Source organism: Balaenoptera ricei, chromosome 7, assembly GCF_028023285.1.
Source record: "Balaenoptera ricei isolate mBalRic1 chromosome 7, mBalRic1.hap2, whole genome shotgun sequence".
Lineage (NCBI taxonomy): Eukaryota > Metazoa > Chordata > Mammalia > Artiodactyla > Balaenopteridae > Balaenoptera > Balaenoptera ricei.
The window spans coordinates 101,118,472-101,187,864 of NC_082645.1; the positions used below are offsets into that span (position 1 = coordinate 101,118,472).

At 51.6% G+C, this 69,393-nt stretch overlaps 2 protein-coding genes across 3 annotated transcripts; one reads left to right on the forward strand and one right to left on the reverse strand.

Moving 5' to 3' along the window:
• Window positions 1-8,636: 8,636 nt before the first annotated feature.
• Window positions 8,637-34,454, forward strand: IGFBP2 (insulin like growth factor binding protein 2). 2 transcript variants are annotated; one of them, XM_059927406.1, is made up of 4 exons: window positions 8,637-9,160; window positions 31,210-31,439; window positions 32,172-32,312; window positions 34,191-34,454. In XM_059927406.1, the coding sequence occupies exons 1-4, from the start codon at window positions 8,734-8,736 to the stop codon at window positions 34,353-34,355; spliced, it is 963 nt and encodes a 320-aa protein (XP_059783389.1). In that variant the 5' UTR covers window positions 8,637-8,733; the 3' UTR covers window positions 34,356-34,454. The 2 variants fall into 2 exon arrangements, with proteins under 2 accessions (XP_059783389.1, XP_059783388.1); XM_059927405.1 differs by lacking the exon at window positions 8,637-9,160 and adding an exon at window positions 9,566-9,716.
• Window positions 34,455-45,053: 10,599 nt separating this feature from the next.
• IGFBP5 (insulin like growth factor binding protein 5) lies at window positions 45,054-62,421 on the reverse strand. Its single transcript, XM_059928647.1, has 5 exons — window positions 62,386-62,421; window positions 61,325-61,680; window positions 46,924-47,153; window positions 46,515-46,634; window positions 45,054-45,325 (listed from the first exon to the last, which is right to left on the reverse strand). The coding sequence occupies exons 2-5, from the start codon at window positions 61,656-61,658 to the stop codon at window positions 45,194-45,196; spliced, it is 816 nt and encodes a 271-aa protein (XP_059784630.1). The 5' UTR covers window positions 61,659-61,680; window positions 62,386-62,421; the 3' UTR covers window positions 45,054-45,193.
• Between the last annotated feature and the right edge of the window lie 6,972 nt (window positions 62,422-69,393).

A 69,393-nucleotide genomic window follows, 5' to 3' on the forward strand; every position in this document is an offset into this window, starting at 1 on the left:
CTGCGATCCACTGAGTGAGCGAGGGAGAGAGACCCCCTGGGAAGAGTCGGGGAGGGAGAGGAAAACCAAGTCCAACAATACTAAAAGTAAACGTGAAGACTCGAAGCCAAGAATCTGTTCGCATTGAGAGGGGCCAAAGGAGGCAAGGGTGAGCAATCTTTCTCCCAGTGGAGGGCCAGAGAGTAGGGGCCGCAGGGATTTGCTGGGAGGGGAGGGGAGGCCTGCAGACAGATTTAGGATTAAGAAGTCTGCTGTGTTTCAGGAGCTCCCCCATCGGAATAAGATGGGCTGTTGTTTGCCAGGGCCTGAAAGGTTTATTTAACGATTCCAGATAGAGTATCGCCAAACAGATGTAGGCTTGTTCCTCGAAAGAAAAGCTGCAGCCCATAGGAGGGGGGCAGGCCCATCTAATAGAAGCAGCAGCCCCGCTCAAATTTTTCACAGATGCTGCACCCCGCTTGAAACCTTTTCAGGGAAGCCAGTTCTCTGTCGATCGGTCCGTGGCATCTGCCTTGCCTCCTGGTGCCGCCTGTTCCGCCTTCCTCCTCCAAGAAGTCTCGGGGAGCGCCCTGTCCGGCTGAGTCTTGTCCTAGACGACCGTGTGTGTGTGGAGGGGGGAGGGCGGGTCTGCCAGGGCCTGACCAGGTGCCGGATTGAGACTGTCTTCTGGTGATGCTGGGGACTCGGACCCCTCACTGTGGGATTCTGGGAAGGAGTGGGGACCATTGGAGAGGGTACTTTCCAACAGGCATCCTGTTGCTCCCATGTAGGCACGTTCCAATGGGCGGTCAGTTGGATGCAGACTGGGAAGTAATACTCCAGGGTCTGTATTATCTCCTGGTCCTGACAGCCTCTGAAAGCCTGTTCTCTAGAATCAAGGAGGCCCTAGTGCAGGGCTCAGCATCTTGCAGACCTCAGGCCCATTCTGGCCTCCATCTGTTCTTGTAAATAAAATGTAATTGGAACATAGCATAGCCATAGTTGTTTGTTTGAATGTCATCTTTGGCTGCTTTGGGGATGGGATGGCAGAGTTGAGTAGTTGTGACAGAGACCATATGAAGCCCGCAACGCCTAAAATATTTACCGAAGGGTTTTTTGTTGTTGTTGTTGTTTTTCTTGCTAAAAAAGTTTCCTGAACACTGATTTGAAGGCTGAGGGCTGCTCTGCTCAACACCCTTCCTTCATATGCAATGGGGCTCAAGGTCCCGAACCCATCAGGGATCTCCACAACACCTTGACCTCAACGACCTCCCAAAAAAGGAGGAAAAAACTGTGAATTGTTTAATGGGTAGCACCTGTACCTGAGGCTTGGCGCTCTGCTGTGCTCTTTGTACAACTGTGAGCCTGGGAGGCTGGGATAGAGTGGGTAACCCAGTGGAAGGAAAGACATTGATTCATTTTATCCCTATCAGCCTGTCTCTGGAGAGCAGAAGTGTCCCTCACTCCCTAGGGAATGACCGAGAGTTTGAGAAGCAGAGGATACTGGAGTGACAGCCTGGCTTACGTACAGATGTTCTCATCAGTGAGAAGGGGCGGAGGCTGTCCGTCATGCTTTCCGGAGGGGGCCAGCACAACGTCTTCTGTCCCACATGCCGTTTCTCACCCCCCTTGAAGAAGGGCTGGCCCCGTGACTGTTTGACCAGTAGAAGGCAGGGGAAGTAATACTGTGGGACTGCTGGTTGCTACGATGCCTCGCAACTTCCATCTGGCCTCTTGAAACACGTGCTCTTGGGACCCTCCCCCTTGAAACCGAGCCACTCTGAGTTTGCTCTGAGAAGCCCAAACCATGTGGAGAAGATATAGGAAGGGTGTTGACCATCCGGCTCAACTACTGTCCAAGACAGTGAGCAGCGCTCTTGGATGCCCAGCTCAGTCAGGCAGACCCAAGTCCCAGACTCTGTCTACTACATCCACATGGGAGAGCCCATGTGACAATGACCCAGCTGAGCCCGGCCAATCCACAGAACCATGACTGATCATACACATAGTTGCTTTAAGACTTAAGCTTTGGGATGGTTCGTTGCACAGTGAGAGGTAACCAGTCCAGGACAAAGGCAGCATGGGCCATGAAGGGCAGAGGGAGCAACTGGGGCCACACACCTTGAAGTCAGAAGCTGATTTTGAATTGAGTTCTAGTTTCTTGACTCCTCTGGGGTTGTGGGGAGGTAAGGGTTTGACATCTGGCTCTATTATATACTATTTGGGTGAACATACATGGGTCACTTAACCTCTCTGGGCTTCCTATGACATTTATGAGAATGAAATGAAGTAACACCTGGGAAAGTATTTGCACAGATTTACTGCTCTTCGTTTTGTTCTTTTCTTCTTCTTGTCACTGCACGTCATCGCCTGTTGCTTTGGCCGTGCAGATCTGCTGAACCTGCTTCTTGCAAGAGGGAGAAGGTTCTGGATCTATGCCTTCTTCCAGGTCTCTAAGGCATCTATGCTCTGATGTCTTCTTCTCTTTCTTCCTTGTTGTTCTCCAGTGCACTTCCTGGAAGCTCTGTGCCTCCAGTCAGCCCCTCCCACCTCACTATACACCAGGGAACCACCCCCCACCCCTTCCCATTAAGCCTGGTGAATTCCTCCCCCTGCAGACATCTTCCCAGCTGTGTTAGTGGAAGGGACTTGGCACTCTCCTGACCTCATACTGGGGAACTCTCGGCCTCATGAGCGGCAGGTAATAATAGCAGCACGACTATCTGTTGTCGAGGGCTGCGTGCCAGGCAGAGTGCTAAGGACTTCACCTTGATTATTTCGTTCACTCCTTGCAGCAACTCTCTGAAACAGGTACAATTATTATCACCTCCTTATTAATAGATGAGGAAACTGAGGCTCAGAGAGGGGAAGTAACTTGCCCCAAATGACGGAGCCAGGGAGGGGAGGGATTGGACACGAATGCAGGCAGCCTGGCTGCAGGGCCCTTTCTCTGAATTCCTCCCCCAGCCTCCAGTGGTCATATTCTCATCTGATCCTTTTCCTTTGTGTCCTCTCCATTTGGTCACTTTAGAGTCATCCAACCTGACACAGTAACTTCTAAAGGACAGGGCTACACAAAGGCCTAAGCCAGCATCTGGGGAGAGGGATTTGGTAAAGGTGTTCTGAAGACAAAGATGATGATGGTGATCCGATCAAGTTGTTGCCCTGGTACCTGAGGCTCATTTGGGAAATCATCGTAAAGCATGCAGCCTTGGCCTCTTAGAGCACATTCTTCAGTTTTCATATTGCTTGGTGGAGTTTCCAGCCATTGGATCAAAAAAGCCAGAGGTCCTCTTGCCTGTTTATTTTGTTTCAGGCCGTACCGAAGAGGAGGCGGCTGATGTCGCTCTGAGGCAACCCCCAGGGGTATGGATAGAGGGTAGAGGACGCTTCTTCTGCTCAAGCAGTACTCCTGCCTTTTCTCTCTTCCCTTCCTGCTGAAACAGCAGCTAAGACTAAAACCTCCCTAATAAAAAAAGTGGCAACCCATGCATGCAAGATGATTTTAGGTGCTACTCAAGATGTTTAATCATGATACATGGGCATGGCATTACATCACATTACATGACACAATTCCTTTTGAAAACTCCTCCTATTCTATCATTAAAAAGATGCGCAGCTTCTTAAGTCATCAGGGGATTCCAAAATAAAACCACAATCAGATACAACTACTTACCACCAGAACGGGTACATTGAGATACAACGGAAAATGCCAAGTGTTGGTGAGGATGGGGAGCAAGTGGAGCCCTCATAAATAGTGTTTTTTTTTTTTAAATTAAAAAAATTATTTATTTATTTATTTATTTATATATTTTTTGGTTGCATTGGGTCTTCGTTGCTGTGCGCGGGCTTTCTCTAGTTGCGGCGAGTGGGGGCTACTCTTCATTGTGGTGCATGGGCTTCTCTTGTTGTGGAGCACAGGCTCTAGGCGCACGGGCTTCAGTAGTTGTGGCATGCGGGCTTCAGTAGCTGTGGCTCGCGGGCTTCAGTAGTTGTGGCATGCGGGCTTCAGTAGCTGTGGTTCGCGGGCTCTAGAGCGCACAGGAAGTCCCCTCATAAACTGTTGATAGGAGTATAGGTTCATACATTTATTTGGCACAACTTTCTGGCTAGATCTACTAAAGCTGAGCACTGGGATACTCCATGATCCAGAAATTCCACATCTAGGTAGGGATGCCACAGAACTGTGTGCCCATACTCAGTAACTGACATCTTCCGGGAGACTAGAAGCAGCTGTGTTCATAGGAGTCAAAAAGTGGAAACTAGCCAAATGGCCATCACCAGTAGAATGGAGAAATAAAGTGTGGTGTAGTCATACCATGGCACACTCCTCAACAAGGAGAAGGAATGAACAACTACATGCAAGATCATGGACAAATTTCACGAGCCTAATGTTGAGCGAAAGAAGCCAGAGACAAAAAGACTACGTATTGTATATTTTCATTAATGTGAAACGCAAAAACAGGCAAAATTCATCCATGCTAGTAGAAGTAAGGATAACGGTGACCCTTGGTGGGGAGGTAACCAGAAGGAAGTCTTCTGAGTTCTGTTAATGCTCTCTTTCTTCATCTGGTTACAGGGGATGGCCAATCTGTAAACATTCCTCAAATTTATGATATGTGTACTTTTTTGCATGTATGTTACATTTCAATAAAATGTTTTAAAAATATTCTTCTCCATCTCCTGAGGACTTAATGGAGAAAAATTTCAGCTTGGGTCTGGCTTGCATTTAATACTTCTCTGGCTTGGGGCTTCCCTGGTGGCACAGTGGTTAAGAATCCGCCTGCCAATGCAGGGGACACAGGTTTGAGCCCTGGTCCGGGAAGATCCCACGTGCCACGGAAGAACTAAGCCCGTGCGCCACAACTACTGAGCCTATGTGCCACAACTACTGAAGCCCGTGTGCCTAGAGCCCATGCTCTACAGCAAAGAGAGGCCATCGCAGTGAGAAGCCCGTGCTCGCCGCAACTAGAGAAAGCCCACGTGCGGCAGTGAAGACCCAACGCAGCCAAAAATTAAAAAAAAAAAAACAATACTTCTCTGGCTCACCTTTTGTTAACCAGAAGAGTATACCAGCTTCAGAGGCTGCAGTAAGCAACAGTACCCAACTTGAACTGAATAACGTTGTTTTGTTTTGTTTTTTAAAATAAATTTATTTATTTTTGGCTGCATTGTGTCTTAATTGCGGTGTGCAGGCTTCTCACTGCGGTGGCTTCTCTTGTGAAGCACGGGCTCTAGGAGCGCGGGCTTCAGTGGTTGTGGCACGTGGGCTCAGTAGTTGTGGCGCATGGGCTTAGTTGCTCTGCGGCATGTGGGATCGTCCCAGACCAGGGCTCGAACCCATGTCCCCTGCATTGACAGGTGGATTTTTAACCACTGCGCCACCAGGGAAGCCCAATAACGTTGTTTTGTTTTCATTTTGTTTATTTTTATGGTTGCTATCTATACATGGCCATCAGTACTGCCTTTCCATTTATGGTAGTGATATTAAAAAAAAAAATAGCTTTAAGTAAAAAAGGAAAAAAAAGCAAATTGACTTACATTAAAAAAATATTATGTAAATAATAGTACAGGTGGTACTTAGTTATGGTAAACCTTGTGAGGGCGGAGTCTGTGAAACACTTTTCAAATGGAAAAAGGCAGGGATTAGGGGGAGGGGAGAAAACCAGTTTCAACCTGTCCCCGTCTCTCAACGAGTCCTTACTGCTTAGTGCCTGGCACAGACAGGGCTCTCAGGCCGAAGGACATCACAGAAGGATTCATGAGATACGTAAAGGAAGGTATGCTCCAGGAATGGTGGGCAAAGCAGGGGGCTAAAAGCTGAGAACCTGGGTTCATTCAAGATTTATCCAGCCTCTGTGTACCAGGCACTGTTCTAGGCCCTGGGCCTACAGTGATGAACAAAACGGTGGAGTCTCAGGCCAGCCAGTAACCCGCCTGTGGTCTTGGTCAAGCCCCTCCTCTTCCCGAGACTTCAATCCATTGAGGATGTTCTATGATTGAAGCCTCAGCAGCTGCTGGCCTTTCTGGAGTAGAACTATGAAACTCAGAGTGGTTAGGAAAGGACTTGAAAAAGATGGGGTTGTTGGTGGTGAGTGGATGTGTGTACACAGGGAGGAGGGTTACTCTTAACCAGGGAATGAAGAGAAAAGAATTGGTGTAGGATCTTCAGACTCATTAGAAAGAAAAATCTCATTGAGCACTTGGCATTTGTCAAGTTAGCCTTACTTTGCCTGCTCATCTCCTTGGTTCTTGGCTTAGGAGAAGAACCTTAGGATGAAGAACCTTAAAGGAGATGGAAGGAGAATGCATCTCAAAAGGTAAGTGAGGAGCTGAATGAATGAATGAATGAGTGAATGAATGAATGAATGCCTCTCCTATCCTCTCAGTAGATTCATGATTCATCCCTACCTTTCATCCCCAGCTGCTGGGCATTGCAATGGTGACTGAGATTGGGGTCCTGTGAGGGGTATTTCTAGAGATACTACTTTTCATTCATTCAACACATTTATTGAGTGCCTACTAGGTGCCAGGCACTATATTTTAGACCTGTTTCCTGTCCAATCTGGCAACTACTTGCCACATATGGCTATTGAGTATTTGAATTTTGACTAGCTCAAACTGAAATGTGCTGTAAGCATAAAATACACCTCAGGGCTTAAGGATTTCGTACGAAAAAAAGGAGTGTTAAATCTCTCACTAATAATTTTTAATGTTGTCTACACCTTGAAAGGATACTTTGAACAAATTAAGTTAAATAAAGTATATATGAACAAATTAAGTTAAATAAAGTATATATTAAAATGGGTTTCATCTATTTCTTTTTACTATATTTTAAAGTGACTACTAGAAAATTGAAAATTTCCCATGTGGCTCATGTTTGTGGTTTGCAATAGATTTTTATTGGACAGCATCATGCTAGGGTATCTCTACTCCGCAGATGCTCAGACTCTAGTGGGTGAGACCAACAGAAACAAATGTTACTGGGCTGGCACAGTATGCCAGGGCACACAAAGGAGCAGTGACCGGCAGCCTCCTCATGCCTGTCTCTTCTTAGTTCTGTCCGATCTGCACTAGACACAGCTCTAGTGATTTCCAGAAGTCCAGCTCTGTCTCTTTCACTCCTCTGCCCAAATATGCATGCTGCACCCCCCTGCTCAATTAAATGAAGCCAAATCTCCACACAAGTCAACTGGATTTCCTGCCGGTCCTCCCCCTGCCCCCAAGCCTCCGCTGGCCAAAGTGGACTTCCTCTCTCCAACCTCGCTTTCCCATTTCCAGGTCCTTGATTTAGCTGGTCCCTCTACTCAGGATGCCCTTGCTATGCCTGCATTTCCCCTGGTAGAATTCCAAGCTTCAATTTCAATTCTGATCTACCCCTGCAATCCCCGTCACCTTACCATCTAAATATTTCTCCTCCTCAAAGCCTCTGACAACCAGTTATTTGTTCATTTCACCAAACTCTCACCCATAACATTGTTAGTTCCTTAAGATCAGGAACTTGCCTTCCTGGGGCATCTAGCTCACCTTCAGGGCCAGGTGGCCACTTGGTAAGCTGCTGTTCAGTAGAATCAAATGGCTCTCAGTTTTAAAGTTAGAAAGAGCTGGAGTGGAGGGCCCTGGTGGGGGAAGGGTGGCACAGTGTTGAGAAATTATACTTGGGCTGGAGGTAGCTTAATGGTCCAACCCCCACCAAGAGAATCTCTTTGACAAGGAGCTTTGTTAGGCTCACAGGAGGTGGGTGATGATTAAAGTGGGGTCCAGCCTGGAATTTCCTGGAGTTGGGGACAGCTTGGATCAAAGAATCAATCTGAACAATGAAGGGAGGCCATTCTTGTCCATCTGCATTTATTGGAGAGAGCTCTAAATGATCTTACCCCAGGACATTCTCCCACACCTGGAAAGCTGATCTGACCTAAGACCCCTGAAGCAGGATGTTCTGTCCTGCAGCAAATGCCTCGAGGTCTGTGGGTGGAGGCCCAGGTCCCCAAGGGATTATTTGTGGTGGGAGGTGGAGCAGAGTAGGCGGAGAGGAAGGGAGGTTTCTTAGTGTCCAGAAATTGCATTTCAGGTACTTATATGTTAACAAATGCTTGCAGGCTTGAGAAACTGAAATGGTCCCTAAGAGGGGCTGTTCGGGGTAGGCTGATCCAGAGGATGTGAACAGCCTCCTGACTCCTAAGTCACTGTCCCAAGCAACACGTCAGCAGTGGGACCCGAGGATGGAGGGAATTGCTGGGAGGGGACTGAAATCTACTTGAAGGTCATGTGTGACGTCCTTTGCATTCCCTCCAGCAGTGAGCCCAGTGCCGGCCACATGGGAGGCGCGCAAACGAAGTCCTTCCGAATTGAACCGAAAACGGGAGACAAAAGCACCCACTCTTGTCCACTCCCGCGCCAATCTTACCCAAACCCCCAAGTTATTCTCATCCTCCAGGAGTCAGGGAGCCCGGGGTAGAAGGGTGTGGAGGGAGAGAGGCCAGGGGGTGTAGGGGACCCACGCAGCATGCAAGGAAGTGGAGATGGGCGAGTGGGCGTGCGCGCACGCAGAGGCCCGCGCGCGGGAGTGTCGGGGGAAGGGGGTGGTCTCCAAAAGGGGGAGGGGAGAAGGCAGGGGGCGGGGAGAAGCAGGGCCCTTTAGGACCCGGCTGCGGCGGCGGGGGAGGAGAAAGAAGCGGAGGAGGCGGCTCCCGCGCTCGCAGGGCCGTGCCACCTGCCCGCTCGCTCGCCGCCGTCGCGCTCACCGCCGCCAACATGCTGCCGAGACTGGGCGGCCCCGCGCTGCCGTTGCTGCCGCCGCTGCTGCTGCTGCTGCTGGGCGCGGGCGGCGGCGGCCGCGGGGCGCGCGCCGAGGTGCTGTTCCGCTGCCCGCCCTGCACGTCTGAGAGCCTGGCCGCCTGCAAGCCCCCGCCCGCCGCGCAGCCCGCCGCCGAGGCCGGGCCGGCCGGCGACGCCCGCGTGCCCTGCGAGCTGGTCCGGGAGCCGGGCTGCGGCTGCTGCTCCGTGTGCGCCCGGCTGGAGGGCGAGCGGTGCGGCGTGTACACCCCGCGCTGCGGCCAGGGGCTGCGCTGCTATCCCCACCCGGGCTCCGAGCTGCCCCTGCGGGCGCTGGTCCACGGCGAGGGCACTTGCGAAAAGCACGGGGATGCCGAGTACAGCGCCAGCCCCGAGCAGGTTGCAGGTAACGCTGGTTGGGACAACTAGTTCGGAGAAACTTGGAGGGCAGCGGGGGAGCCTGGCTGGCGGCCCTTCTGGAGGGAAGGAATGTGTGGCGGAACCTCAGAGACCGTTTTAGCGGAGGAAGAGCGGAGTCCTGGACCGGCTCTGAGCGATTGTTGGGAGGGGGGACCCGAAAGTCAGGCCCGGGGAGGGGAACTGGAGTTCGAGCGTGCGGAAGATCCCCGGCTACTAATTTGGTGGGGAAAAATGGGGAGAGGGAAGGCATCCCTGTTACCATAGGCTTCCCCGGTGGAATGTACCCTGACTTCTTTTTTGGAGGGGGGATTTCCTGGGGAGGAGGGTGTCGGTCAGATCGGTGGGAGTAGGAGCTTGAGGCTTATTTAGGGCGCCGCTTGAGCTGGTGACCGCCGACCGAAGGTTCCTGGAGAGGTCCTGGTGGAGGACGCCGCCGGGGGCTGAGGCTGGCGGGTACCGGTGACACCAGGGACCTCTAGTGAGAAGGGGGCGCTAGGAGAAGGCAGCGGCGCCTTGAGGTCCCTTCCTTCTGGGATTGTGAGGTGAGAAGAAAGGACTTGTTGGTACTTTGTAGGGTGGGCTGCCTAGGGGGAAGATTAAAAAGGAACGCTGCTATTTTACAGAGAGGACGAAGAAGGCTCTTGCTTTTATGTTGGGTGGAACGATAAGAGAGGGACGTTTGGGAGGCGAGGAAGAGACCCCATTCGTTGAGTCACTGTAACTTAAGCCGGGTCGCCGGCTGCGTTCCGGGGCGGGGGCAGCCAGGCCGCTCAGTTTAGCATCTGGGCCCCCGGGCGTCCGGCAGGAGGATGCCTGGGCCGGGGCGCAGCTGCTCTTACCGGAGCGAGGTGTTGCCCTCCCCCCGCCCCCCATCCTAATTGAGGGAGCTCTTCCTGTCCCATAGAATGGGGGCCCTGAGCTTCTTTGTACGGAGCTCGCATACCCCCGAACAAGTTTTTTGAGGGAAACAACCAGGCTTCAAAGATCTCTCAAGTGTTGGTTTTGTTGTTGTTGTTGTTTGTTGTTTTTGTTGTCGGTTTTGTTTTTTAAATTACAAAAGCCTCCTGCCCCAGTGGTCTGGAGGAAGCTGTAATTATTTTCTTTCCTCTTGGAGACAGTGGTGAAATGTGTCCACTGCCTGCTGCTGTTGTTTAAAAAGCAAGTTTCTCAAACTTAGAGGAAAAAAAAAAAAAAAAGAAGGAAAGAAAGAAAAGAAAAAGTGAAAAATTCTTGCTTGCTTGTCAGCTTCTGCGGTCCTTGGCCCCCTCCCGCCCCGGACACCCCCCGCCCCCCTTCCTTCAGCCTGCTATTGTTTTTTTCCCTGTTCTCCTTGGGAATACAATTAGGGGTCAGAGTTGAAATCTTTTCTTTGTCGCATTTTGACCTTGAGTGCACAGCAAGTTAGGGCTTCCTCTGAGCGGAACCCCTCAAGTCCCTTTCTTCTCCCTCCGGCTTGCTTCCCTCCCTAGCCTGCCTCGAAGTTAACCCTTTCCTCCAGCTTCTCTTAGAAAGTAATAGTAAAAGGGAAAAGACTCAGCAAAGGTCCTTTCACTGGGGGTGCCCATCCCCCCCAGTCCTGCGTTCCTCCTCCTTCACCCCCTAGCACCCCGTGGTCCACCGGGGAGGTACTGTGGTTTCTGAGCTGAACTCTGACAAACTAAACATCTCCCTCAGCAGGGTGAACTTTTGTTCAAAAGGCCTCCACGTTCATACACTCGTTTGGATTCTGACTGTTCTAACCAAGCGCGTAGCACATGTCCTTCCTAACCTTCCCAGCCTGGTTGTGTCCCTCAAAAAACTTGTTTGGGGGTGTTTTTTCATTCTTCATTCCTCTCACTCTCTGCCTGAAAACCAACTCTCCTGCCTCCCAACCCCCAGAGGCAGGTTAGGGTCTTCAGAAGGGAACAGATGCTGGGAATTCTCCCATTCACTCCTCCCTGGAGTCGTCAGGGGAGCTCGGGGACAATGGGGTGAGTTCATGGGAAGAATGTCACTGTGGATTTTCTGCCTGGTTATGGGACTCCTTTCCGCCAGCTAGCCCCAGCTGCCTCCTCAGCCTGCTCCCAGCGGCCAGACAGCCGCCTTCCGCATTTTTCTCTTGTGCTCCAGACTGGGAAGAGGGGACACCAAGGTTGGGGGTGGGTGGAAGCTGAGCGGGTGCCCTGGAAAGAAGTGCTAAGAGCAGGGTGTCTGAGGTGGGAAGGGGGCTGAGGGGAAGGGGGCACTGGGGGGAGAAGCCTGGGCTTGCTGGGGTGCAGGGAAGAGAGAGAGGGGCGAGTTCTGAGGCTCCCGTGCAGGAGAGGGTCTTGAGCCAGGGTGGGGATTGGGGTGCTGCGTGGGGACTGCGGGGGTCCGAGTTGGGTGGGGTGTGCGGACAAGGACGTGGCCCGGATGAAACCTTAGCACTGAATGCTGCCGCCTCCTCTTCATCTCCCACTTCTCCCCCCTCTGAAGAATGACCCCCCCCCCCCATCCCAGCCTGCATTCCTCTTTGAGCAGGTTGCTTTTGAGAATTTTAAACATACCCTCTTATTTCGAGGCAGCAAACCCCAGCAGTTCCGGCTTTGCTGTTAGCTCTTTTGTCTTTGTTCCCTGGACTCAGGGGCTGTGTTGCTGGCTTCCTGGGGATGGCTGGGATGCAGGGGGTGGGGGTGGGCACATCAGCGGGTGCTGAGCCTGCATCCCATGGGGGTGATGGGCTGGGACTGGGTGATTCAAAGAAACCCAGAAGTCAGACGGAGGCGCGGATTGCGGGGTGTGGGGCTTAGAGTGGGTGGGCCTGGAAGAAAAATAGGAGGGGGACCCTGAGATCTGCGTGAAGTCTGGACCTGAGAAATGTGTGGGTGTGTTTGGTGGTGGCATGAGCAGAAGTGCCTAGAAATGTTAGGGGAAGAAAAGGAAGCAGGCCTGGACCAATCCGGGCCCTTTCAGAATTCAGGGCCTCGGCCGGGCCGGACTGGCTCCCTCAAGCATCTCCCCTGCCTCCTTCCCTTCCGTGTACAATGCCGGGGATTATGCCGAGGGGCGGAGCTGCCCAAGTGGCCGTCTGGCCCGCTGCACTTATAAAGGTGCTATAGAAATGTGCAGTCATTCAAAGTCCCAGGGCCGGCGGGCTGGTGGGCCGGCCGGCCGGCGGGCGGGCGGGCGGGCGGGCTTGGGGAGGCTTTGCATCTGCAGTCGCTGGGGGAGCATAAAGGGGGGCAGAGGCGAGGGCTGATTTACAGTGGTTCAGCGCAGCTTCAAAGAAGGGGGAGAAAAAGCAACGGGACTTCTGGCTCAGAGCACTGCTTTGCATCTTGTCTTGCATAAATTTGCATACTGAGTTCAAAGTCGTAAAATAGTCTTGTGGAATGAGTGGGACCTACTGTCACTGATTGCTAGCTTCACTACCTTCCCCCACCCCCTGCCCTAGACAGAATACCCAGAAGTAGCTCTGCTAAGCTGCTCTGCCTGAGTGTGTTGGAAGCGGAGATGGGGGACTGGAGGGCTGCTGCTTCTGGGTCCCTCTGGGGAGACAGGAGACCTGTAGTTCCTTGACTACAGGGATTAAGCCGAGTGTGGCTCTGTGCACTGTGGCCTCCGAAGCAGGGCTGGTCTGGAGGGTGTGACTCCACAGGTCCCGAACCAACTAGGCAGAGGCTGGCAGTGTTGGAGTCTTTGCCCGCAGTCTCCCTGCTCACCTTCCACTCCCATCCAGAGTGTTCACGGAGATCATTCCCTATGTGTAGTGATAATGACCCCATCTGTTCCTTTGATGAGATATTTGAGGAAGCTTTGAGAAAAAAAAAAAAATCCTATTAACAGTGTCTAAAGACCTTACAGAAATAAAACCAGAGGTAAGGAGTCTCTGAATTAGAATAGGTGGTGGAGGAGAGGGGGGAAAGAAAAACCCATCTGTTGTGGACATGAGGGTCTATCTATGCAGTGGTTCTTGGCCTAACTGGACCCTTGAGTTTCCTGGCAGGCAAAGGGAAAAGGGAGGCTTAGATGGTTCTCACTATTAGCTTATCTTAGCACTGAGCTTTAAAATAAACTTTTCAGGCACATCATTCCTTTGGGGGAAAGAATTCCTACAGAAATGCCTGCAAGGTGCCTGAGAGTAGGGGTGTGTTCAGTCACCAGCTGTCAGACACTGAGGGTGACTTTGAGAGCATCGCTGTTCTCTAGCCCATTTATCAGGTTAGCTTCTCCTCGGTTCTCAGATTAGCTCTTCTCTGCTGTAGAAAATGGGACACACAATTGCTAAGTTCTGATACGAGCAGGTTCCAAAAATTCTTGGTTCTAATGAAATGCAGGACAGGAGTACCCGAGGGCGGGAAGGGGTGGGCAGGGCAGGGGCGGGCAGGGCAGGGGCTGCTAAAGGGAATGAGGGAGAAGTAGAAAATGAACAGGCTGTGCCCATGTTTGGTTTTGTTATTGGTCCTCCTCACATACTACAAAACCGTACCAAAAAAAAAAAAAAAAAAAAGGCTTGGTTATCATTATCATTATTTTTTAAAGAGACTGCATATCCAGGGACTGCATTTAGTTTTAGTCTCTCTCTTCTCTGTGTTCCCAGCTCCCCTTTTCCTCCTCTGCTTTCTCCATCCTGTCTTCACAACCCACTCTGGACCGTTCTCCTCTCTCTCCCATGCTTCTCCCACTACAATTCTAGCACACCTGGCTGGTTGCTAAGCAGGTGGTCAGGGCTTGAGAAAATGACATGGGAAATAGATTGGTCCGGCCTTCCTCAGGGATCCAAGTAGATGGAGGCCACGTAGATGATTGGGGATTGGCGTGCTTGAACCAAATCTGAGCCTTAAATGAGGAGGGCGGTTGACTGGCAGTGCAGGGGCTGGGCTTCGTGGGCGGGGGTGCCTGCTAGGGCTGCTTCTGCCAGAACCAAGGCACAGAGGAGCGAGGTTATACTTCGAATGCGCCAGGGCGCTGGCGATCTGGTTGGCAGATGTTTGGAGCCCCTCTGCTTCTCCTTGCTGTCTCTGGCCAGCATTTCGCTGAGATGGCAGGCAGCCTCCCGTCTGTCCTCATCCTGGTATGAACTGCTTCTTTGCCTGCTTTGTCTCCTGTCTTACAGCATCCCTGCGAGGGAGGCTTTTTACCTCCATTCCTCTGGTGTGGACTCTGGGGCTCAATGGAGGGGCCACCTGAGCAGCTAAGTAGTGAGGTGAGGGGCTAACCTGGCCGCCTTTCCTCTGTACCCCTCTGCCTCTGTGACCAAGCAAGTGAGTGCGGGCTGCTGGCGGATAAAACCTTTGACCCCCGTCAGCCAGAAGGTTTGTTCCTGGACACCTGCCACGTGCAGGTGATGCTTGGGCCACCGTTCAGTTATTTGCCTTGACTCTTTGGAGAGGCCCAAGTCCTAGAACTTGGGGAATTCAGAAATGGAAGCGGCCAGCGTGCAGTAGTCAGGAGGGGCAGAAGGGTTCCAGGACAGGCCTCTAGAGAGAAGAGCTGGTGGGCAGTGGATGAATGTGGAAGCAGCCTGGCCTTTGCCGGAAGATTGACCTGGGTTCCAATGCAGGCCCATCTCTGAGAACCTGAGTGATGATGGGCCAGGGTCTTATCTTTTCGTGAGATGGGGATGACTGTATTTCTCAAATGGGGTACGTGTGAGGTCAGCTATGATAATGCAAAATGCCTGGCACGTAGTAGGTTCTCTTAGCTGCCTTAATCTTGGCAAGCGACGTCTCCTCTCTGACACTTAGGCGGCCTTTAAAACAAAGGCCGGACTGGCTGTGTCAGGCAGGCCACCTGTCTCTGAAGGTTGTACCAGGCGTTAAGGGGCCTCATCCTGGTGTGAAGTGGCTTTGGTTCAAAACCCAGTTTCCTACCACGTACTTGCCACCCGAGGCAAGAGATATATTCTCTCTGAGCCTCAGTTTCCTTATCTGTAAATGAGGAATTGATAGCGCCAACTTCATAGGGTCACGTCTGCGTGTGTGTGTGTGTGTGTGTGTGCGCGCGCGCATGTGGTGTGTGTACAGATAGATAATACATAAAAAGTCTCCGCACTTGGGTGTTTTTTGGTTTTTTTCTGTAATGAGCCACTTGATTTCCATCTCTCCACTTATAAAATGGAAGCATCCATACCTCTGACCCATTTTCACAGACAGACGGTAGTGGAGCTGTTTGTGGAAAAGGTAATGAAACTGTACTTTCAATGCAGAATAAACCCAATTGACAATAAGCAGATGGCCCGAGGTCCAAGGCTGGCACGTTTTATGGATAAGTTGGGTGGTGCTCTTTAGGGCTCGTGCGCTAGGATCTGGAGCTGACCATTCTTCTGGCAGCTTCACTGTAGTGCCCGAATGGGGGTGGAGGGACTGTGGGGGGCAGAGGGGGCCCCAGAGTTTGACCCTGGGTACTCTTGCTGGCCTTGCTACTCAGAAACGGGACAGGTGGAATTGGACATTAGGAAGAACACCAGCACCCAGAAGCTGAGTCCTGCCTTCACCTGCCAGCCGATCTCTAGGACCCAGCTCTCCAGTTGCTGGAGTTCAGAGCACTGGGGAATCCCTGAGGCCACATTTCAGGGGTGGGCAGCGCCTTCCTCCACGGATGGCCTCCGCAGGACACCTGCTAGGACCCAGGCTTTAGCAGAAGAGGGTCAGAACCAGTGTGTCCTAACACGTTTGGTACACAGGGCGTGTGCCGGGTGAGCTGTTGTATTGTCAGTGCAGCCAGTGAAGACCCCATGGTGCCCGTTTCCTGCCCCAGGAAAGTGGGCTTTCAGGTCCATCCTGTCTGGGCCTAGGGTGCCAGAAAGTTGAACGTGATCCTGGCAAAGAAACTGGATGTTCTATCCAAAAAAGCGATGTTTTCTTACTACACCGTCTCCAGCGTTGACCTCACTCCCCAGTGGAGTGGGGCCTGAGGGGTTCTCAGCAGGCATGGGGGAGTGTTTTCTGGGCCCTGGGGCTCTTCCTGATGTCTGATTCCACCTGTGGTCCCGGAAAGCCCTCTGAATGGCCCGTCTGGCCACGATGACATGACACAGTGTCTGTTGTCAAGCATCTGATGGAGTCGAGGCCCCAGGAAGCAGGGAAGCTGGATGCTTGAGTCTTCAGGGGTCAGCAGATGCTTGTGGTTAAACCCAGGACAATAGGGACAAAGCACAGCGTTTGCCACTGGGCATCTGGGGTGGACGGTCTTGTTAAACTCTGAGGACCTTGGTGGTGGTGGGGAGGAGAGGGGAGGAGAGGCAAAGCTCTCCTTACAGAGTGGGTGGTGGGTCCAGAGAAATGTGTTGGCTTTCAGGTTCCAGAGTAACTGCCCCCTCCCTTACCCTCTCCCCGACTCTGAATAGAGTGGATGGGCTATAGGAGATTTTTTTTCCTACTGGAAAATGGACCATCTCCCTCTGTCCCTCCCCCTACTTGGCTCCTGATCCTCGACCCTCCCCTCCCCCTCCTGGGCCACTCCTGTTCCTTAACAAAGCCAAGGAGGATCTGGGCTGGCTCAGCTCCTGGGTGTCAGTCAGGACGCAGAGGGAGACCTTGCTCAGAAAGCCGGCTCCCCCGGAAAGAAATACAGAGTCGACTGTAGTGAGGAATTGTTTCCTTTCCCCTTTTTTTTTGTAGCGGGGGGAGGGGGGCATTTGGCAGCCCTTGGGGCCCCTTCTGGCCACCAGCCCCACATCTCTTCCTGGCTCTTGGGAGGCAGGGCAGGAGTGAAGATTGGGGAGAAGGGAGCAGGGGCTGGCAGACCTCCAGCTGCCGGGCTGGGGAATTGGCCCACAGGCCCTGGTTAAGTTGGCCCCGAGCAGAGCCTGGGGAGGTTTCTAATTAGTGGACGGGTGTAGGTGTGTCAGCCTGTGTTCATTCAAGGAACTGAGCTCTGCGGGTGAGGAAGCCCTGAGGGGAGGGGCACTGGCCCGGGGAGGCCTTGGTAAGTTGGGGAGGAGGGGGGAGGCTCATGGGTTCCTTCCTGATAGGGGTCGAGGAGATGGGGGCCTTCTAGCTGGAGTGATCTGAGTTGGATTGTAGGGGTGCAGTGAGCAAAGGGTCAGCCTTAAAGGGTAAATGACAGAATACATAAGCATAATTAAAATTGCTTTTTTCCTAGATATTGTCTACTTCTACCCAAATGCCTGTAGTTTTTTTTTTGTTTTTTTTTTTAATATTTTGGCCACACCGAGCGGCATGTGGGATCTTAGTTCCCTGAGCAGGGATCTAACCCGCACCCCCTGCATTGGAAGCACGGAGTCTTAACCACTGGACCGCCAGGGAAGTCTGACTGTAGGTTTTTTGTTTTTTCTAGCTGTTTTAGCCTCAAGATTCTCCCCACTTGACAGGTGAAGAAATCAAGGCCGCATTCAGGTTCAAATGCCAAGGCAAGTACAGACCAGAATGGACGGACCAGAACGGAGTCTGGGTCTCCAGATTCTCATTCCAGAGCTCCATTCCATCAGACTCACACATGCAGAGAAGCAGTGAATTATATACTGCTGCTTGGAAAAGCTCCTTTTCCCTGGGAGGTAGTAATTAAGGCATAACTTCTCAAAAATGTTCCTTTATGCAACTCCCCAGGAAGTTTCTTTTAGGTCTATTGTCTTGACTTCTGGATGGAGGTGCCAAGTTGCCTGTGGATGGGGAACTTGCTTTCTAAAGTGCCTGAGGCCAAGATAAAATGAAAATGACAGTTCCCCTGGGCCCTGCCCTTGCAATTGCCTGATAACGCTGGGTGGTTTCTATAGCGACACTGGCACGAGGTGTGTCAGGCAAGATAAAGGGGGGGTGGGGAGGAATGGGTTTACTGGATCCTAAGGGCTTTTGAGGTTGGGTGGGGGCCGCTGGCTTATGACTGATGGCTTCCTTCCCTGGGAAGATGAGGGAGGGTCCTGTGGAGATGGGAAGAGACAAGGTGATGGGGAACAGTAGAAAGGAAGCCCTGGGGCTACAAGGTCTTGGTCAGGAGTTTACCATGATACCGATGACCAAATGCCATTCTGGTTGGTTAAGAGCTATGGAGTTAAACCACCTGGGATTTGGTTTTGGCTCTGCTGTTGCTGCATGATTTTGTGCCATTGGCCTCACACCGTATGGCTTCCTAGTCAAGCGTGATAAGAAATTATCAACCTCGTGATTGCTTGATGATAAAGCAAAGTTCTGTACACAGACTACTTAGCACAGGGTTAGAAACTCAGAGAATCAGGTGAGTCGTACTGATTTTGATCCCTTTCCCCTCTCTTCTCCCTCTGATGTCAACACACAGAACAGAACAAGGCAAATGCTGGTTTTTTTAGCTGTTTGCTGATTGGCCAAGTTTATTAAGAAGGGGCACTTAAGAATCCTGCAAGGAAGTGTGGCTGCTTCCACAGGGTGTGGCTTACCTGGACAGCTGCCCTTTGCTTTGGAAAGTCCAGAATGGAGTCAGTGGTGGAGGGTTTTCCAGAGGGCAGTCATGACCTTTGGTGCCGTTGTTACTCATTGTGGTTCTACCATGGCTGACCGCGGACCAAGGTCCATTCATGCCCCTTGAGGGGAGGATTCTTACTTGAGGCCCTGCTAGTTATCTCTGGTTCCTTTGCTGCCTCTAAACCAAGAGGGCATAACCAAGGAAGACAACTGATGTGCTGCAGGTTTATATCAGACAAAATTAGTGAACTTTTAGTTGAAGGAAAAGAAAGCATGGTGACCTATTTAAAGACACTTATTTATATTCAAGACACTTCTTGTGCTGCTTTGAGAGTGTGGCCGGAAATCCTGGACATCTTTGCAGGTTTTTAGTTTCTTTTTGCATCCCCTGGGTTCAATTTGTCAGGCCTGGGATATCTGGGAGCCGTCTGGGGATGGAGAAGAATTGGCAGAAGGAGAGGGTGGAAGGAGAGAGGTGAGTGGGACCCAGTGTTTATGGTCCGTGGGAGCTGGTGTGTGGGGTGACATCAGAGCTGAGTGCAGGGACAGTTGTTTGAATGTGGGTCCTGGTAGAGGGAAGTAGCCTTCCTCTCCAGTTCATGCTTCTGTTCCCTCAGTGCTTTTCTTCTCTCCTAACCACTCCTGCTGCTCTGGGGCTTAGATGGTGAGGGAGAGACCAGAAACATGAGAAAAAGAAGTAATATAACAGGATGCTCTAGGCCAGAGAGCAGTGGAATGCTCTTTGGATAGTCAGCTTTCCTAATGTTTAAACATTGATTGAGCACAGGTACAAGCTATGAGACTGACTCTAGACAGATACAGTTATCATACCACCTGTAGCACATGCTTTTTTTTTTTTTTTAGTTGTTATTTTATATTGGAGTATAGTCGATTAACAATATTGTATTAGTTTCAGGTGTACAGCAAAGTGATTCAGTTATGCATACACATGTATCTATTCTTTTCCAAATTGTTTTCCCAGTTAGGTTATTACAGAGTATTGAGCAGAATTCCCTGTGCTATACATATACAGTAGGTCCTTGTTGGTTATCTATTTTATTTTATTTTATTTTATTTTTTGGCCGTGCCATGCAGCATGTGGGAGCTTAGTTCCCCGACCAGGGGTCTAACCTGTGCCCCTGCATTGGAAATATGGAGTCTTAACCACTGGACTGCCAGGGAAATCTGGTTATCTATTTTTTTTTTTATACAGATAGCCTTTTCAAAAATTAATTAATTAATTTTTGGCTGCGTTGGGTCTTCGTTGCTGCGAGTGGGCTTTCTCTAGTTGCAGTGAGCAGGGGCTACTCTTCGTTGCGGTGCTCTGGCTTCTTATTGCGGTGGCTTCTGTTGTTATGGAGCATGGGCTCTAGGCACGTGGGCTTCAGTAGTTGTGGCATGTGGGCTCAGTAGTTGTGGCTCATGTGCTCTAGAGCACAGGCTCAGTAGTTGTGGCGCACGGGCTTAGTTGCTCCGTGGCATGTGGGATCTTCCCCGACCAGGGACTGAACCTGTATCCCCTACATAGGCAGGCGGATTCTTAACCACTGAGTCACCAGGGAAGTCCTGGTTATCTGTTTTAAATAGAGCAGTGTGCACATGTCAGTCCCAAACTCCCAAGCTATCCCTCTCCCACAGCACATGCTGTTTGATCCTGGAGGGGAGCAAGAAAAGCATTTGAAAAAGTTGGATATTATCTAAGAAGAAACCAAGTCAGTAGAGATGTAGATACATCTCATGTAAGTAAACGGGTGCTGTTTTTAGCCTTTTGACCAAGGCTCTTGGGAAGATCTTGATGTGAAATAATGGGACCCCTCTCTGGTGGATAAAGTCACAGAAGGAAAAGAATCTCCAGTCTTGGAAGACGAAAGCGCAATCTCTTTCTTCCAAAAAGGCAAATTGAGCACACAAAATGTCTCCCTTCCTGCCCTCCTTTCATGATGTGTACTTTGTTTTACACTCTATGGAAGCTAAGTACAAGTTTGTGTCTTCAAGAAGCTCCCTCCTTTGGAGGAGGAAGGAAAAGCATGGACCCGTGGCTTTGTGCCAGTGCGCTCAGGCTACAGGGCTGTGAAGGAAGCTGAGTCCGATTACAAGAGTGCTTGGCCCAGAGGTGCCCGTCATCCACTCAATCAAGTGGCCTTTGGACACTTGGAGGCCATATTGTCCATCCTCCTTCCTCCCGAGCGATACCAGAGGAAGGTGTGTCATTTTTTTCCACCTGCAATCTGTTACTCATTTTAGTTCTTCCTATGAAACTTGGGTGGTTTCTAACGTGGATCGCTCCCATTTCGGTTTAAGGCTGCTACCTCCCTGCTCCTTAGGAAGCCAGAACAGCTGTTTCCCTTCCATTGGGCATGAGTGGCCCTTGAGTGTTGATTCCTGCATCTTCCCCTCCTTGACCCTGTGACCCGCTTCCACTCTCTTCGAGTCTTTCCTCTGACTCATTTCCCAGTTCTTCATGCTGCACAGACCTGGCCGGGAGCCTGTGGTCAGTCTCCGACTGGCAGGCAGGTGGCTCTTGTGACACTGGCCTCTGAGAGTGGCACTGAGGTTGGCCATGTCACTGTGATTTGGTCCTCCTCCAGCCAGTGGGGTTCAAGGGGCACCCGTATTTACTGATACCCCTGCTTGACAAGGAGGGTGAGAGGTGGATGGAGTGAGTTTCTTTTAAAAGAAAACTTTAAAAATGCGGAGAAATACTAAGAATGATGTAATAATGCCAATCTACCACCCACAGCTGGGAACGGTTGATATTTCGTTGTCATTTTTACTTCAAGTCTTTTTTTTTAAGCTTCCGCTGATGGCCCTCCCCACCAGCCACCTGTTCCCTGTTCCTCCTCCCCAGAGACAACCACTAGCATCATTTAGTGTTTCTCTTTCTTAGCTAAACAGATTTGCTAATGAATGACCAATATTTCAGAGTCATTCTCTGAGATAATGGAAAATGTACATAAAAGGTTTCATTCTGCAACTTTTTCCCCCGTCCACTTTAGGTTTTGAGATCTACCCATGTTGATAGACACAGGTCAGAGCTATACTTTTTAACTGCTGTATATTATTCCATTGTATTACCCTACTGATTTTATTTATCCATTCACCTATTGAAAGGCTTTCGGATCCCGTTGCTAATAGCTTTTGGCAAGTACAGTGATGCTGTAATGAACGTTTTTGTGCACATGTCAGAGAGAAGTAGATCCCATTGCTAATAGCTTTTGGCAAGTACAGTGATGCTGTAATGAACGTTTTTGTGCACATGTCAGAGAGAAGTAGAATTACTGGGCCAGGCACACTCTTCCCATAAGCCTTTGGTCCAGGTTTGCACCAAAGCACACTCTCCGCTCACGTGGGCCTTCAGCAGGTAGGTCCCCTTGCCGGGTTCTCAGATGGCTTTAGCTGAACCAGACAAGAGATGTTGGGGGCTCACGGAAAGGAGGGAAAGCGGATAGTGCTGTTGACCATCTTGATATCAATTTCTCTGGCTCTTCAAGGACAGCCTGGCTCACAGAACCCCAGAGGACCGTGGCTGAATTTGAGCATGTTTTTGTTTCCTCAAACTGTCTGCCTCAGCCCTGACCCTCCCCAGGTCTTGGCAATTCCAGGAATGACCCTGGTGTTTTATGAAGCAGTCCTTTGGAGAGCGCAGAGGCAGGGAGGCCCTGCGCTTTCTGGTCACTCGAGGGGGAGCCCGCGATGAGAGATGCTCTAGAAACCTCCATGATGCTTGGCCGAGGAGGGCCCCTGTATGTGCATCCAACCATATACACGTGTCTGTTTCTGAACCCGCATGTCAGTGGGTGCAAAGAGCTTACGAGGCTTCGTCTTTGCAAAGTGTACATGTGAAGCCGTATCTCTTGAATAGAAGCCTTTTCTCTCATCACCAAGAAATTCATCAGGAAACCGAGGCAGGAATCACAGAGGAATGGGGCCCTGAGCTGGAAGGCGGTTGTTAAAAGTACAGAGTCCTTGACCCCTCCTGCCCACCCCCCGCCAAGGCTTGCTGTCTCTGAAGCTCTGGGGCTGGAGTGTAGGACTTTATTTTTCGCAGGCTCTTCAGATGATTTCTGATGAACAGCTACAATTGGGAACTGTTTGCCTGGTCTGACTCCCTGAATTTACAGCTGAGCACACCGGGGCCTGTACATCTGAAACACCCAGCCTGGCATCATTCAGAATCCCAGGCCTGGCGGTAACGTCAGGATCAGAACCTTGGGCCTCTGGCTTTCCGGCCAGTGCTGCCCTTCTTGCCACACTAGAACCGGATGGCCAAGGCTTCGAGCTCAAGAGCCTGTGTTCCCAAGGAAATCCAAAAACGGCTCAGAATGGCGTGGCAGGTAGTCGGCTCTCTCTGCCCTCCTGTTGTCCACCATCGCCGTTCTCTCCAGTAGCGGTTCCTTCCCTGTATGAGGATGGGGCTGGGTGCCTACTGGCCATCCCACTGCACAGACTTTACCCAGCTCTGCAGCCCTTAGCTAGGTGATGGGCTCGTGGTAGCTGTCGGTGCAGGGAGATGGTCTCAAGGTGAGAAAAGCCAGTTCCCGCCCTTGTGTGATGCGATCACCTGTGGGACCTATGGGTCTAGAACATCAGAGGAAGCTGCTTGTTTACAGCCGTGTCCTTGTGTACGGGTGGGCGGTGGGTATCATCAGAGAGGAGACCTTTTGTTCAAGAACCATACTGAGGAGCTACCGGTCTGTGGCCGAAGGGATTTTTCCCAGAACGAAGTGGCATCTGAGAGACGTCAGGTTTGCTTAGCTGGCTCCCTAGGAGGGAGCAGGGGCTCAGAGAATGGGAAGGGAGTTTGGAGTGAAGCTGGGGGTCGGCAGGGCGTAGATGGCCCATCCAGGAACGTCATTAGCTGGGCTGGAATGCCACCACGTGAGACATCCACGGACGTACTACTCAGGATGCCAGTGTGAGAGGCCGCTGCTGCCTGCCCGCCTGTGACAGGCTAAAAACAGGTGGAGGAAGGCACGTGATGTCTCTCCCCCAGAGAGACTAAGGACTTCAGGTTTAACCTTAGCTGAAAATGAACAAATAGGCCCCCTTCCTACCCCACCCGTTTCTAACTTCTACCCCCGACGACGTCCCCCCACTCCCCCACCTCCCAGCAAGGCCTGAATCACCCACCCCGGCTTCTGGGTGGGGTGTGCTGTTGAACAAAGTGGCCATATGCTAGGTGAAGTTAGGTGAGCACAGTCACCCATACAAAGGGACTGGCTTCAGAGCCTCTCCAACAAAATCTGCTTCCCCTGTGTGTTGGTGCGTTTACCTGTGAACCCTGCCTCACCTGTGCATGCACGGCGGTTATGAGGCTCTACCTGTCTTTCCTCCCTCTCTCCTCCTTCCCTCTCTCCCTTCTTTCTTCCCTGGCTTCCTCCCATCTTTCCTTCGCCTAAATTCTATAAGCAAAGTTAAAGTAATTTTGGCAAATCCACCCTTGCCCGAGGACTTCATCAGATGGCAGAGAGCTTTGATGTTTAGCAACATATGGAATTTATACAATCAACAGAATCAAGCTTTAGAAGAAAGATGTAGAAAGATGTCGATGCAGAACTCTCTTATCACTCATTTTTCTCCCTGTGCATTGGCCGTTCTGCAGACCAGGTATCACCCACCCTTCCCCTCTACCAAACAAATGCACCTTTCATGTACTCTTTCAAGAACTAGATCATCTGCACATTTCTTCCAAAGCCTGATTCTGCCCACGTTGGGAGTTTGAGTGGTACTAATGCTGTAGCCTATTTAAGTAGCAGCCTTCACTTTGGTAGGGTGATTATTCTCATTTTTCAGACATAAGACATTAGAGCTCAGAAAGGTTAAAGGGTTTGGCCAAAATCACGGGTGAATTGTCAGTGGCAAGGCCAGGATTGGAATTCAGGGCTCTTGACTCCTGGGGTTCTTTGCCCATTCGAGTTTGTGAATGAATTGTCCACTGCCATGGATGTTAGTGGAGAAGTTGTCCTGGAGGGAGGAGGAAGATGGTAGTTAGTATTTATTCTTTTGCCCAACATATGTCAAGGTTAAGTGCACTTTGGGAGAAATCAACAAAGAAGGAGCCATGTGAGTTCTGTGCCCAGCCAGGGTGGAATCAGGAAAGTAGCCAGCGTTCCCCTGGCCTGTTACTTGGAATCCATTCTCAAAGGGCCTGGAATGCTATTACCTGTTGAAGGAGGTGAGTTCACTGGAGGGAGTGATGGATTTAGGGTTGGGTTAGATCATTTCTGTGGTGCCCTCAGCTCTTAGATTTCCAACTAATCATGAGATAGACTGAGGAGAAGGTTGGAAAATGGCTAGGGTTTCTTCAGAATAAAAAGATGAAAGAAAGGAGATGTATTAACCTCTTATGAAGATGTGTGGTGGTTTTGGGAAAAGGTCTCCTTTTCTCACCAGGCCTGCATGAGGACAGATGTCTCACACCGTAAGCAGGAAGGGGTAGGGGGTTGCTGTTAGATTCTTAAGCCTTGTTTTCCTCAGCGTGCTCTAAGGTCTCCCGTAGATCAGGAGTTGCCAACTGTTAAATGGAGCAGAGGTCGGAGCATCACAGGAGGAGAAAGTGAAGTTTCGTGAGACAAAGGGTCTTCGTCCACTGAGTAAGGTTGTCAGTGCTACAGTCAAGCCAGACGGCACTGCGGGGGAAAGGACTGTGCCAAAATTAAGTTTTAAAGCCAGAGTGTCAGTGCACAGAAGTAGGCATCTTTCTGCTCCTGGACCGTCCCCCTCCAGCTGCCCTGCTTGGCTAGCTTAGTAAGGCCGGGTCACAGGGCAGTGCGGGGACCCCAGGCCGGTCGTGGAGCACCTCTGGTGACAGCAGAGAGGTTGTGCGTGCTCCTCGTGGACCCAAGCGCTGGTCCTTCTGGGCCTTGGGTTTGCTGTCTGTAAAATAGGACACCTCGTCCATGTCCTCTCGGTCCATCTGTCTCGCATTCAGCTCTCCTCCAGGTGTGTAAGGTGGGAAGGCGTGGCAGTGCCCCTATGGCAGGATGGGCCTTCTCCCCGCCCTTCAAGCCTCCCACAAGACTCTACTCTCCCTCTATCATCTCCCCCACTTGTCTTTGGAAAAGCTTGACCTTCTGTACATAATTGGGAAACTCCCTTCTTCAGCGTTGACCCATTTCCTGGGTCACTAGGCAGAGAACAGCTACTGCTTACTAATCCTTACAGGGACATCTCTTCAGGAATCTTGGAGATCCCTGTCAGTCATCTCTAAGCCCGCAGGCTTTTCCATTTATGTGATTTGGGTAGCTATGAACCATCTCTTAGAGTGACCTTTGCACTGTAGCCCATGGAGCTGCATACATAAGTGGTTGCTTAATAAATATTATTCTGAACCGAACTCTCCTAGGCAGAGGAAAAAAATGCAACTTGGTATTTTTGTTCTGAGGGCAAATTCCATCTCTAGCTGGAGTTCTCCATGTGGAATGTTTTCCTGCGGACTGCTCTGTCACCTATAAGAGAACGTATGGGCCGAACTTGGTAACGTGTGATAATGTCCTTGTCCAACAGAGTGTGAGGGTGCGGTGCCGTATGGGTGCTTCCCTGAGTGTGGAACGCAAAGGAAGCAGCTGAGGGCTAGTCCCTTGTGCCGGCACTGTGTATGCGTGCAGCAGCTCTCGGAATCCTCCCTGCCACCCATTGGAGGTGGCTCCTGTTTGTGCGTGTTTTACAGATGAGCAGTGAAGGCCCAGAGAGCTTAAGTAACTTGTCCAGGGCTGCACAGCTCAGTGGTAAAGCTAGGATTCAGCCAGGCAATCAGACTTTGGAGGCTGAATCCCTGAACCTCTTTGGCTGGGAATAGGATCAGTCAAGGAATCAAGGCTCTTCTCAGCCTACAGTCTTTTCTGATCTCCACCCAGTCAACAATTGCATTTCCCTGTCCTGGGCTTCCACTTCAAGATGTGGGGTGTCAGCACCTGCGTCAGCAGACCAGGCTCATGGATTTCCTCATCTTATTGGCACTTTCGTTGGCAATGATGAGATCAATAAAGGAATGGAATGAAACATACCCTTGAACCCAGATGGCCTCCGTGAGGGTGGAGAAACTGACCTTCCGCTCAGAGCGGTCAGGGACATCTCAGGACAGGAAGCCACCTCTGTCCTTCTGGGATAGGACTGCCCACTTGAGCCCCGTCTCCTGGGACCTGGAGTGGGGCTGCATTATGACTTTTGGGGGCCCCAGACATGTTTGCCTTTGTGGGCAAACACAAAAAAATTATAAAATCGTATTTTATAACTGCAAACATATCAGTGTTATATGAAGACGTTTGCTTTGACCTAAAAGTTTATTTTTTTCTTCTGATTTTAAAAGAAATGAAAACATTTCCTAGGGCCCTGGGCACTGTGCCCGCTGTGCCTGATGAACAGACCAGCCCTGCCTGGAGCCTGCAGCCCTGAACGTGCATTAATCTGTGTGCCCTTCTCTTCCATCCAGTGTTTCCAGAGCTTGCAGAGGGCCTGGTTCTGAGCGTTAACTGTGGGCTGACATCTAGGGCTCAGCCAAAGGATGCTTCTTTGGCCCCTGTCAGTGGTACGAGTGCCGGGAGAGTTAGGGAAGAGGAGTCAGCAGGCTGAGTCCTCTGGGGTCCTCACCACCACCACCAAGAAGGAAGACTCATAGGCCAGAAGTGTTCCTTGTGATGGAACAGTGGTGGAGGGGTCTTAGCCGAGGGAGGGGATACAGTGGAGCTCAGATCTGCTTTATGTGAGGCTGGGAGTCCTCAGCACTGGGCCGGGAACTTCAGGCCTCTGGATCAATTCTAACTCCGAACAGTGGTTTTCAACTGGGGACCATTTGGCAATGTTCAAAGACGTGTTTTGTCGTTGCAATTCGGGGAGGGTGCCGCTGGCATCTGGTGGGTAGAGGCCCAGGATGGTGCTGGGCGTCTTACATAGGACAGCTCCTAACAAAGAATCTTCTGGTCCCAAAGACAGTAGTGCTGGGGTTGGGAGACCCTGATCCCGAGAATGTTCCAGGCATTGGGTTCTGGTGAGTGGAGCCTTCCAAGACGTTCCTGAAGAGGACTAAATGTGGGCCATCCTGCTCTCTTTCAACCTGAGAACGTGTAATTGCAGCCACAGTGGAGACGGGCTGTCTTAATTTAAGCCTCGGGGCAGGCGGGCAAACCTGCCCCCAAAAGAGAGGAACCCGGTGAGCTTCTGAGAGTCACAGGCTTCGTGACAGCAGAGCGGATGGTTCCAGAAATGGTGGGAAATTCCCAGAGCCCTTGTCTAATTACTTTGTGAGCAGAACTCAGGGCGTCGAGTGCAGAAGTGGCGTTGAGGTCTCCACAGATTCTCTCTGTCACTGTGGGCAGGAAGCAGGCTGGGCAGGGCACGATGAGGATGGGTTTGTTGTGCCCAGGGTGAACTCAGGTACGAGGGGCTGGGCGAGGGCAACCCAGAGGTCCCCATTTTTTTTTCCCCTTTGATCCTGCATGGTTCCCAATGCAGCCGGGGCAGCAGGACTTTTCTAGGCATCTTGCTCTCTTCCTCCTGTGTTCCCCGGGCCAGCGCCTGCAGGGAAGAGGACAGGGAGCCTGAAACTGTGTCACCAGGTCCAGGTGCAGAGAAGCAGAGAAGACTGTAGAGATGGAAATGGCAGAACTGATGGTGAGGATGGAGATGAGTCCCCCCCACCACCCCTCTATTTGTGCCAACATCTGCCTTATGCTTCAAGGTCAATGTTAAGCAGATAGAGGGTTACCTGAATCAGCCCATCCTATTTATTTGCCAGGCCTATCTCAGACTCTCGCAAGCCTCTCCTTCAGCCTTCTGCCCTCTACCTCTGGTATCTGAACAAGGAAGGTGGGATCTTCTTCGTGGCTGGCCTCAGCTGCCTGACCGGTCCCAGGGGAAAGCTGCAGCCAGTCCCCATTCAGGGGAACCGGGCCGGTAGCTGAGCCAGGGAACCAGGACTGCTTCTCTTGGGGCCTCTGGGCTTCTGCTGTTTCAGCTTCAAGGACAGAAAGGGGAGGGCAGGGTGGGTGAGGAAAGTTTGGGGCGGGTGAATGTAGAACGTGGATCAGGACTCCCACCCAACTTGGTGGCAGATGCTTCAAACCAGCCTTCCCCGGCAGGTGGTGCTGGGACTTCTGGAACAGGATCTAGTCTGCGCTTGGTTTATTTATGATAAAATCTGGGCTACCCGGAGCACCTGGAGAAGTAGCCATTCTAGAGAAAATTTTTCCGGGTTTCAAAGGGCTTACTCATTTAAATATTTCAATTTTTATTTTTCTAAAGTTTAACAATTTTGGATAGACATCTTTCTTAATACTGAACACTTGTCATGTTTACCCCTTTCCTTTTTGGATGCCCCAAGGTCGTATTATCAACACTAGTCTTGTTTCAGGCCACACAACGTAGACGTTTTCAGGGGTCATCAATGGCTGTGGAGTTGTTTGCTGTGCACTAAATGTCCCCAGGGTTCTTACGTTCAGTTTTTTTACTGTCCTCTTTCCTCCCTGCCATTTGATACTTCTCGCCACTGACCACATGCCTTCCTTTTTCTCCTTTTAATTTTGTTGATTTTATTCTGCGGTGGCCTTGGAAACCAGACATGCAGAAACCAGGCTTATCTGACCAGTGCTACTGCGAACCGTCAAGGTTCTTCATGCACTGACTTTCCTTGACTTCTGAGGAAAGCATCACGGCTTTACAATGCATGAATGTGGTGACTGCTGTTCTGAGGCTCAGAAGCTTATCTTCCTCTGCTTCCTGCTTCTTGATTGGGTTCCACACGGCAGGGGTAGCAGGTCACTGAGGCAGCTGTCATCATCGACATCATCATCATCGTCGTCAAAGTAATCACCACCAACAGGACATAGAGTTTCTGTGTTCCACTCTGTATCTTAACGGCTTTACCTGTAACATACTCTCAGCAGTTCTGTAAAGTAGGAACTATTATTATCCAGTAGTTTATGGTTAAGAAAACAGAGGCACAGTGTGGATCTATATGCAGGAGAAATACAGCTGATATAAAAAGTGGCGGAGCTGGAATTCAACTCGAGTCCGCCCTCCTATCCAGCGCTTGCCAGTCTGGAGATAACGTGCCTGGTTCTAACGGATGCTGCAGCTAGTGAGAACCGACCAGGCGTCAGGCCTAGTGCGAAGGGAAGGGATGGGAGTAAACCTCTGTTGAACTCCTCCGTTTCCAGGGACCCTGTTGGTGCCTGGTCCCGCAGGCGCTGGCTCCCCGAGGCACGGAAGAGGGTCCCACACCTTAGCTGGTGAGGGGGCGAACACCGAAGCTCACGATCCAGAGTGGGTATCATGGGCCCCCTTTTACAGGTAAGGGCCAGCTCTTTCCACCATACAGCATGCCCAGGACAGCGACCCCCTGAGCCCACCACACTGTGCCTGAATTCTGAAAGGACTGCCAAGTACTAGGCGCCTCGCCTGAAACCCTTGTGTAGAAATATTGGAAAAGCCATTATTCGGGTATGTTATCCAGGCTGTAAGTTTTCGGAGGTGCATTAGAGGGGAAGAGAAAATGTGCAAGATTTGTTTGGAAACTCCCCCTGCGTGCTCCCTGAGCCCTGCAGGGGGCTGCTCCAGGCAGCGTGGTCTGAGACCCTGTTGGCCCTGCTGCGTCTGCGAGGGGCTGTTTGCGCCCCGGCCCACCTAGAGCTTGCCAGAAATTGTCACCCTGGTTAGGACCCTTCCACACCATTCACTCTGTTCCCTGGCTGGACGTGCCTAAGCCTGCGTGAGACCGTGGGAGGGGAGGGCTGCTCTCAGGGCCCTTCCACCTGAGCTGTGTGCACCGTAGGAGCCGTTCCCTATTGCCGGCTGGCTGGAGGTTTAAGAAAGTCGAAAGACTTAGTGGATGGTCCTTGGACAGACATCTGGATGAGGCTATGCGCCCTGTGATAAGATGAAACTACAGCGTGGTCATTGCGCCTGTTCTGGGGGCTCTCGATGGGGGGTGGGGCAGCATGCATGGACAGACAGGAGACAAATCAGGGTCCCGGGATAGTGCTGTAGCAGCCGTAGGAGTGGAGCGTCAGGGCAACAAGAGGAGGAAGCAGACGGTCAGAGGAAGAGTGATGGCGGAGGGGTGCTGGACGCTGTGTTCTTCTGGTGGCAACGTGGCTCTCCACCTCACTTCCCCGCCAGACACAGCACAGCCCAGTGATCTCTGTGGCATGAGTTTTAAAAGCTCATCCAATCCATGCCTTTTCCGACCAGACATCATGAAGACTTTAAACAGGGGGAGTTAGTGGTGGGTGAATCTGAGAGGTCTTTCAAGGAAGAGTGATGGACATTACCCGTTCCCTGGTGAGAGCCTTGCCCACATGGTCATCCTTCGTTTGTGCCCCTCTGCTCCCCCACCCCCATCCTCCCCCTTGACCTCCTGGGGTGGAGGCAGAGCAGAGTAGGTGACCCGGGCATTTTTCTGGTGTCAGAGAGCCTGCGTTCAAATCCTGGATTGTGATCTTCGTCAAGAAATTGACCTCCGTGAGCCTCAGCTTCTCCGTCTGTGGAAGTTGGGGGACGTTGCTAATTGTGTTCATCGTTGCTGTGAAACTGAAATTGATCATCCACATAAATCACTTAGCACCATTGCTTAGATGTTAGTCATCGCCTTCCTTGTCATTATCAGGGGGTCCAGATAGTCCCTGGAGGGCCCACCTCTCTGGAAACTGGACCTGCAGCTCTTCCTCCCTCCCTCTCTCTGCAGACAATGGCGAGGACCACTCTGAGGGAGGCCTGGTCGAGAACCACGTGGACGGGAACATGAACTTGTTGGGAGGTGGAGGTGGTGCTGGCCGGAAGCCCCTCAAGTCGGGCATGAAGGAGCTGGCCGTGTTCCGGGAGAAGGTCACGGAGCAGCACCGGCAGATGGGCAAGGGTGGCAAACATCACCTCGGCCTGGAGGAGCCCAAGAAGCTGCGGCCGCCACCTGCCAGGGTCAGAGCGGGTCGGGTCTGGTTGGAGGGGTGGGAGGACGTGCAAAGGGAGTGTCCCAGCAAGCGGGGATGTGGGCCCCCATGAGATCCATGTCCTGTGTGCCTGCGGGCAAAGCACTTTCCTTTCTGATTCTGCCACTGACATATTCAGTGACCTTCAGGCTGATCAGTTTCTCTTTGGGGGGGGGGCCTCAGTATCTTTGGCTGTGAAATGGGCTCTGCATATGGGTTCTTGAAGTTCCTTCCTTCTAAAATCTCCACGTTTCTGCTTGGCTTCGGGACACAGGCAAAACAATGGATGCTAGAGATATAGATGGATCCACTTGAGCTTGCCCACTCTTGTTGCAATACGCTGCCCTCACTCAGCTGCCCCTCTTCTTCTTTCCAGCTCGGCTTTGCTGTCTTGGCCCTGGTTGGGTTTATGGAAGGGAATGGAGGTTGGGCCACTGGGTGGGTGTAGAGCTACTCTAGAGGCAGCCACTTGAATTCAGTATTTGCATTTTGACCCCTGAAAGCCGTTGACACAGATGGAGGAGAAGAGGGAATACTCATATGCAGGTGACTTTCTTTAGGGGTGCGGTAGAGCATAATCATATGGTAGTAAGATTGCTGGGCTGGGTGTCAGAAGTTCCCGGTTCCACCAGCTAGCTGTGTGGCCTTGGGAAAATCCCTTCAGAAGAAGCACGGGCCTGTTCCCACTCTAAGCATCCTCTCCGCGTGCCTGTGCCCACAGACCCCCTGCCAGCAGGAACTGGACCAGGTCCTGGAGCGGATCTCCACCATGCGCCTTCCCGACGAGCGGGGGCCCCTGGAGCACCTCTACTCCTTGCACATCCCCAACTGTGACAAGCATGGCCTGTACAACCTCAAACAGGTGAGCGAGGATCTCCTTGGCCCCGGACCCTGGGTGTGCCTTGTTCTTGCCCCACCATCTGTAAGCCTCTGAGCGGGAGACCTAGTCTTCTGTGAGGAGGCGGGTGGGGATGCCAGGTGCCAGGCCAAGGAAGGCGGGGGCGGGGCTTCTCTTCTTGGCTTCAGGCTTGTCAGAGCCCGACTCCATGTACCCAGCTTACCTGCCAGCAGCGCTTGGTGTCCAGGATAGGAGGGAGCCTCTTGGAGGAGAAATAGCGCCTCATACCCGTGCTTCTTGACTTTTATTGAGCATTAGAATCACCTGCAGGTGATTCTGGGGCCTCGTCCCCGGAGACTGTCATTCAGAAGGTCGAGCGGGGTCTGAGAGTTTGCATTTCTAACCAGCTCTCAGAGGATGCTGATGGTCCATGGACGGCATTTCCAGAATCACTGATTTAAACCATTGACCAAGTAGACTCTCTGGTTTTCAAGTATCTCAGGGGATGGAGGAGAATCAGGGGTGGAGAATCGCCACTTGAAATATTTCTAGAAACTGTAACAGAACAGTGTTATCAGTACATTAGAGGAAATGTAGAAAGTGTAAGTAAAACACCCAGGAGCCCTTTTTCCTCCCCTTTCCATTGTGTTCATATGCCTTCTAATGATCTATGTGTGTATGCATATTTCCCCTTATCATTATTAATTTTGTTTACTTAACCACATAGAGTTTGTAGTGATGATTGTTAGTGGCTGTTTAACATGGTCAGTTGTCCTTTCACCTAGTGCACGGCTCACTTCCCCCAGCTCATCCCTTGTATAGGGAGAAAAAGTCTGTGTGCGTTTCATGTAAGGCAGAGAGAAGGATTGAGATGGTGTGGACTCCACCGGCCATTCTGTTTTCCAGCAGAGGTTCTGAGCCCAGCTGCACACTGGGCTTCTCTAGGGAGCTTTAAAGAATACAGATGCCCGGGCCTCACCCCCAGAGATCCAGATTTTGTGAGTCTGGGGTGCTTTCTGGGCACCAGATTTTTCAAAGGCTCCCCTGGTGGTCCTACTGGGAAGTCAGACCTGACTTTTAAAGGGTGGGTGTGCAGAGCCAGGAGATAGGGTACGGGGCTCTGCTGATCCCCCGGGGTGGGGGGTGTCTCACTTCCCCATCTCCTTCACAGCCCAGGCATCTTGCCCTTTGAAATAGCAGTCTAACGTTAAAAGCTATTTGTTCATAAACCTGCCCTCTAAATGTAAGCCAGCTACTTCGTTTGGAGCTCAGAAGAAGAAATAGTGATCTTCTTTTCTTCTGAACCTTATGGGTAAACGGGGATTTGGAAGAGGAATTGGCTTATGGGTAAGATCAGGGATCCTGGGAGGGGAATGCCTGGGTTGGCATCTCAGCTGTGGCTCTTACTAGCTCTGTGACATCGGGCAAGTTACTGAACCCATCTGGGCTTCCTTCTGATCGTCCTTAAAGTGGTAAAGTAATGGTACCTACTTCACAAGGTGGTTGAGAGGATTAAATGAGTGTATGTTAGATATGAACTGTAAATGAGCAGCGTATATGACTGCTTACGCCACGCCCAGCACATAGTAGGACCCGAGCTAACGCTGACTTTTATGTGCGTTTTCCGCCTCACACTACGAGTGAACTCCAGTACACTGGGTCCCCGGCTGGATGGGACCTCCCCGTGGATGGGGGCTGAGTCTTTCCATCACGAGGCATCCCCAGCAGCCTTGCTGATGACCAGAGCACGGTCCCTGGGCCAGCAGCACCAGCGTGAGTCACGTTGGAGCCTATTAGCCGTGCAGAATTGCAGGCACACCCAGACCTCACGAACGGAGCCTGCATTTTGGTGAGACCTCCGTTTTATCGGGGTGTCCTCCATGTCCTCTTCTCTCTCCTCAGTGCAAGATGTCTCTGAACGGGCAGCGTGGGGAGTGCTGGTGTGTGAACCCCAACACCGGGAAGCTGATCCAGGGGGCCCCAACCATCCGGGGGGACCCCGAGTGTCATCTCTTCTACAACGAGCAGCAGGGGGCTCGCGGGGTACACACCCAGCGGGTGCAGTAAACCTACAGCCAGCCGGTGCCTGGCACCGCCCCCCACCCCTCTCCAAAGCTGGCAGAGCAAGGAGAGCGCTTGCGTGGTGGGTGGAGGGAGGATTTTCCAGGAGTTCTGACACGTGTATTTATATTTGGAAAGAGACCAGCACCGAGAGCTCAGCACACACACCCCCGCCCCCCCTCCCCCCCCACCCGCCTTCCCCCTTCCCAGCTGGAGATGCCTGCACCCTCCCTCCTCGAGTCCCTGCTGGGCAGGAAGAGGGTAGTTGCAGTGGCGGAGCTGGGGTAAAGGTTTGGGAGAGGGAAAAAAGAAATTTTTATTTTTGAACCCCTGTGTCTCTTTTGCTTAAGATTAAAGGAAGGAAAAATAAAGCATGTGTCTTTTGCCTGAGTCTTTGGGGCTCCCGTGGGAAAGAGGTCTCGAGGCTCACCAGCCTCCTTCCCTCCAGCTTTGGCTGGACTCGCGGGGAAGTGGGACAGGCACGGTCTCGGTTTTCCATTCATAACACAGCAATGAGGTGGATGGGGCAGGAAGAGGGGCTCTGGAAACTCAAAGTCCTGAATCCAGGTGGAAGCCTCCACTGCAGCCCTAGGAGTCCGGACTCCCAGCTGAGGCTCTGGCCACCTCCCTGCCCTTGGGTGGGCCCTGGGGGAGGAAGGGTGGAGCCCGTGTGTCTCTCTCTCTCTCACATTCAGATGACACTGCAGAGGAAGAAAGGGAGCAGGGAAACAGTGGAATTGGGGTCCTCTGGCCCCTGAAGTCAAGGAGAGCTCCCTTGCCCAGAGGGAGACATCTACTCAGCCCCCAAGGAAAAGGAGTGGGGCTGTTGTGACCTCTGAGAATCCAGGCCTGCTCGCCGATGGGCCCGAGGAGCTGTCTGGCCCCAGAATAGCACGTGTTGACCAATGCCGAGGGACTAGGGAACCAGGCACAGAAGTGGGCCCTATTTCTGAAGCATGATTCTGTGTGAGAGCTCTGCCCGCTTGGTTCTGTTGGCCCCTTCAGCCCCGGCCAATTCCAGGGGGCTCCTCACTTTGCGGGGGGGCCATGGGGGAAGGAGTGCTCAGTGCTTTCAGACCCGCTGTCCACACACGGCCCCGTTGGCCCCATCTTTCACGGTGCCACCCCTCTTCTGTGGCATCTGACCCCTTCCTGCCATGGAGGAGGGGACCGGAGGCAGCTTCGCCTGATCCACCTCCCTCCTGACCGTCCATTTAGCATCTCAGGAGAGGCAGAGGGATACCTGGGGCCCGGACCAGGGGTGAGATGAGTTTCACTCCTTGAAGAAGAAAAGCAGGTCCCCCAAAGCAGACATCGCCATTCAGAGTATCTAGGCTGGGCCAGTAGCTAGTGGCTGGCCGCTCCGGAAGTGCATTAATTCAGTTAATCATCATGAATCCACAAATGAGGTGCTATTATTAGCTCCACTTCACAGATGTGGAAATGGTCCCTGGAAGTGCCCGACCTCCATCGCCCAGGGCTGGGGCCCCTAACTCCAGAGTGGGGATACTGCTCAGCCCTGAGTTACACTGCCCCCTGTGGGCGGAAGCAGGGCGGATGCTCGGGGAGAGCCTGGAGGGCTTTGGGCGCTGGTTGGATCTGCAGCCTGTGGGTCACCAGTCCCTACACGAATTTTCTTTCATCTACTGATGGGTGTTCCCACCACCCCTCTCCCATCCCCTCAGCTGTAGTCGGCAGCCGGTGGCTGCTGTCCTGGGTGGGGCAGCCGTGCTGGCTTTCCCAGCAAGGGCAGTGATTTTCAACTTGGCTAACGTTTGAATTGACTGGGGCGCTAAAACAAATTTTCACGCTGACGTTGATGCCCCACCATCAGGAATTCTGATCTGATTGGTCTGGAGTGGACTGCAGGCGTTTTTTCTCTCTCTCTCTCTCTCTCTTTTTTTTTTTTAACATTAATTGATTAATTAAGGTTCTAGTGCAAAGCCAAGGAGTAAGGCAATGAATACTGAAGTCGAACACCTGGGTTTGAATTCTGTCCCTTACTATTCCATTGCCCTGAATCTACATTACTCGCCTTCTCTGAGCCTCAGTTTTCCTCATCTGTTTAATGGGGATGGTTTCAGCCTCAACAGGGTTGATATCTAATATCACCCAATTGATAACAGGGTGGTTATTAATGTGAGACAATAGATGTGAATGTGCTTTGAGAACTACAGGAGTGTACCAAATGAAAGGGGTTATTATCATGGGGCCACTGCTGGGGTCAGCCCTCATGCCAGCCCCCATGCCCCAAGGTTGCTAACTCACTTGGGTCCTTTCTGTAATATTTTTGCAGCGTACTCCTGAGGATGCCACAGTCTCCCTGCCCATTTCCATGTCACTTGCCTGCAGCCTCCTTGTACTCTAAACCCTCTGAAGAGGTGGATTTTACCGGTATGTGAGCAGCACTTCTGCTGTGGCTCTAGCTACAGGAACCGCACTGACTGATGTATACTGTGACCTAGAAACCTTTTCTGAGGGAAAGCTTAATTGCATCCATGTGGGATGATGGTTGGCTGGGCAGGGATCTTGAAGATGTCAAGCTGATTGCTCACCTTCTGGAACTGTTTAAATTTTAGTTCAGGACGGGCAGTTGACAAACACTGCGGCTATACTGCCACTGTGTGGCAGCATGGGAAACTGAGTTTACACTGTCTCAAAGCGTCATTTGCTTAAGAGGCGGTCCCAGGAGTCCAGAATGAGTCGACTGGGGATGCTTGTTGAACTTGCGAACCACGGGATCTATCCTAGGTTGCCTATTCTTATGCCCTCCGAACGTGGAGAATCACCGCTGTGGCGACTGCATTTGTCAGATGTGTCTGGAGTACTAGCTACATGTGATGGGATAGTTGAGAGCATGGGCTTGGAGGTAAGGCAGTCTTGGAACAGAATTTGGAGGCTGCTACTTATGACATGTGACTTTGGACACATTTCTAACCTCTGAACCTCATTTGTTTTCATCCTTAAATGTTGAGATAATTTCTCTCTCAAAGAATTGCTTTGAGAATATAAACTCATTTCTGTCGTATAATAAGTGCTGCCTACAGGCAGTTAGTACTGTATCCTGGGCTCAGTGTTAGGGTTTTAGGATATGAAGGTGAAAAAGATTATGGTCCCTGTCCTGAAGGGGCTGACATTCTAGTAGAGGGAAGCAGCCATATAACGGAGGTATGCCTGGTGCAGTTAGGAGGAACAGTTGTCTCAGGAGGCGTGTAAGGACAGAGCTGTAAGGAGGAAATAGGAATTCGGGGAAAGGCGTGGGGTGTGTGTGTGTGTGTGTGTGTGTGTGCACGCATGTGTGGTGGGGTTCAGACAGAGGGACCAGCATGAGCTACACAATGAATGTGGAGACCTGCCGATGGTTGAGGTTGCCTACAGTATGGAAGGTGCAGGGTGAGGAGGGCCCACCAGGAAGGACCTTGGGTGTCTTGATGAAGGATTTTAGACCGAACGCTCTCAAGAGTCAAGGAAGGAATTTAGGCAGAGGATGACATGACTGGCGTGTTTTAGAAAGTGAACTCTGGCTGCGATGTCTAGCATGGAGGACACAGGTGGGGATGGAAGGTCCCGGCAGGAAGAAACTATAGTGATCCAGGTGAGAAGTGAGCGTGATCTGAACCGGGCAGGGCAGGTGGTGAGAATGGTCAGATCGGAGAGCTGTCAACGATGTAGCTTATTCCTAAGATTTGGGGAATTATTAGACGTTGGGGGTAAAGGAGGGCTGGGTTTGGCAATTGGGTAGATGCCATTCTCTGAGAGAGCAAAGGGAGGAAAGAGATGGAGAGGAGGAGGAGAGGGGAGATGAAGAGGGGAGAGTTTAAGAGGGAAGATGAGTTCAAATTTTGTTTGTGGTTTTGAACTGGTGCTTTTAAGATATAAAGTGAAATAAGACAGGTGAAGTACCTGAGCTTACAGTACGAGTTCAGTTTTGGACACGTTGAACTTGAGTTGTCTGGGGGACTGAGTGGAGAAGATATCCTCGACTTTCCCCTCATCCCGACATCCAGTTAATGAACAATTCCCATCAGCTCTAAACACAAGGTATTTTTCCTATCCATCCCCTTCTCTCGCTCTCCTCTGTTGCCTAAACAGCAGGAGAGGGGATGGTTGATGGGGGAGATGGGGAGCAGCGGGCAGGGAGAGAGAAGGAAGGGGACTGTCCCTTGGAAACAGAGGAGGACTGATGGGGGAGGTGGGAGAGAACATGAGAGAGGTTGACTCCATAGGGGTTGGGAGGAGAAGATAGGACGTCCTCAGAGGCGGGTCTTGGTTTTCACTGATAGCGAGAAGGCAGGATGAGGAGTGTGAGAGTGCGTTGGAGAATGTCGGAGGTTCCCCAGGCAGGATTTGGAGGTTGGGGATTCTGTGGTGGTGTCAGCCCACACGATGCTGGGACTTTCTCCAGCAGGGCTCAGGGGACTGTGCAGGAGTGACAAGGGGAGGTTTATCCAGGGCCAAGGGGCTGCAGGGCAGGTGACACCCAGACAAGTAGATGCTAACAGTGGAGCCATGGGCTCCAGGATCCCCAGGGAAGAGCCAGGGATGGTTGATGAATCGAACAGCAGAATAGGGGAGACCAAAGGCTCTCGTTCTCCACTGAGTAAAACGCTGACATTGCAGCGCCCTCACTCCATTTCTCTCACTGGAATAGCTGACTGTGCTTGGAATGGGAGAGGGGGATCTTCAGATTTTCCATGCGGAACCCTTGAGGGTACCCAGGCTCAGAGAGGGGCTTCAGTGGATGGAGGTGAGACCGTGGAGTTGAGAGTGTTTCTAAGAGTGTGGCCTTGGACCAGCTGCCAAACCTGGGGGTGAGGGTGGGACAGAGCAGACCCCAGGCCCCAGCCCAGTCCTGCCGGCTCACAAGGCCCCCAGGTGAACATGTGGTCAGCAACGTGCTATGGGCCCCGATGATGAACTGTACAGGGAGGGGTGGGACCAGGAGCACAGCAGCCCGGAGCCAGATCCCAAATGATGTGGGTAGCTGAGCGGGATGTCCGGAGGTGAGGGCTGTAGGAGTAGGGGGCATGGTGGAGTGGGCCCGGGGGTGGCATGGGCCCTGAAGGGGGAGCAAGTCTGAGAGGAATCCTGGCCCACTCCCACCCCGCGCCACCCCCATCCCCCCGCCCGCCCCGGCAGTACGTGGATGAGCAGCTGCCAATGGAGAGGCCAGGAGACAGTCCCGGGGCAGGTGATGCCATGTGGCCTGACCTGGGCCGCACGGCCTTCCTGCACGCTGCTCTTCCTGTCCCTGCCCAACACAACTCATCAGCACCCCTGCCCAGGAAAGTGAGGAAGGCCGGTCCCTCTCTGGCCTCCCAGCGCAGCTGTCACACCCTCCATCTCTGCCGTCACTGCCGGGCTCTGGTTGAACGGCTGCACGTCTGCAAAGCTGTGCACGGGCCCAGTGGTCTCAGGGAAGAGAGCTTCAGTGATGCTTCCGAAGGACACATGCCCAATGACAGGCCAGCCCCTTGCCAGGCAGGGACACTCCCAATGTCTCTGCTTGACATGTGACTCGGACGGGGCAGGGCACCGGGGGGTCCGGGTCGGGCAGAGTGGAGATGCCCCCAGCTCCGTCCCCCTGCTGTGCCCGTGGACGGAGGCCCTTGTTGGGGGTGGTCAGGGGGATGCATGAAGGGCAGTGCCCTGCTGTGGGCTCGTAGATAAAGAGGGGACATGGAGATGAGGAGAAGGGGCTGGAGGAAGGAAGGGCGGATGGTAGGACAGTGTAGGAATGGCGGTCCTTACGCCGCTGGAGGATTGAAATCAGAGTTACTAGCCATTTCATAACTTTCCTCTTCAGCGGGCGGAAATGGCAACGGGGTGCTGGGCAGGAGCAGGAGGTAGGATTCACCTCTGCCAGAGGTTCCCAGGAGTTAAGAGCTTGAGAGGAACATTCTAGCAATGCCTTCCTTAAAGTCCTCTCTGAGGAGAAGAGACCCATCATTTGCTTAGGAGTTGATTAAGATCACTTTCTTTAGCAGCAGGAGCTGAGATTAGATGGTAAAAATGATAATAGTCCTAGTGATAACAGCTGCTGGAGCTGCAGGACCACCCTCCCTCCTAAGCGCCTTGTGTAGTGAACTCACTGAAAGGGTTTTGGAGAGATGGAGAAGGGGGCACCTGGGTTTGGGTCTGGGGGCCCCTCTGGAGGGAGCAGGCCCTGGTTTTGCCTCCACCTGGTCCTCTCTCCTTCCCTCTGTCCTCTCTCTCCCTTCGCCTACCTTCCCTGGACCCTCGGAGGAAGCTGACGCAGGCTAACTGAATGCATAACTTTATTAAATAAATGCTTTGTCACGACAAAAGACAAAGATCAAGGAGTAACATAAATTATAAGTTGAATAAATAGTATACAGCAATCTTCACTTTTTTAATAAAACGTGAGATCCTCAGGTTTTTTGTTTTGTTTTTTTGTTTTTTTCATTTTTTATTTCCTTACGTACAAAACACTAAACAGGAGGCGAGCTCTTCCACGTTCAGGTGATTTTTTTCCCCCCGCTTTTTCTTTTTTTTTTTTTTTCCACAAACAGGTTTTGTTTGTTGGTTTATTTTTTTCATCCTTTTCACCAGTAAAGATTATGAGCATTTATTAAAAAAAAAAAAAGTTGAAAACAAAAAAAGAGGAGAGAATAGCGCTATGGTATGTATGTATGTCAAATTATAAAGAACTACAGTAATATGTGCTGTGGTTATTGCTGTCTAAAAAACAAACAAACCGGTAGGCAACTCGGAATCTGAAGGAATCTTGTCTGACAACTGTCTATCCATGTGGGCTACTGTGTGATGCTGGTGGTGGACGGTCCGGGACTCAGGCTGGTGGCCGAGGACCAGAGAGGTGGGGTGAACGGGTGCAGGGCGGCTGACCCCCCTCACCTCCCCTTTCTCCCATCCAAAAAAAGTTAAAGAGAGGAGGCCAGAGTCTGTGGAAATGGCTAAACTATATACTCCATTAGAAAACCAAGAAAGTATGTTTAAAAAAAGACACCAAAAGCCTATGAGAAAAAAAAAAAAAGTAGAGAATAGTGCAAAATAAGTCTTGCACTTTAGTGGTTTTAAAAATAAAGACAGTACAACGCCCAGGTTGCTGGTTGGTAACCTCCGTTCCCTTGGCCCACTACCTCTCACAATAGAGCCTCCTTTCTCTTGGAAGCCAAATCTGTCCCCTCCGAGACCAGAGGGTTGCTTCTCCTTGCCCCACTCCTCTCTGCAATTCCCATCTGAGCTGGTGCCCTCTTGGGGGCTGAGCGGATGGAGGGGGGGCACTGCCCCACCTGGAGGGGGGCTTGGCAGTTGCTTGGTAGCCCTGTGGCTGCTGACGAGCTGGGCAGTGGGAGAGTGGTGGTCCAGGCCCGCCTCCCCAGAGGAGGTTGGCCCTGCTGGGTTACCATGGAGACCACAGAGGTGGTGATGGGAAAATGGGCGAGGGGACAAGGGGTGGGACCACACAGGGCCTCCCATCCTCCCCCGTGTTGGGGGCTAAATGTCTCCAGGCCTGTCTGTCCAGGCCTGGCTGTCTGAGAAACTTTCGAGTCTCCTCCGTCCCAGATGCCCTGCTTTGCCCAGGTGTGTGGGGCAGCTCTAGGGGCAGGGGGAATCAGTCCTGGCTAGGCCTCCCTAAGTGACCTGGCAGCAGAGGGGGACACAGGTCTTCACTGCCAGAGCGAGGCATGAGTCAAAGGCGGATGGGGAGAGACCTCCTGTTGGCGCAGTGGGCCAACATTTAGACTTGAGGCCATAGAAAACCTGGAGCCTAAGGCCTCTGGGTGAGCAGACAGTGGCCAACAGGCAGCCTGGGGTCAAGAAGGTCCCTGCTCCGGGACTTCACAGCTGGCAGCTCACCACACCTGCCTTCCCGCCACCTTGCCCAGGGGAGGGCTCACCTTCCTCAGTGACTCCCTCCCCATGGGCTCCCACCCTGGGCTCAGGCCAGACCTCCCTCTATCGGAAGGTCCAGCATCCTCTAGGGAGTGGCCAGCTGACCAGAATCCCCTTCCCGTCCCCCCTGCAAGCACTAGAGAGAGACTCACAGGTTTGGGTTAGTCGGCATGAGCTTTGGAGGCCTGAAGAGACGGGTGGCGTTAAAGCAGGTCCTAATCCCCCACCTTACGGCTGACGGCAAAGAGCCCATGGAAAGAGCAGAGGCCCCTTCAAAGTCCAGTAAACAGTGAGAGGAAAAGACAGCCCCTCTCAGTAACCAGGAACCAGGTCCAGGCCTTGCGGGGTGGGGAGAGGTCTGCAAATCCCTGGTCAGTCTTTTCTTAGGGGGAATGACCCCCCAGTATCCACTCGGCAGATCTCAGGTAGACAACTGATCAAGATCCAAAGAAAGAATGGGCGGAAAGAACAGTGAAGTGGGAAAGTCTGACGATACTGGCCTAAGACGTTGAAATGTGAATCGGGGGTTTGGGGACAGTTGCGCAGAGAGATGGGGCACGCAGGTCAAGGAAGTCCTCACGGCCGCCATCCCCATCAGGCCCTTTGTCCTACGAAGATCGACTGCCTCTTCCATCCTAGCCAACCGTCCCGTCCGGGGGAGCAGGAGACATCCCCCCAAGTTCCAGAGCTGCAGGCTTTCCACTAGCTGAAACGTTTTTGCTCCTTAGCTGTCCCTCTTCACCATCCCCAAGTTAGATGCTGGTGTGGTCTCCACGGCGTCATGTCATCAGGAAAGAGTGGAGAAAGCTGCGTTCACAGCGAGAAAGTGTCTCCTTTGCCATGTCCAAGCCCCTTCTCCTGGCCGGCAATCTCCATCCTCAGAGGGCAGCACCAGGGCCACCCATTTGTTGGGGGGAGTCCGTGGGGGATGGGATTTTTCTTGGTTCAGAATCTGGCTGCCAAATGACAGTACCCCCAAAACACACATCCCCCGCTTGTCCTGGGCCTTTCTGCCATCTTCCACCCCAGGACGGAAGCCAGAACTGGCCAGAGTGGATGAAGAGCTTGAAACCCTCTCTGGCCTCAGTCCCCTAGTGCAGGGTGAAGGTGGGCAGGTGAGCACACAGGCTTGTCCCTTCCAAACTACGGCTGGTCTCTACCGATCCTTGTTCCTGCCCAGCCGCTACAGTCTAGAACCTATCGAAAGTTACCCACCTTCCCCGGCTCCAAGGCCTGGATTAAGCACATTTCTCTCTTACAACCTGTTCCCCCATCTTCCTCTCTCCTTCCCCTTACATTCCAGAGGGATTATCAGGTGGGGACCCAGGGAAGTGTTTCTTGGCTTTGCTCCCTTTTCTGTCGCTTCGCTCCAAAGCTAGAACGGGACAGTCAGCCCCCTGTCTCTCCAGCTCTCTGCCCCTCACTTCATCTACTCTGGCCTGAACAATCACTTTTACTGTTTCCCCATATTTAAACCTTTCACTTCCATCTCCCTCTTTGCCGTCTCTCATTTCAGTCTCTCTCCTGCTCTGCCAGCATGAAGGCTGAAAGAGGCTTTCCAAAGGCAGGCTCTGTCCATATGGAACAAAAAGGCTGGGCAGGACCAGGGGGTCAAACTTGGACCTGTTGGGTTCACTGGGTGTGGGAGTCCAGAGACAGTGACCTCCCAAGGGTCTAAAGGTGAATGGGATGTCCTGGGGAGCTTGTTGGGTGCACCTCTGGGTGTGCTCATCCACCTGGCTTGGTGGTACATGAACACACACACACGGGAAATCACGAAAAAAATCCAACACTGTGTCCCACAAAGGGTTGAGTTTGCCGCTGCTCATGGGAGGCAGGCATTATGGGTTGTATTACAAGAAGATGGGTTTTCTTGGTTTCCCAAAATAAGGATGCTCTTCAATGCCCCCAGAGGAACTACTTGGAAAAGTTAATGCAAACCTTTGACAAAAAGGAAGGAAGAAAGAAAAAAATAAAGAAAATAGATTTATATGCCTATATATGACTATACGGAGCCTTGTAGATAAATACAAGCCCACTTTTTTTTTTTTTCAGCCTATCCTCCCCCACAAAGGCTGTGCTAGCTGCGAATTGGATGCAATGAAGGGCTGAAACTACAGGCTTCATTCAGCGCGTAGTTTTAGCCGCCCTGGAAGAACCCATCTTCCCACTATTGGGGTGTGGATTGATTTCTCAAAGTCTGCAGGGGGAGTGAAATATGCACACATACTTCATACTCATGGATCCACTTAGGAACACCTACCTATCTAATATCACTCAGTTATGAATTTGCTTTGTGTTGAGAGGAATGGAATGCATTTTAGGTTTTGTAAATTTGAGGGAGAGAGAACACAGTGTCGGGGTGGTAGGAGAAGAAGGACCGGTCGAGCCGTGCAAGCTGCTGGCTGCAGGGGGAGATTGATCCAGGAGAGGCACTGACGCCTGTTGTCTTTTCCTTTCTCCCCCTGTGACCCATCCAAACTGGGCAAATTCCAAGTGTGTCATCGAAGGCCACACCTGGGGCTGCACCTGCTCCTGCCCAAACGGCTCCCCACCTCGGGCCAGGGCTGGACATAAAGGTGGCTGCTTCCGGCCCACGCTCTGCTTTTCCTTCTCATGACTACACATCCTCCCCTCTCTCACACACATCTGCTTCCCTCCCTTTTCTTTCTCTTGTTCTTCCTCTCTTGCCCTCCCTGTTCATTCAACTTGCCTCAAAAAGAAAACCTTTTTTAAAGGGGGGGGGGGGTGTCTCCTTAGCTTTGTGCATCTCCGTTGTTGCCGTTTTCAAAGTTGAGACCTTGCCAGAGATTCCGAGGTCCTCAGTTTCTTCAAATAGATAGATATATGTATTTTCTTCCCTTAAATGAGATGAAATGAGTGGCGTCCTGGGGTGGAGGGAGGCGCTGGCTGGAGTCGGGGCTGGGGGGTGGGATGGGGTGAGGGAAAGATGGGGAGGGGACGCGTCACTCAACATTGCTGCTGTCGAAGGTGTGGCACTGAAAGTCCCCGTCCACATACTCCATGCCTGGCAGCTTCATCCCGTACTTGTCCACGCACCAGCAGATGCCACGTTTGCGGCCACGGGAAGGCTTGCACTGGGGTGGGAGAGTGACAGGCAGTGAGGATGGCTGTACCCTGAGGCTCTGCTCCTGCCTGGCCCTTCATCCTCCCTGCCTCAAGACAGATCCTCACCCCTGGAGAGTTGAGGGAGCGGTACCCAACCCTGGGGGCTCTGGTGTCCACATTGCATGGGCGGACGGGGGGGAAAAGTGCTGATTTAGGCGGTCTGCCCTTGGCTAGCTCCTACGACTTTCTTTTATGTCACCCATTCAGGGTCCTCCAACTTGGTATTTTCCAGAGAATGATATAACCTGATAATGATCATGATGATGAAAATGATGATAAATTAAATTGTTAAATAATAGTAATAATAGGAGGCATCACTTGTATAGCTGTATCACATACAAGGCACCGCTTAACACTTACTATATTGTAGGTACTGTTCTAAGTACTTTCTAAAGATTAGTCCATTATTCCTCATAATCATGTGAGAATAATAGGTACAATTATTCTCCTTCTTACATGAGAAACTGGAGGCAGAGACATTAACTAACTGGGGTAAGAGGACACAGCTAGTAAACAGGAGAGCCAAGCACTCACCCAACGCTGTCTGGTTCTTGACTCCTAACTTAGAGGAGGGGTGCCCTCATCAGAGCCATTTGGGGGGGCATTTGTTAGAAATGCAAATTCTCAGAGTCTGCCCGACACCTACTATCAGAAACTCTGGAGTGGGACCAGCAATCAGTGTTTTAACAAGACCTCAGTGTGATACTGATGTCCCAGGAAGTCTGAGATCACTACCCTAAGGTAATGTGTACTCCTTAACGGGCTCAGATGACTGCTTAACCAGCAGTAGGCTTGCCCAAAGGGTAGCCTGGCTGTGAATGGGACACTAAATGATTTCAGGTGGCATGTGGTTAAAACATGTTTTAGAGTCATATATATGTATATATTTACGTGTGCCTATCAGAAAATAACACATCCAATGTGTGATGTGACGCAGTGATAGAAAGTTTCCTTTTTAGATGAATTCATGTACGTAAGGTGAATCATTAAAACGTCAGTAGATTATAGTGTAGGAGGGAATGGGGACAATCACGATTGTGATGGGTGCAAGGATTTTGGAGGTTTGGGACAAAGTGTTGTTAATGACAGAAATCCAGGCATTTAGAGGTGCAGGTTTCTGGCAAGTGCCCCGAACTTGGGGCTTGGCACGGGGCGTACCTGCTTTCTCTTGTAGAATCCTTTGCGGTCACAGTTGGGCAGGTACACGGCGCGGGGCACCATGCGCGGGCTGGCTTTGAGCTCCTGAAGGGAAGCCTCCATGTGCCTGCGGCAGGGACCCTGTGTGCGGACAGGAGGAGTGAGAGGCGTGGCAGGACCCGCGGGAACCCCCAGGACGTGCAGAAAGCGTGGCTGGGGTATGGGGGGCGTGGTAAAGGGTCTGTACGGAGAGTCACCACCTTTTGTGCCAAATAGCGGCCCCCCGAGTTCTCCCTCCGCCTCACCTGCCGCGCCCCCTGGGCGTACACAGTGCTGCCACGCACGCTCATTTAGACGCGGGGTGGGGTGGTGGCGGAGGCTGCGGGGTGTGGATGCAGAGGGGGATGGGGAGAGGATCCTTGAGACTCACCTGCTCAGATTCCTGTCTCATCTCAGGTGCAGAGATGACCCGGGGGTGGGCGGTGTTCTCGGCTCCCCCCACGAACTTGGACTGGGTCAGCTTCTTTCTGCGGTCCTTCTTCACGGCCTCGGCCTTCAGCTCGGAGATGCGGGTGTGCTTGGGTCGGAAGATCTTGGGCGAGTAGGTCTCCTCCGCCATCTCGGAGGTGGTCGGCTCCTCGTGCTCGCGGGAGTCTCGTTCTGCAGGGAGAAGGGGGCGGAGGATAAGCCTGTGAGGGCTGAGGCCCAACCGTGCAGAGCCCAAGGCTCGCAGGACTGGGGTGAGGAGACGCTCTCTCTGCCCTCCTGGAATCGTCCAAACTGGGGAAAGCAGGGAAATGAGAACCAGGGCACGAGTCGACACTCGTGTAAGTGGTGGGAAATCTAGGGCGACTTCATGGAGTAGGAGAGTGTTAGAAAAGTCAAGCTGACACAGGAGGGAGAGGATACTCTGGGGACGGGGAGGGCGAGGGCTGTGGGAAGGGGCTTGCTTGCTGGGGGGCTGGCTAAATAGATGGGGTGGTGGCCGGAGGTGGGGCTGCGATGTAAGAACACAATCTGAAGATCTAGGCTGTCAGGGGGAAATAGGCGATGGCCAGAACGTGGACAAGAGGCCAAGTCCATCCTTTTGGTGTTTTCGGAACTGCTGGAGTTGAGATATATCTGGACCCGGGAAACCAAGGGCAGGAGGGTCCTGGGGTGTCTGGACTGGCAGGGTGGTGGGGGCCACCAGGAGGAACAGGAGGAGGGGACGCGGGAGAGCCAGAAATGTGGGGTCTGGAGGGGATCAGTGCCAGCGCCTGGGGGGCACATGGAAGCCCGGGGCCTTGCTTCCTGCTCAGAGCTGGTTCTGCGCCCTGGGAGGCTGGGACATAACTCAGCTCCAGGCCAAGAGAGGCAGACTGCTGGCTGCGGGTGGAGCGGTTATATATAGCAGTGACTTGGTGACAGTCTATATTTAGCTGACTTATGACCTTTAAAGAACTAGAACTTTGTTCATTTATTTGTTGATCTGTTAATTCCAACCCCCCCCCCCCTCCCCGGCCTTTTCTTGGTTCACAGATTTCCATGAAATTCTCATGTCACAGGCACCCTCCTCTGGGTCCCTCCTCTCAGATCCCTGATCCCACCAGCCTAGACAGACCCAGGGCAGGAGGTCTTCGATTGCTTTGCCCAGGTGGGCAGAGCGTGGGCAGGATGTCCAGGGTGAGAGCAGGTGTAGGGCAGGGTGGGTGTGGGCAGGGAACCCTGTCTTCACTACCCTCTTTTCTTTTCAAATTCTAGAAAAAGAAAATAGGGCTTGGAGGTGACCCTGAATAACTCAAATAGACTGAAGAAAAATCCTATTGTCCACCCTGGGCTACCCAGGAGCCGAGATGGCAAGGCATGGGTTGGGAAATAGAAGCAGAGGAATCTGGAGGTGGGGACGAGGAGAGGTGCAGGGAGGGAGCAGTTCTGTGAGAAGACACTGTTTGGTGTCCCCGGGGCAGGAGATTTCAGCCCGGGGGAAGTTCCAGGTGTGTGTTAAGAGAGGTATTTGGAGGCCTGGCCTAACCTGGTCAGGATGGCAGGTGGTAGGAAGCACCCAAGCACCTGTTTGTCTCTGGGCTCGGGATTTGTCAGATTTAATCAAATAGGTATCCAGTCTTTAAGGCCCTGGCAGGGAAGTTCCCCACCCTAAAGAAGCCTCCAGAGGTTTGCAGTGTTCTGGGTGGTGAGCTGATTTGGGTATTTATCCACAGGAGAGGAAGGGAAGTAGTTTCTGGAGAAGAAGGTGTGAGAAAGCAAATGACAAAGCGGTGGGCAGGCTCTCCCTGAACAAAATTCAGTCCCAGGGTCCCTGTGCCCTTCTGGCCTTTCACTCCCTCTTCCCACCATGTCCTGCCCTGTGCTCTGACTCTATCAAAACCCACTGGGATGATAAATCAACAAGGTGATGCACCTGGCAGGTGGAATGGAGCCTTCCGGAGATTAGCTAACAGTGATATTTTTGGCATAAACCAACGTTTCCTGGTTGTGGGATTAGCTAGGATGGGGGTGGGATGCTGGGCGGAGCAAGCTGATCTGGGGGACTCTGTGCAAAGTGAAAGATTAGGGCTCTGTTGTCTAGTAATTCAGGCCCAAACCTGAGGCCCAGGTCTTGAGGGAGGGGGTGAGGAGAGGAAAAGCGAACCATTGCCCCGTCACATCTTACTGAGTGACTTGACTCTTCACTCAGACTCTCTGGGCATCCCCAAGCACTCTGATCCCCACTTGAGCAGTGGGGGAGGGGAGAGGGCAAGAGATGGTTGCCACTGAAAGGCTGGGAGCATTCTGGGTGTGCATGGCCACACGCCTTCCCCGATCAAGACTGTAACCAGATGAAGGGAGGGGAGGAGGGCGAGAGGGCTGGGTGTGGGATGTATGGAGGAAGGATGAGCATCTCCTTTGGGGGCTGCTCTGGCCTGGCCCAGAGGGCCAGCAGACTGTCCTCAGGGGCACCTGCGGATCTGGGCTCTTCACCGGGAGAGGTCCCCGGAGCTGCTTATTCCCAGTGGCTGGCTGGTCCAGCTCCCCGAATCCCTCCAATAGACCATCCCTGTGTCCACAAGTACATGCACCCATCCCAGTGGTGCTCTTTCTGGCTCTTAAAGATATCTGGGGTGGGAGTGCCACCCATCTTCTTCTGGTCACCTGTTTTGGGGGCCCCCTGTCCCTTTGGTCAGAGGGTGTGATCCTCCAGATGCCGTTTCACCTTCTCTCACGGAGCTTCTCTCTCTGGCTTTGGTGGTCGTGGAAGTACATTGGCTAATGCCCACCCTCCCCCAACATCAGCAGCCCTTCTCAAGACTCTTCATATTTTAGGATCTTTGAGAAGTGCTGTGGCTGCCCTTAACCTTGAGTCACCCTTCCTGGGAGGAGGATAGGGCAGTTAACAATGGTTCAAGAAACTTTGGGACAATTTACTTTGACCTCTCTTGGTCTTTTGTCCAAAAATGTTAGCTTTGAGACTAAGCAAGGATGATACTGGGGAATGACATGTAGATTCCTGTGCCTTCTTTAAGGAACTCAAAGGACTTTTGCAAACCCTCTGTCCTTCCCCTGGCCTCACCAAGGCCGGGTTCCTGAGGGCATACCCTCCCCAGTTTGCAGTCTCTTTGGCTGTTTCTGAAGGGCAGACTTAAGTTTTGATGTGCCTCCCGGGTTTCGGTGCCACTTAACCCCATGGGACCTATTACTTAGGCAGCGGGAGAGTCGAGTATCAAAGATACTAATCAGGGTCTTGTGGTCACCTGTAGGCTCCAGAGAGACAGCGGAAACTTGGAGCGGAGCCAGGGCAGAGCCATGAAGATTAAAGGGCTGGAAAGTAAGACTGGAGCTGGGATGCCAGAGCCAACTAGCCCTACTCAGCTGCTTTGTAGCTGAGTCATAAATAGGCTTGCAATTTTGGAAGGTTTTAAGTTTTAGATAAACCAAGCAGGCACAAGTAGACTGGCAGCTCCTGAGCTGTTTCATCCAAAGAAAATGGAGCAAGTTTGCGGAAGGGATTTAGGTGGGATATAAGGGAGGACTTCCTGGTGAAGTTGCCCTGCACGTGAATAGCAATCTAGGGAACTTAGCAATGCAGTAGGTTCTGGAACCCAGTCGACCAGCATATCAATACCTCCATACGGCCGGTAGGTGGCGGAGGAGACCGATGGCCGCAGAACACGTCCGTGGCGCTTCCTTGTAGGGACTGTAAACAATTTTAAAATCTGGAATTTGTGTGCCTCCCTCTCCTACTTCTCTGACAACCACCCCAATCCTCCCCTCTTTGTGTGTCTGCAGCATGCACGGAAAGAGTCAGGGAGATGGACATGCACGGACTGGGAAGGATCCACGGGGGGCCAGGGTGGAGAAGGCAGGTGTGGGGCGGGGGCAATGCTATCAGTGTGTAACCCCCTGCTGTTTCTTTAATTTGCACCTGAAACACGGTCAGGGAAAGAAGGGAAACAGATCTAGGACCTCCCTTCCTATCTCTAGATGTTATTTTGAAAGGATTCTGCAGAGAGTGGGCAATGGAATGTTCACTACTGTTCCCTCCTCTGGGAAGCTGTTGAGGCAGGGCCCTTTAACTCCATCATCTATCCAACGACTAAGGAAGCAAAGGTTCTCATATTGTCCCGATATTTATCTTTGGATAACTATCTGATTCCCTGCTCTGTTCTGCCCTCAGTCCTGCCACCGGGGATCTCTGATGGTCCCAGGCCCTGCCGTGTTAGGGTGGGCAACTCAGTTTCTCCTTCATTCATAAGGCGCTGCGCATTCACACGGATGCAGCAACATCCGCTGAGGCACTCCCCAGGGCAACACGAAAACCTGCTTGAGGACTGTGCCATCCTCATGTCCCAGTGAACCTTTTTTTTTTTTTTCGGCCACGCCATGAAGCTTGTGGGATCTTAGTTCCCCAACCAGGGATTGAACCAGGGCCCCAGCAGTGAAAGTGCCGAGTCTTAACCACTGGACCACCAGGGAATTCCCCCAGTGAACCTTGAGTGTGTCTGGGTGCAGGCCCAGCCAGTGTGGACCCAGAGGCGTCCCAGGGTGGGCACTGCTCCTCACGGCACAAGTGCCAATGCATGCTCCCTCCCCAAGCCCCACCACTGTCTCCAACCCGCCCTCTCACTGTAGTTCTCCTGCAGGGGCAGGATGCTTTAGCGGCAGGACCAGGCACTTGCTCTTAAGAAGCCTTCTCATCCCACCTGCTCCCCGAGCCCAGCGATGAGGCAGGTCCAGCTGGGGACCTTCTGCTTCCTGCAATCGAACCTTCCACCCTAGGGCTCTTAGTCCTACCTTGGCACCATTAACAGCCCGGGCCCAGCCTGGTGGTTGTTTCCCACACTATCTTGACCTCATAATCAAACTTAGAGAAAATGGGTGGGCCAGATATTGTGACTTTGCCTACAGAAATTGAAGAAGCTGAGGTGTAGTTAGAATTCGCAGCTCGGGAAGGATGTGGGGCTTTGCCAGGCCACTTGGACCTGGGACCAGTCTCTTTTCCTAGCCAGAAGACAAGAGGGGTTCACCCAGAATCCCTCTACAAGGAATGAAAAGTGGAGCTGGGTTTCCACTGCCTCTCATTCTAGCTCCCTCTGTGGAATTCAAACAGTAAACTTCTTAAGGGGAGAACTTTGTCATTTATCTTGGTCTCTCCAGCATATGGTCTTCAATAAATAATCTTTAAATGGAGAGACGCGTGAATCTGCTCACGAGACAGAGCGCAGGGGGTCTAGGAGCAGTTCTGTAATGCCAGCTGCGGCATGTTAGAGCTCAGTGGATACCCTGAGGGGTCATGTCACCCATGCACCTGCCTTTAAACACAGGAACTGCTGCAGAGGGAACAAGGCGGCAGGGAGGTGAGCCTCACAGGAGCGGGAAGAAGTAGGGTCCCCTGGATTTACTGGGCTTCTTTGATCTAAGACTGTGCTGTCCAATACAGTTGAAATGAATAAATATTAAATCAAATTACAAACTCAGCTTCTCAGTTGCTCCAACCACATTTCTGGTGCTCAATAGCCACATGTGGCCAGTGGCTACTGTGTTGGACAGCGCAGATTGACGACACTTCCATCACTGCAGAAAATTCCCCTGGGCAGCCCGTCCGAGGGCAGTGATCCACGCCTGGGTATGGCTGGATTCTCCGTGCCTCCTCCCCACTTGGCCTTGTTTCCCAGCCAACCTGCAGCCTCCTGCTCTTTGCTACACATAAGACTTCTGCGAAAATGCTAGATCAGCTGCTCACTGTTTAAAAAAATGTGAGACATGTCTCAGTTTCCTGAAGTTTGACCATTTCCCAGCTGCAGATGCCAAGAGACTCAATTACACTGTGGGTGCCTTTGCATAAAGAAAAAGGGGACGGGGCAGTAGGGAGGGCCGCAGAGCCTGCCAGGGGAGCTGCACCGTTCCCGCTCCTACCCGTAACATCCCTGACCAGTGCCTGCCTTGCCTCAGTCTCTCTCTCTTGGAAGACTCTGTTTTCTTTTCCTCTGTGGTTAGTAACAGACATGCATGTTCTGGGCTCTTCTTCACCTGAGTTATGGGCTGAGAAGGGAAGGAGCACTGACTTCCCAAGACGAAAAGAAACCCAAACGACTGTCATCCTAAGGAACCAGTTGCAAGAAGGGAGGAGTTGCAAAAGGACACTGGAGGGGAGTCTTGCTGACCTGGGGTACATGGCAGAGGTGGGGAGCAGGTTCAGAGAGTTAGTGACTGGCCAGTGAGAGCAACAGGCTTAGCCCCCTGAACTCCTTTACAGCCCCCCGCCATTTCAGGCCAGGAAAACCAACGTGGGTATGTAACATCTCTATCCTGAGCAGAGAAATAAAGACATTGTAGAGCAAAGCAAAGAAACCGAGTCAGGAGCCGGACTACCAGCCCTTGACCTTCAGTCACCCTTCTTGGGAGGAAGATGGGGCTGCTAACCGTGGTTCAATAAATCCTGGTGCAGGTGTACTTTGACCTCTCTTAGTTGCTTCCTCTCCTCTCCTTGCCTTAGTTTTCTCATCTGAGTTATGGCGAGGATGACAACAGCCCCTTCTCCATAGGGTTGTGAGGATTCTATGAGCTGCTATGTGCTAATGAACTCTCAGCGTAGGTCTCTGCCTTTGTAGGTCTCTGTTGCCTCCCATCTCCCTTGTTCCCATCATCAACTAAAACTCTGGTTGCTGTGATATGTGGCTGACAGGTGTCTACCTGTAGATCACAAGATCTCAGGCGCCTTGGACTGAAGAAAGGTCTGCTGGGAAGTGATGGATCTACCTTCTTCTCTGGGGAGTCTGACTGCCAACCTCAGGTGAGAGGGGCTTTGCCCAAGCACTTCTGAGAACCGGTTCCCACTTAGAGAACTCAGCCTGGGAGTTTGTCCTTTGTCTAATCCCATTCCTTCATGCTGCATTAAGGCACTAGGTCTTTTCCCCTAAAGATGGAGAGAGAAAAGGTGACCTACCACCTTTCCACAGTGTAGATATGGCAGGTGTCAAGTTGGCGGCACTTCCCCAGAATGAAAGGCTGGGGTCCCACTCACACATCCTCCACGGTAAAGGAAGGATCCTCCTCATTTTTTCCCCCCTGGGGACACACTAGGATTCAGGGTCATGACTCTGGCACACATTTCTTGATCCCTGGGCGGCAGCTGGTGATAAATTTACACATAAGAGATACACACTTATGTACAACTCCCAAGATGAGTATCTCCAGCCATCCAGTATCTCTCTAGACTTGGGGAAGGTAGAGCATGCTCAGTAGAAACGTCTCTCTCTCGTCCCTATATACACCCCAAACCAGAAGGTAATGGAGGGGTGAGGTGGGGAGCAGTCTTTGAATGGGGGAAGGGGAGATGAGGAGAGGGAGGAAGTGAGGGACCATTTCTCTGACCTGGCCACACTCCCACCGGTGACTCATCACGGCCCATTCAGAACAGCACAATTAAGTAGCCAAATTCCCTGAAAAGTCCTGTCTGACCAGAAGGGGGCGGCAGGGAGCAGATGGTTTGAACACTTTTTTTTTTTTTCCCCTCCCGACCCTGGTCCCCCTAAGAAGAGAGACTTGCTAGGGGTCAAACAAGGGAGTCTGTCCTGTTTGGCAATTAAAGCTCAGACTCTTTTCCTTTTTGACTTTTTCGGGGCAGGAGGAGAGCAGAGACAGTAGTTCCCTTCTCAGGTGTGGGAGGGGCTTGCTGGTGGCCTCTGCCCTGTCCAGTTCGGTGGCCACTAGCTATATGTGGCTTTTGGCACTTGAAATGTGGCTAGTGGGACTGAATTTTAAGATTTGTTTCATTTAAATTAATTTAAATTTAAAAATATCCTTGGTTATTGGAAAACTTTTGAGTATATTTAGGGCAACTCAGGTATATGAATCTACTTTTTCAACTGTAAATCTTATGAAAACTAAAAATACAGATCAAGTATTTCCAATGAAAATTTGGTGTTTGAATTGAGATGTGCTGTAAATGTAAAATACACTTCAGATTTCAAAGACTTAATATGAAAGAACATAAAATATCTCATTATAATTGCTTATTTTGAGTATATGTGGAAATTATAATATTTTGGGTATGTTGAGTTAAAACATACAGTTAAAATTAATTTCACCTGTTTCTTTTTACCTTTTTTTTAAAAAAATGACTCTTAGAAAGTTTGAAATTACATATGTATGTGGCTTGTATTATATTTCAATTGGACAGTGCTGTTCTAAAGGGTCTGGAATGAGAGCCATCTTCACTGAGGTGACAGGGAGACGGGGGAGCAGCATGCCCAGGACAGCTGTAATGGTACAATCTACACAGTTCGGGATAATAGGGGCCCGTGTAAAACATCTCTGCAAACCAGCAGAGGTCATATGAGGCTAGGTTCTGAGTGCAAATTCAATCTGGGTTTTGCTTCAGGATTTGGTAAGAGAAGGGCTGATCTCTGATGGTTTAGGGGAGGGATCAAAAATAAGATAACCTATTTATTTTAAAACACCCCCCCAGGACTCACCTGGTGGTCTAAGCCAGGGGTCCCCAGTCCCCAGGCCGCAGACCGATATTGGTCCGTGGCCTGTTAGGAACCGGATCGCACAGCAGGAGGTGAGCAGTGAGCAAGCAAAGCTTCATGTGCTTCTCCCCATCACTGACATTACCGCCTGGACCATTCCCCCTCACCCCTGCTTCCGATCTGTAGAAAAATTGTCTTCCACAAAACCGGTCCCTGGTGCCAGAAAGGTTGGGGACAGCTGGTCTAATCTATTGGGAAGACAGCCTTATCTTATCTGCCTCCTTCTTAAGAAACCCCCAAAGGAGGAGCTGCCCCAGCATCCAGGATGTATGAGGATGGCTGTCAGCAATTCCTCAAGTCAACGTGAGGCCCCCAGCTGTAATCTGGAGGGCTTCCTCTCCTCTTTCTGAAAGAGCTCCCACATACCTGACTATGTTCAAAAACCCGGTGACCTTCTCTCTCTCTTCCGTATCAACTTTTGTGGCATATGGTTTTCTCTCTTTTCTTCTCATGCGCAAATCCCCCATCACTCCCTCACCCTCATCCCACCCCACCCGAGCTCAGATCTCATCATCTTACTGCCCCGCTCCATGCAAGCCCGTGCTGGTGGAGGCCGGTTGCCATGGGAAGCTGGCCACTTCCGTGCCGTGGGCTCCTTAGAGACTGTGGACCGCTGCCTAGCCAAGGGGCAGCGAGGGCCTGCCTGCTTGCCTGCCCGCATGAGGACAGCTCCCTGTCATTCAGGAAATGAGGTTTGGCACATGGACCTGAAGTCTGGGCTGAACACACTACCCTCCTTGCCCCCATCCCAAACCGCTGGCTTAAGCCAGCCTTGCTTGCAAGACCGTGCAGAAAAAGGGACGGAACGGGGAGGGATTGAAAATAAAGGGGTACTGCCTTCTCCACTTTGGGGCCACTTCACTTCTTCCCTTCAAATGGAGCACTCCCAGTTCTGAGCTCTTATTTCATCTTCACAACCCGCCCCGCCCCCAGCTCCCCCCGCCCCCTCCACCCCCCCACCCCCACCCCCGAGCTATGGGATGACAGCCTCGGGTGATATTTGCCAAAGACCTCATTGCAGGTTAGACCAGACTCAGGCCAGAGCCCTAGTGACTTAAGGAAGAAAGCCAGGGAGAGCGGAACAGAGGCCTAGGCTCAACAGAATTCTAAGGCTGAGTTCTAGCCCTGGCTCTGCCTCTAACGCTGCACCTAATTCTGGGCTAGTGACTTGCACTTTGGGCCTCAGCGTCCTCATCTGTAAAATGAGGGCCTTGACTGCCATGATGCCATGATCACTGCAGGTTCCTTCCAGCTGTAGCATTCTTTGGCCAACACCCAGACAATTCCTGGAGAGCTTCTCGGACCTAGCTAAGCTGAGTGGCCAGGCAGGAAAGGCCACTTTGCCTCTCATAGAGATTTCCAGTCACTTCTCTAGATTTATATTTAAGAAGGGGGAAAAAAAAAAGACATCATAACAGAAATTATGGCAAGAATTGGAGCTTGAAACAAGAACGGGGGATTCTGTGGATATGGGGAGAGGGGACCAGAAGCTTAGAACTGGCTTTTTTTTGTTTATTTGCTTATTTCTTCCTGCAGATATGTAATCAATCTTATTGTTTTGGAAAACATATGTCCAGATTACATTTGAAGGATGGTCTCTGGGGATTGCAACTTTTGGACCTGCCATAGTAAAAATGCAAAACAAAATCTCAACCAAAACCCCACCAAACAGCCTCCGCCCTCTTCACTTCTGCTTCCAGTGGGACCTCTTTGGTACCTGGTCTGTTTACGGTGTTCTTCTAATTTCTGGAGGCAATAGACCTGGAGTGTGGTGGTCCCTTCTCCAAAATTTTATTTTTCATACATTAAATAACTCAGTTTCAAAGACACTGCTCAGGTACAAAGTAAAAACTTTAGATAACAAAAATCACCTTCTTTTCCTGTTAGCACCTTCCCCCTCACCGCCCCCCCCCCCCCACTCCCCATTAAGGGGACCAGGGTTTCTGCTGGGATTCCTGCTCCCATGCCCTTTGCTGTAACCCTCATGGTGACCTCTGGCTCCTAGGTCAGCCTGGCCCTCCCTCTGCAGCTGCAAGCCCACCTGCCTGCTCAAATCCAATCCCAGCCCCAGGACCAACGCACAGCTGCTCCAAGTTAAAACTCAAGCCCTCAGGGGAAGGCCTTGGAGTTGGGGGATGGAGAAGGGGGTGGGATGGGAGGGAGGGATAAGAAAGGGGTCAGGGTGGAGGTGGGGAGGGTAGGGGGAGAAGTGGAAAGAAAATGAGCTCTCACTGTGGCCAACTGTGCTTGCTCTTCCAGTCTGAGCTGACAAAGCAGAAAGAGGGGGAAGGGAGGGGAGGGGGAAGGCAAGAAAAGTCAAGTTAAAAGCACCCTCTCTTGTCTTCCCAGCTCCCATTTTGGTTGGCTCAGGGCACAGCCAGCCTCTCAAAGACTTGTTTCAAAGGGAGGGGGTACGGGTGGGAAAGGAATCTGTCTCCTTCAGTTTTCCATGATGTTGTTCAACCCAGACAAAAATTTGGCCAATAAACCTAACCCTGGAACTTGATTTCAACATGGCATTTGGACCAGGCTGGGAATGGAAGCCAGGGTGATGGAGGGCCAAACCCCTCAAAGAAGCAAAGGCTGAATTCATTTTTATTTAGGTAATTTTTCTTTCTTTCCCGGAAGCATATTTTCTTTTCTTCCTCTCTTATTTCTAAGTGACAGAACTGAAACCCAGAACCCACTTCTCCCTGTATCCCAAACTTAATGTCTCACAGGCACAAGAGAGATCTTCCAGACCCGGGCAAGTATGTGCGCCAGTAAAGCCACAAGGCTCCTTCTCCAAACAATGCCCAGAGCAAAGCTCGATCCTTCCTTGACTCGACCCAGCTCACCCAAATTTATTGAGCTTGGTCCAATAAATAACTCCTGTCTCCCGCCTCCCTCTAGCCCTCACACACATTGCCCTCTGTTTCTATATCTGTCTTTGCCTCTGAACTGGCCAGAATAAAATGCAGGGCCCGGAGCGCTCCCAGCACCAAGCTCGCGGGCGGACTCCCTCTCCCGTTGCTCAGCAACGCGCCCAGCAAAACACCAGTCCCCTCCCGCCCTCCGCTCTTCCTCCCAGAAGCTTTGGCTGCCTGCCATCTCGCTCTCCTCAGCTCCCCATTTCTGATTCTAGAAATGCACTTTTTTTTGTTGTTTTGGTTGGAAAAAGACCCTAAATCTATATCTCTCTCTATATGTATATTTTTTGATATATGTGAATATGTATATTATCATCTATGTCTGTATCTAAATCTGGGGCAAATCCAAGTGCGCACTGCTGGTATCGGTAGGGAGGAGTGGTGGTGGAGTGTCGCGGGGGCAGTAATTTTGGCTAAAGGAGCTGACACTCTCCTCCCTCTCTCTGTTCGCTGAGCTCTCTTTAAGTACCGTCGCTGCACCATCTCCAACTTTTGGGGGACCCACCCAGTGGTTTTTGAGATGAAAAGCTCTAGCCAGGAGAGCCCACCCCCATCCCATCTGTCCAGGAGGAAGGCGTCAACTCCGGCCACCGGTCAAGGGCAGCCATCCAGCGAGTACAGTGGGTTAGGCACCTGCTTTAGGCGGGTGGGGTCCTCCAGAGGGATTGGGAAGGGGATGGGGGAGGGGGAGGAAGGCTGCTCCGTGTTGGTCCAGAGGCACCTTGAAGGTGGGGGCTGAGGAAGGGGCTGCTGAAAAGTCTAAAAGGCATCTTGCTTGGGACAAAAGCGTGTGTGTGTGTGTGTGTGTGTGTGTGTGTGTGTGTGTGTTGGGTTGAACTGGAAAGTTGGATGCGCCCATTTGCTCTCCCAGCAACTGCGCGCGCGGGCACCCTCCACACCAACCACATCACACCAACCACACGGTTGGGCAAATAAAAATGGGGCCAGAATGCGGCTGAGCGATACCTTGCATGCTTTCGATGTGACCGGATTGTTACCCAGAGCGCTCGCTTCCAAGCCAGGAAATCGATTCATACTCCCCCCCGCCCCCGGCCCCCCCCCCAACCCCGTGCTAAGCTTTTCCAAATCCACATCCCACAAGATGAAGGCGAGGGGGACCGCCTTTGAAAAGTGGCTCTTAATAAAAATAACTTCACAAACCGGCCTCTGGGGCCTCCGGGGCCTGCACGTTGCTCTCTCTCGCTTTTTGCAGGCTGCAATCTGGAGAAAGACTACCTCTTGCAAAGCTGGAGGGAGGGACGGCCTCCGGCGACAGGCAAAACCTGCAGGGTTTGTGGGCATCCGGGTCGAACCCAGGAAAGGTCTCCTGCCTCTTCTCAAGCGCCACCGCACTCCTTTCCTACATGACAGTGTCTGTAGTTTGCAGTTAAGAAAACTCATGTTGGGGTGCTCGTAATGGAAGGGGATAGGAGGGAAGAAGAGCATTGTCCTAGTAATAAAATACCACACAGAATAAACATTATTTAGCCAAGTCTGAACCCCTTTGGGAGAAGACCGATAACGACGTCTCAGAACCCAGACTTTTGTGTAGAGTTCATTACACTCTTGCTAAAAATGTAAGGTCAATTAACTTTCCAAAAGGAAACCCAGTCTAAGGGGCGCAGAACTGTTCTGATTGAACAAGTAGCTCTGTCAACCTTTTAAACCCTAGACTCCTGGCACTGAGACTTTGGGGGCGGGGCAACCTGGAGGCGGGGCTACTTGGAGGCGGAGGGGAGGCTCCGGGAGCGTGGCTTTTCCGTCTCCGCCCCCTTGATTTTGCATTCTGCGTTTCCAGGGCCCCTCTTCCATTTACACCACGCCCACTTGTGATCTGGTTTGAGAGCTTGAGGGGCAGCGCGGGAGAGTGGGCGATTAGCCCTGGCGGGGAAGCTGGGATGTCTGAATTTCATGTCTCTTCTGGCTTCCCAACCCTGTATCCACCTTTCTTCCTAGGTAAAATCTGAATTGGGGCACGGGAAAAGGAGTTAGATTCGGGGACAAACACCAGCCCTGGAACACCAAACCCTTCCTTCTTATCCCTTTCCATCACTCCCGCCCTCCCCCACTTACCGCCTCCCCACCTTCCCGCCGCCTCTGAGCTTGGCTAAAGTAATCTTTCCCTTCCAGGGAGGAAAAACGGTATTTTGCATTTCAGTATGTTGTATAATTGACCACAGTCAATCCGATCAAGTCAAGAGCAATGGGTGTGCACGTGGGAGGGGCATCGAAGTCCCCACCCAAAAGGCATTAGCTACCAAGGGTGCGTGCGTGTGTTATGTGTGCATGTGAGTGTGCGTGTGTGTCTGGTGGGGTAGGAGAATAGAAACGTCAAGGAGGGACTGGGGGGTGGGGTAGGGGGCTGGGAAGGACAAAGGTGGAATTACCACAGAAGACCGGTGACGCCTCTCTCTTTCCAGGTCCCCAGTTAAAGCAATATTTTAACAAAAGACATTATTTTTTTTCAAGTTCAGGAAAACAACAACAACAACAACAAACCCACCCCACAACATATTGGGTAGATGCGGGTGGTGGAGAGGGAGTTAATAATGTAAGGTGTACATTTTCGGACTGGAGATTGAGTACCTGGGGATTTGGACCTAGAGACTGAATAGGAGGATCTTAGAGTCAGTGTTTAGTCGAGGGGGGAGGGGTGGGGTGGAGGAGGTGTGGGCAGGAGCGAGGAGAAGGAGCGAAAACAGGGAGAGCCTCGGCTAGACCGTAACTCCGGGTAGCAGGATGGGCCACGGTTCCAATTCCGAGGGGCAAGGACCCTCCCCGCCCTCCTCCCGGGCTGCACCCAGGCTCTAAGCCACTTGCTGGGCAGAGCGCGCCGGGCCAGCCTGCGCAGTGTCCCCCGCGTCCCCCGCCCGTGCGCCGCGTAGGTGCCCGGCGCACTGAGCGCGCTCACCGATCTTGGCTTGCTCGCGGTAGCTCTTTTCGTTGAGGCAAACCCCGCGGCCGTGCAGCAGGGCGTGCAGCGGCTTCTCCTCGTCCTGCCGGGGGAGGCAGCGCAGCCCCTGGGCGCAGCGCTCAGTATAGACGCCGCACGACTGCCCCTCGGCCAGGGCGCAGGTCATGCAGCAGCCGCAGCCCGGCTCCTTGACCAGCTCACAGCCCAGGGGGCTGGGGGGGCACATGGAGAGGGCTTTCTCGTCGCAGGGCTCACAGTGCACGAAGGAGCCCAGGCCCTGGGCCGGTCCCGCACAGGCGGCCAGAAGCAGGAGGACCGCGGTGAGCACCATCTTCTCCGAGTCTCCCCTTTACCTGGGGCGGGGCAGGAGCGCGAGAATGAAGGGAGAAGGGGGCCAAGAGGGCGCGCGGAGAATTGTTTTTTCTTTTTAAAATTTCTGTCAGGTAGAGCAGGTGGCCTCCCTCAGACAATTGCAAAATGTAGGGAGCGATGGAGGGCTGGGGCGCCTGCAAGCAAGTCTCAGCTGCAAAGATTACGGACTTGCAACAGGTAGGGGAAAAAGAGCAGCGCCAGGTGCACGCAGAGGGATCGGAGGCCGGAGAAACAACCCCTCCCCAAGCCTGACCTGGTCAGAATTGCGGGGCGGGGGCCAAAAATTGTTCACCCCAAAACCACCACCGGAATAATGAGCTCGGAGGCTGTGGAGGAGGGGGTGCGGGGGGAGAAAAATAGATTCGTCTTAAAAATTTTTTGTTTAAAATCTCAAAGTGCACCCGGCTCCTTTCTAACCCTCAGCTGCCAGCGGCGCGCGGCTGCCCCGGAACAGGTAAGAGGCGGCGGCTGCAGCCGCGAGGGTGGGGAGAAAATGTGGAAATCGAGAAAAAAAAAAAAAAAAGACCAAATCCAAGCCCCTAACACCTCTTTTCTCCCACTCTGCCAGCACCTCTTCGAAATTCGCAGGTTCTGCGGGAAGCCCGAAGCAGGGTGCAAACGGAGGAGGGGGTAATGAAAAGGAGGGAAAAAAAGAAAAGAAAAAAAAAAGAGGAAAAAACCCACACCGCTTTGCAGCTCTTTCCTAGCTCTTTTTCCCCCGGCAGAAGTTTCCAAAGAGACTACGGGCTCCGGTCGAGCAGGCGCTTTTAAATAGACGGCCCCTGGCTGCCAGCCAGTTTGTAGCTGCAATTTGAGCTCCCCAACACCCAACCCAGGCAAGGATGCCAAGGAGTACAAACTCACACGGGGTGGGGGTGGGGAGAGGCCTTCTAGACACACGGGGGCTCCCCTTCGCCGCCCGAACAGCGCCCTCCTCTCCCGGAGTGGGAGAAAGGGCCGCGGGGGACGGGGCTCGGGCTGCCCAGAGCGGGGAGGAGGCGGGGGGCGAGTGAAGGGGAGCTCTTCGCAGCACAGTGGATACAATACGGAGTAACTCGTCCCCCGGTCCCTCCCACCCCTTAACTAGCCGAGGCCCAGGCTGGAGGGAGAAGTATTTTCTTATTAGCCAACTGGATATATACAGTGCCCAAGAAATTCTTCCTTAGCTTTGGGAAATGGCTGTCTGCTGGTTTTTGAGTGACCAAGTAAGGGGTGTGCGTGTGTGTGTGTGTGTGTGTGTGTGTGTGCACGCGCTCTCTCTCTGTCTCTCTCTCGCATGTGTGTGTTGGGGTGGGCGTTAGTGTAGGGTGGCCAGTGACGGGTGGTGACTGGAAATAAAAAGAAAGAAAAGAAACACTGAATTTCCCCTAAAAATCTGGGGAAGGGGATTTAATGTAGTGTTTGTGTTGCTGGTGGAGTGACTGTCTTTGGTCATAGGGTGAAGAAGTGGCCACTTTCCTTCAGTTACGCTGTTAGCCCAGGGAAGCTGTGTGTGTGTGTGTGTGTGTGTTGTGGGTACTTGCTCGAAGGGACATTCATAGCAGCACTGTAGGCAGCAGTGCGTTACAGAGACTGGCACTGTGGAGGAAAGCTAGGTCTGAAAACCTTGCCTGGAGGCCTGAAGTGTCCTGGTGCGGGGTTGTCAGAGGGAAGGTAGGCAGAGTGGAGTCATCCTTCCCCTCCAGGTTCTTTGAAAGGGGTATTTCCATTGGGCAGGGCCACATCCCTGGAGGGAATGGGTGACAGACCAGAGGGACCCACCGTTATGAGGGACACTGGTGCCAGCGGGCACAGCCCAGGAATCGGAGCTGACGTCACCACAGGACTTGCTGATCCCTACCAGGAACACTGTAATCCCTTTTGGAACCTCATGTGATCTATGGGGACCCTAAGGACCCTTCTTTCCTAAGTAAAACGAAAGAAAGCTAAAGTCTTCAAAGAATGAAGGTGGGGACTTTCGTTTTCTCCTGCACTTGGCATGGGTGGGTTGTAGACTTCAGAGCCAGGTCAGAGAGAGCTGAGCGCTGTTGCTGCCCCATGTGGGGGAACTTGCGGTGGGACTGTTCCCCCTTTACGTTTCTCTTCGTCCCTCTGGAAGTGCTCTAACTTCCCTTTGGAGAAGGGGCTGCATTTCATGAAGTTTGCCACTAGACTGCACCCTCATCTATGATAAGAATTCCTTCTGTAGGGCTGCTTTGAAGAAAATATTTCTCTTGCCAGTTTGGTTCAGAAGCATCTCGCTCTGTGCTGTTAACACCCCCAGATCCTGATCTGTCTTCCCACTTATCTACTTGCCGAAAGGCACGTTTTAAAATCAAGGCAAAAGTTTAAAGTTGTGCTCTTGTTCGTATTGCCCGAGGGGCTTTAGGTGTTGGCTGAGAGAGGGAGGAGGAACTGTGTGTAATGATAAAAAAAAACAAACAAACAAGCAAGGCTCGTTAACATTGCTTCTCCTCTGTGTCTGGGGGCTCGGTAAGGTAGGGGCAAAATTAATATTCAAAACTCTGGTTGGAATATTTGAAGAGTGAGGGAGATCACGTATTATTTTCCCCTTTGTGTCAAGTTCGGACAGTGTGGCGTGTGTGTTCCGGCCCCTGCTCCTATTTCTGCACCGACTCTGCAGCAGAGCCGGCTCGGGCACAGTGGTAGCATTTCAGATGAATGGGGAGATTGTGGTACTCCTTCCAGAGAAACATGAGTTGCCTAGTTCCAGCCACCCTCTATTCTGAGAGAGACGGCCTCAGTGACACGTCTTTTTGTCTAGCCGACTTCCAGTGGCTGGAAAATAAAATGTGTGAAGACGGGTGAAAGGGAGAGGGGGATGATTCATAGGGAAGACGAAAAGGGTAGAGAGAAAGGAAGCCAGAGCTGGTCCATGGGGTCTGGCGGCAGGGAGCCAGGGAGAAGGGTACTCTGTAAGTCTGTAGACATGAAGTGACCGTCTGTATTTCCACTTAGGGACGGGCTTATGTCATGAGGGGTTGAGAGTTGGCTGATGGGACAGAAGCTGCTGTCCAAGGGACCCTCAGGTAGGCTCCCTGGGAGGGCTTAAGAGAGAAAGAACGCTCAGTAGCCTGGGATTGTCTATGGTAATTTGGTCTAAAGATGGGCTCCTGGCTGGATGGGTTTGCCCCTAAGAGCCCATAATTAACGTCTGACAGCAGAGTGGGAAGGTCTGTTCCAGGATGTTGGATTATGCAGGATGCCTAGGAGCCTTTCTTTATTCCACTTCCCGCTCCCCTCTCTTCTGAAGCCCTAGATCTGTTCACAATCACCTTTAGAAGGTTGCTTCCGGAAAAAAAGTAGTTTGCATCAGTGAATTTAGTTTGGGGGATGGGGGGTGGCTCATTTATGCCTGCCAGATTCAAACGTCAGAGGCCGGGGTCCCTTCCCTCTTTCTCTGCCACAAGTTTCCCAGCTCTGCTTCCTAACTAACTCTGGCATATTCCAGCTTTGATGCCTTTCAACCACATCTTTCTTGGAGAAGTAAGAAGTTAAATATCATCCACTTGTGTCCAGTTCCCCAGAGATCGCCCTTTTCCATTCCTTTAAAAGATTAACTGCATATTTCAAGAAATGCAACCCAGTAAAAGATTTGTGCTTTTATATGGACAACTTTTCCAAGGGTACATAGCATTTGTGTTTTATAAAGCGTGAGTCCTTTCCTCTGGTCATTTTCCATGAGTTTCTAAGTGGCTTTTGAGGCCAGGATGGTGCCTGATGTGAGAAAGCGAGGCTTTTAATGAGACATAAGATATCATGGATTCCTCTGGTTGGAGAGGAAGAATGTCAGCTAAGGGTCTTGCCTTCATTCACTCCTATGAACTGCTATCCCCACTGTCCTAGACAGATTTGCCTAAACGGTTCCCCACAGTGAGTTATTATTCCATTATAAAGCCCTTTTGAGATTGACCAGTCCCTTTCCCAAAGGAAAATACCCTTTCACATTGAGCATTCTAATGCTGCCATCTCACCCTGGTCCAAATCTAAGGTACGGTGACCCTTAAGAAATAAAGTACCCAATCGCTCAGGTCCCCCCGCCAAGATTAGGGAAATCCAGTAAGATTGAGGTCTGTGCAGAAGAGCCTTTTAAGGGAGCTTTGTTGTAGTGACGCAGCTGAAGGCTAGGTGGCAGAATAGATACATCATTTAAAACACGCCTCCTTTAGAGAAGGGAAAAGAAGCTGACACTGGTGAAAGTCTGACAATGGGGGTGGGGGGACGGGGGAAGCAAAAGCACGGACGGACGGCCACTTCGACGCCCACTGGGTGCACTGTGCACCGTCCCGGCCTTGGCACTGCCCTTTGCTGTGACAGCACCAATCCAGCTGGAGGTGGGAGACCCTCCAAGTCCCCCCTGCGGCTATATGCAGGATCCTTTCCCTAGGAGCCTAGGAAGGGCCAGGTCAGAACTTGATTACTTGGGGTTCATCAAAGGATGCCCTAAAGCTTCTCTGGTGAATAATTAGAATATGGTCTTCAGCCAAAGTGCATAAAAATGTCCTTTTTTTTTTTACATTTTAAAATGTTAATTATGGTATATTTCAAACATTAAGAGCAGAAGATAATGCAACAGATCTCTTCTACCCAGCACACACATTTAGCACACTAAGATTTCGCCATCTTGTTTGAGGTTTTGTTAAAAAGAAATACAATGTTACAGAGAAAAGCTCACCTCCTGCTGCAGCCCATGCCTGTCTTCCCTCTGCAGAGGTAGCCATCCTCCTGAAATAGCTTTGTATCCTTTCTGCACAATGTTTTTCCAGGCTTTTTAGGAAGTTTCTTATAGAACAGGGTTAGAACGATTTTGAGGGTGAACCCATGTGCCCCTTTAGAGCTCATTTTGTAGCAGGGCTTGCTCTGGTGGCCATTTAGCGTATAAATAGACCCAAGGCTGACTTTTGAAGGAGTCGGAGCCAACTACAGCTCAGAATGATTTATGTTTCTATGTGAGCAATATATAAATTGATAGTTTTAAGAATTCATGTTTAGGAGGCTTCTGGAGCCATTCCAGAAATATATGGCAGAATAGGGAGGGCTCCATGAATACGGTTTCTGGTTGGAGGCCTCCTGTCTTTTGGGGTCATGGGACCTCTTATGTTCTGACAACAGGCAGGCCCAGGGCTGTGTTTGAGTTCTGGAAAAAATGAGATTAACCAGGAAAAGTGATCTGTTGTGAGTCAGAAGACAGTGTGGATAGATCCAAATCTAGGAGGGATAGCGATGGACCAGGTAGGGAAGCTGCAATCACATGGGATAGGAGGAAAGAGAAAGCGTTACCTGCTTGAAGCAGGTTTGATGTAATGCATTTGAGTCATGAAAAGGCCAAATAAGATCATAGTGTGCAGTTGGAATAGGTTTCAGCACAGCGCAAGAGGGAAAAGCAGTAAGAGCTAGCTTACCACCATTAGCTCATAGGACACATTTATGTGAATTAGAAAAAGATGCCCCTCCCCAAGATACCTTACTTCTATTTGTCAGAAAATTGTTATAACATACAGATTTTATTAGAAAAAAGAAACTTTACTACCCCTTCCAGGAAACCGTCCTAATGAGTGTATATATCTGTGATGTCTGCTGTGTGGCTTGTGCCACTTAGATGGGGCTCTTGTCATGCAGTGCACAATGTGCACAGCTGTATGTGGTGGCCCTGTTTGGAAGAGTTGAGCCTGGTTTCCAAACCATCAGGAAGCACTGCATTTCTACTAGTGTGGGAAGGATCGGTCCAGTGACATGGCTTGATCCATTACCAGGGTTGAAGGATGGGCGTGAATCCCTTCAAGGCAGCTGACTCTGGCCGTGTTCTCAGCTGGGCCAATCTACACCTTTGTTCCATTACTTAGAGAAACCATGCTTTTCCATGTCCCCATGGCTTTGCACAAAATGTCTGTTCTTTTTTTTTAAAAAAAATAATCAATTAATTAATTTTTGGCTGCGTTGGGTCTTCGTTGCTGCATGCAGGTTTTCTCTAGTTATGGTGAGCAGGGGCTACTCTTCGTCGTGGTGCGCAGGCTTCTCACTGCAGTGGCTTCTCTTGTTGCGGATCATGGGCTCTACATGCGTGGGCTTCAGTAGTTGTGGCACGTGGGCTCAGCAGTTGTGGTACGTGGGCTCAGTAGTTGTGGTGCATGGACTTAGCTGCTCCAAGGCATGTGGGATCTTCCTGGACCAGGGATTGAACCCACGTCCCCTTCATTGGCAGGCAGATTCTTAACCACTGCGCCACCAGGGAAGTCCCCAAACTGTCTATTCTGACAAGAATGCCTTCCCCCTCTGTGCCGACTGGTGAAATCCCAGTCATCATTAAAGACCCGGATGAAATCACACCTCATTTGGAAGGTTTCCCTGACTCCCATGTGTAATTTCCTGAGGGCATCTAGCTGAGTAGCACCATTTATCCCATGAGGTCCTCTTGTGTCCTCATCAGTAAAATGGAGGAATAATATTGCTCATCCCCTAGGGTTATTGTGAGCCTTGAATGAGACAGTCTATGTGAACCTCACTAGTGCTTAATTAATATTACCTGTTGTAGCCCTATCTTCCCATTAGACTGAATGTCTTGAAGGACCTGAGGTCTTACTCATCTTGACATCTTTTGAATAATTTATAAATAAATTTATTTATTTATTTTATTTTTGGCTGTGCAAGGTCTTCATTGCTGCATGTGGGCTTTCTCTAGTTGTGGCGAGCGGGGGCTACTCTTTGTTGCGGTGCACAGGCTTCTCATTGTGGTGGCTTCTTGTTGCGGAGCACGGGCTCTACGCACGCGGGCTTCAGTAGTTGTGGCGCACGGGCTTAGTGGCTCTGCGGCATGTGGGATCTTCTTGGACCAGGGTTTGAACCCGTATCCCCTGCATTAGCAGGCGGATTCTTTTTTTTTTTTTTTTAAATATATTGTATTTGTGTTAACACGTGATGGGTTTTAAGTTGTTGTTGTTGTTTTTTTAAAAATTTATTTATCTATTTATTTATGGCTGTGTTGGGTCTTCGTTTCTGTGTGAGGGCTTTCTCTCGTTGTGGCAAGCGGGGGCCACTCTTCACCGCGGTCCGCGGGCCTCTCACTATTGAGGCCTCTCTTGTTGCAAAGCACAGGCTCCAGACGCGCAGGCTCAGTAATTGTGGCTCACGGGCCCAGTTGCTCCACGGCATGTGGGATCTTCCCAGACCAGGGCTCGAACCCATGTCCCCTGCATAGGCAGGCAGATTCTCAACCACTGCACCACCAGGGAAGCCCCGGCAGGCGGATTCTTAACCACTGCACCACCAGGGAAGTCCCTCATCTTGATATCTTATTTCCGCTTTTCCTTCATCCTTCCCTACCTCTTAGCCATAAGCCCCTAGTACAGTTCCTAGCACAGAGGGCACTGAATAAATTATTTTTGAATGAAAAACATTTACCACCCCCTAATTATCCCAACATCTTCCTAAACAATGAGTTTTATCTCTTCATCATTCTGATTGTTTTACTATCCATGTTGATGTGTTTCTACTTTATACCTTTATATTCTAGTCTGGTCAACCCTTTGTGTTTCAAGTGTGAGCAATTTATGAACTCTTTAAAAATTACAGTAAATTCCAGTATACTCCTATTGTTGGATTTAAAATATGTTAATTGTAGTGTAACCTAAACATGTACAAACATATAAAGGTATAAGCTCCATACGCTTATCTCACTGTAAAATCCAACAAATATG

What these genes read in the sequence shown, in the direction of transcription:
- IGFBP2 (XM_059927406.1), top strand. Translation starts at nt 8,734, where the DNA reads ATGCTGCCGAGACTGGGCGGCCCCGCGCTGCCGTTGCTGCCGCCGCTG. An exon ending in CAGCCCCGAGCAGGTTGCAG is followed by an intron (nt 9,161 to 31,209) that starts GTAACGCTGGTT and finishes CTCTCTCTGCAG; the next exon opens with ACAATGGCGAGGACCACTCT. An exon ending in TGCGGCCGCCACCTGCCAGG is followed by an intron (nt 31,440 to 32,171) that starts GTCAGAGCGGGT and finishes CTGTGCCCACAG; the next exon opens with ACCCCCTGCCAGCAGGAACT.
- IGFBP5 (XM_059928647.1), bottom strand. Translation starts at nt 61,658, where the DNA reads ATGGTGCTCACCGCGGTCCTCCTGCTTCTGGCCGCCTGTGCGGGACCG. An exon ending in CCGCGAGCAAGCCAAGATCG is followed by an intron (nt 47,154 to 61,324) that starts GTGAGCGCGCTC and finishes TTCTCCCTGCAG; the next exon opens with AACGAGACTCCCGCGAGCAC. An exon ending in TGAGACAGGAATCTGAGCAG is followed by an intron (nt 46,635 to 46,923) that starts GTGAGTCTCAAG and finishes GTCCGCACACAG; the next exon opens with GGTCCCTGCCGCAGGCACAT.